The sequence below is a fragment of the Erigeron canadensis genome, chromosome 5, assembly GCF_010389155.1.
Source record: "Erigeron canadensis isolate Cc75 chromosome 5, C_canadensis_v1, whole genome shotgun sequence".
Lineage (NCBI taxonomy): Eukaryota > Viridiplantae > Streptophyta > Magnoliopsida > Asterales > Asteraceae > Erigeron > Erigeron canadensis.
Window position 1 is genome coordinate 38,229,898 of NC_057765.1, and position 72,089 is coordinate 38,301,986.

At 31.4% G+C, this 72,089-nt stretch overlaps 2 protein-coding genes, 1 long non-coding RNA gene and 1 pseudogene across 3 annotated transcripts; 3 read left to right on the top strand and 1 right to left on the bottom strand.

Annotated features, from left to right (window-relative positions):
* Window positions 1-7,952: 7,952 nt before the first annotated feature.
* Window positions 7,953-13,516, top strand: LOC122600657 (annotated as a pseudogene).
* A 7,794-nt stretch (window positions 13,517-21,310) lies between these two features.
* LOC122600029 (lysine-specific demethylase JMJ706-like) lies at window positions 21,311-27,401 on the bottom strand. Its single transcript, XM_043772664.1, has 11 exons — window positions 27,019-27,401; window positions 25,749-26,127; window positions 25,171-25,327; window positions 24,870-25,089; window positions 24,715-24,768; window positions 24,559-24,638; window positions 24,192-24,469; window positions 23,704-24,093; window positions 22,947-23,269; window positions 22,612-22,854; window positions 21,311-22,081 (listed from the first exon to the last, which is right to left on the bottom strand). Exons 1-11 carry the CDS (start codon window positions 27,019-27,021, stop codon window positions 21,779-21,781), a joined length of 2,430 nt encoding a protein of 809 aa, XP_043628599.1. The 5' UTR covers window positions 27,022-27,401; the 3' UTR covers window positions 21,311-21,778.
* Window positions 27,402-31,237: 3,836 nt separating this feature from the next.
* On the top strand, window positions 31,238-33,093 carry LOC122602291. Its single transcript, XR_006324201.1, has 2 exons — window positions 31,238-31,407; window positions 32,787-33,093. It is a non-coding gene; the product is annotated as an uncharacterized LOC122602291 (long non-coding RNA).
* A 37,439-nt stretch (window positions 33,094-70,532) lies between these two features.
* LOC122602354 (ethylene-responsive transcription factor ERF014-like) lies at window positions 70,533-71,191 on the top strand. The gene has a single exon (XM_043775049.1). It carries the CDS (start codon window positions 70,592-70,594, stop codon window positions 71,189-71,191), a length of 600 nt encoding a protein of 199 aa, XP_043630984.1. The 5' UTR covers window positions 70,533-70,591.
* The last annotated feature ends 898 nt before the right edge of the window (window positions 71,192-72,089 follow it).

The following is a 72,089-nucleotide window of genomic DNA, read 5'->3' on the forward strand; positions in this document are numbered from 1 at the left end:
TGAACAATATATGTCTACCATATTGTTTAGATCATAAATGCATAAATCGTTCTTTCAAGGCTAAATACTTTCACGTCTTAAAATTATATCCGGTGAAGAATTGGCCAAAGGGATACCCCTGGATCTGTACTGTTAATATATTCACCATTTTTCAAAGGTTTTCCTATAAAAGAGGTGTGAATGGGTGCTAGCTGCTCTTAATTATGTGGATCAGTTAGACAGAAAGGTCATATTAGGGTCTTAGAAAAACAAACATCAATCCTTTGTTTTGATGGTTGCATGGTCAAGACTCAAGAGTTATGGTAAGACCCATAGTTTATATAAGGTATACCGACATTTCTTTACAGCACAATAAAGCAACCCACTTTCAAACAATAATGTCACAATAATATGAGAACCCATTTTACCTTGACAAGATAACTATGTCTCCACTCCTTTAATTTGTTTAAAGTTAAAAAAAATTGTAGACTATTGAATCACATAATAAAGTTACATTTAAATTACACCGTGCACTAAAGGTTATGATTTTTGTAAGAATATGTAACATATTTAGAGTCTAATGTTTAATCGTGAACAATCCGAAAATTGTCGCATATTTTTATGGAAACGTTGAATAGCCCACGCCAGACTGCCTCAGATTAAACACGTGAGAGTTGAATCAAGTTGGCTGAGCGCTAAGACGAAGTGGTGTCTACCACAATAATCGAACATCTGACCTTATTTTTATGGAAAGGGAAAACTTGATCCACCTTTTCTTGGGCTCTCGTGTTCAAATGTGAACTTTCTCATGTCGCTTACTGAAGTCGATTTAAACTTGTTATTTAGTTTATTAAAAAGCATGCATAATTTATCTTGGTCAAATTTTTGGAGCTTAAATGCCCAAATCTGATCAGACACTTAGATAGCCTACTACGACTAATTAAAAGGCACAAGAAAGACCGCAACTTTACGCTGTTGAAAATCACGACAGGTCAGATTATTTTACCCTGAAGAGCAGCAACATTCTTGCTGTCAAATAGCCTTGCTAAGCCACGGAGTTGATGACCACTTCGATCTAGTTTCTTAGATTAGTGAATAAGTTGCATTTATGTTCTTATCACTTACTAGAAATGACATCAAGTACAACATATTTTACCAGACGGGTTAGATCATTTCTGTATTTCTCCTTCTTCCATGTCTAAACACTTTAAATGTATCCGATTAAGATTAGGCCAAAGGGACACCCCTGTATATTCTCCATTTTTCCAAGTTTTTTGTACAAAAGAGATGTCAATTTAGCAGGTAAATTCAATCCAAAAGAAGAACTGCTCTGTGAATGGGTGCTCTTGATAAACTATATATATGTGGATTAGTTAGACAAAAAAGATCATCAAAGATCAGGGTCTTAAGAAAAAAATGGAGTAAATAGAAACATAGACCAAATCCCTTTTTATTGATGGTTGCATGGTCAAAAAGTTATGGTAAGACCCAAAGTTCATTTGAGGTATACCAACATTTCTTTACAGCGCAATAAAGCAACTTACTTTTAAACAATAATGTCACAATTATATATGAGCCTACACATTTTTACCTTGACTAAACAACTATGTCTCAACTCCTTTAATTTGGTTAAAGTAATAGAGTTGTATGAACATATTACATCACATCAATGAGACTTGATAACCCGGCTATGAACCAATAGGTTGCGAGTACTAATGAACGCACACAACAACAACAAGAAGAAGATCGACCCAATCTCTACATATTGAAAATATCTATCTATTAAGTTTATATATAAATCTGAATCATATTTGCATAGTTTTAAACATCCATATATAACTTGAACCAACAAAAATAAAATTTAAAACATCATTAGTATAAGACTGAGTCTCACTCTCTAGCAACCAATGGCACATCAACCTTTCTTTTACTGTCACTAGAATGGAACATAGGAAAAAGGGGGAAAAAGCAAGTAAAGAATTAATCAGAGAATGGTACAAAAGTATATTGAGATAAAGAATGATGATTAAACAAAAAGTAAATTATGGTAATGGGCTATTGTCAAAGTTGCTTTCACTCACTTGTTCACAAAGATTTGTAGGGCACTAGAATAGACCAATTCTCTTAGCCAAAGTCATTGCAAAAGATTCAATATGTTCCCCAACTTTTTGTTACTAAAATATACTTTTATACTCTATTTGATCAATCATTAAAATAGTAAGATTTTAGGGCACTTAACTTGTCATATTCTTGTATTGATTGATATGTTTCATAGAATCATATGTTCATTTGGGGATGTAACGTTTCCAATTTGAACCAGCTTTGGTACATAACTAGTAGTAATATTCTATGCTACAAATGTGGACTGACCTAATAATTTTCACATGAATCCACAACTAATAAAAGTTATACTACATGGGACATGAACTTGTCTTCCATCGATCTTGAAATCGTACTCATGACCACATCAAGCTTACATACGGAAACCATACTAGATCTGTAAATTATACTATCTAAATACGATCAAAATCACTACACCTTCAAGACTCATCATAGTAAATAACATTTGTAACTTCAAAAGCGGAAGACAACAAGTTGAACCGACAATTAACTTTGAATCAAGTTGCTAAAAAGATACCATATGCAAAGCCAAGATTATTTGCTTGATTTGTTTAATCATTAACAATTTTACATATATAGTTGTTGAAAAAGAACTTAAATTTCTCATATTCTTGATATTGGTGCGATGGATCAAGTTTCATAGAATCATGGATGAAATTTAGAAGGAACAGGTCCGCATGTGGTATCCTTTCGTCCTCTTATTATCATTACTATTATTTCATGATGTGAATCGAACAATTATGTTTGTATGTATGTTGTATTGTTGTATACTAGTAGTAGTCCAATGGGCCCAACCCAACTGGGATGACCATTTGTATATCTATGTAAGTGACTCTATGTATGTATTTTGAGTTTGTTTTAATCATATCGTATAATGAATATTTGAGAGGAATTAAATATAGTGTTGTCTCATTTTTACATATATGAATACCATTCATATATTAATTTTTCTAATACATAAAAAGTACGTATGAGGTTCAATAATTTTCTGATTATAAAAAAAAAATTTTAAAATAACATTTTAGAAGTTTTTCACCCAAATTAAATAGAAAGACAACACTTTACTTTCATATATCATATACTACAGCTTTATTATTCATACATGCTTTCATTATATTAACCAGAATTATACAAGAAAAGTTACGTACATCTTAGGTAGAAGTAGGGATGACAACGGGTCGGGTTTTGGCCGGGTTTAAGCAATCCTGGACCCGTTTAAAAATACCCGTCCCAGATCTGACGGGGTTCTCTTTTACTTACTAACTGTCGAGTAACGGGTATCTTCACGGGTAATGAGATTCATCAGAAATCAATGATTACATCTAAACTCCCTCTAACTAGTCACTAACCTACGTATAGACTCACTAGACTTCAACTATCATTTTGATTTATTAAGGATACCAAACAAATGAACAATCTAGTCACTCTTCTCTAATCTACCTGATATCTCAATGAAGCAGATTAAGTTGAAAAAGCACTACAGTGTGTACGCAAAACATATGTAAAAAGGAATCTAATTATCATTATGAGAACTATTCCTATGCATTGATGGGTTAATACTATCCATGACCAACTGAAAATAGAAATTTTATTATTATGAAATCTAATATATATGGGTCGGGTATATGGGTTCGGGGCGAATTTCAGATATACGAGACGGATATGCGGGTTTATATCTAAAACCGTCCCTAAAAAAAATAAATTCATCCCCATACCTGGCCTAGACCCGCAGACCGAACCCGAACCTAGCCCAATAGTATCGGGTTTCAGGTTTCTCCATCATATACGGGTTTTTTTTTGCCATCCCTATCCCTAGGTAGAAGTGGAAAATACATTTTGAAGTGATACGTTCACAATTTTATTCATGAAGGCTTGACCTACTTGTCTAGGTTTCGTTAGATAATGCGTACTTTTGGCCATTAAAAGTATTCGACATTAGAATCATTCATAAAAAATGTATATATAATGCCACCAATCAAACTTTAATGACGACATATAATTAATACAAGGAACAAGACACCTAACAAACATGATATATACTTTATGTTACGTTATAAAATCTAGCATTAGATTCATATATGTAGCATATCGTAAAGCTTCGGATTTCAACAATGCCATTTAATTTGGCTGGTCATCAGATACTCTATTTCATGATACGATAATATTTTTTGAGTGATACTCCATTAAGTAATGGTTTAAATAATCTCCCTTTTCAAAAAAATTGTTAAAAAAATATACCTTTTAAGTCTTGGCTTTTAATTTCGTCCGTGTTGGCGTGTTGCCTCGGCCTTATTTTTATTAAAGTTATTTTTGTGAAAGTGTTACTGCGTATTTTATTATAATTATAAAACTACATATATTAGATAAGTTAAAGATTTTAGGAAATTTCTTAAAATTTTGGTATCACTGTCGAAAAATAACATACAACCCATATGTTGATTTTAATAATTTTCAGAACTTGTATGTTTTTATCAGGGGTGGCTCAACAATACTAGTTATGGGACTAATAAGCAATCGTTTTAGGCCCTCATGATTGTAAAGCCTCAATATTTTATATATTAGACTTAATGTTTGCATTTTGGACTAAGTAGTATTATATATTTTGCATTGAAGTAACACTCTTATTGGTTTTTGTATCAACAATTGCATCTTTTTTATTAGTAATAGTTCAATAACAAAAGTCGAGTTACTTTTTCTTTGCTTTTTTTTTTTACTTTAACTTATATAGTAATGAACTAAGCCGCCACTAGTTTTTCCAATAGAACATTTTTGTTTAATCTCGTATTGTCTCTAGCTTTATATAAAGAACATCCAGTGATGATGGATATTAAGATTTAAGATTACGAATAGCAAATCAAGTTCTTTATATAAAGAACATCCAATGATGATGGCTATTATGATTATTATGAACAATCAATCAGTGCATTAACCATCATTAACCATCTAAGAATGTTCCTCCATAATAGTCTAATTGCTTACAAAATCAATCTCAAAGCTAAATTGTATGTCTTATTTAAATCCGCCCCTCCATAGTAAGTTTTTAAGTTCCGCCATTGTTTAAAACTTAAGACTCCATATCATTCTTGTCTTTCGACAATATATTTTTCCACATTCTCATTATTCTCCCAGATATGTGTAGTATCCAAGGTAAATTAAGGAGGTCATTCTTTAATTTAAGATTAAAACTTCTCAGTTCTCTTGTTACAATATATATACTCACTAATTAATGTAGTTTTGTTACTAATCATTAGCAGTGTACATCTAGAAAAGATAAGTTAAATAAAAACAACACTAGGGAATGAAAATCTTAGTCAAATAACTTTGGAACATATGTTATTTTGATTGATGCTCCTTTATATGTTCATTTTATAAAACATATATCTATTTTTAGGGGCCCTTTTTGCGTGGTAGTTAAGTCTCACCACCTTTTGAAAAGAAGACTAAAAGCAAAATATATATGTTCACGTTCTTTATTCCTTATTTATTCATAAAGTGTGGAATGGCTTAATAAATAATTTTAATATGATTTAAAGTGATGATATAAGGTAATTAGTAGCTAGATAAAAAAAAAGTAGAAAACTAAAATAGTAATAGATCCCTCTTACACAATAATTCATGCTTCACTAAAATTAAACTTTAATTAAAGTTTAGATTAGTTACTCCGTATTATATTTGAATAGATTTTATACAAACTAACTATAAATTGTGGAATTACTACTCAATTCATGATTAAATATGATTCTGTTCTAAGCATTTCGATCTCAATACCCGAATACAATCTATAATATCATTTATTATGCGGTAATATATAGAGCTAAAATTTCAAGTTGAAGGGCTTGTTTATTGAATGAAAATGGTTGATGAGCAAAAGTCTTCATTAATGTAACTTTTAGAAGAAGAAAAAACTTACATACGTAATATAAAATTGTGTTTAGTGGAAGAAAATTATCAAGCACCATGCGCGCAGTCTCTCTATAAACTCTGCGATCTTTAAATGTTTAAATCAAAAGAATAAACGAAACTATTTTCAAATCAGCAATAAAAAGCTATTGGGAGCCCATTGACAATCTTAAAAGACACACAAATTCATTCCTGCAAACCAACGTGGGTTAAAATGTCACTACATATATATTCGCCTTTTTTAAAGATAATTGTCTTACTTTAATTTTCCTTTATATAACAATAAAAGTTCTTTTCTTGTGTGAATTCAAAATAAGGAGTGAAATACGTACGTACTATTAGAACACTGACAAGAAGAAACTGTCCTTGTTGGTAAAACCACTTCACCAAATGCATATGGAAGATTACCACATATATAACTTTAGTAATTAAAGTATATAACTTTAATGTTCATGTTTTTTACGTTGACAGAAATTGCCTTTGATCAAATTTAATAAGAGAGATATAGTTGGTTAATTGCTCTTGTAATGTAAATACTTAACATTCTAATGTTGGGGATGAAATTTTTAGAAATTGGAAAAGTTATAAACGTGTTATGATAGATTATTAATTATGAACTCTTTTGATGCAATTTAAGTTTGAAATTGGGGATGAACTCTTTTGATGCAATTTAAGTTTATAAATTGGGGATGAACTCTTTTGATGCAACAAATCATCGATAGATACATTTATATTTTAAATAATTTCAAACTTTGAAATCTTGGCTTCATGGCATAAGTTTTTCGTATTAAAAAAATTAGGTTTTTTTTGTTTGTAAAATGTTATGAATTTTTATCGTTAAAAAAAAAAGAAAAAAGTCAATATAAGTTTAGGACCATTTGACCAAAGAAGTCAAATTGCCACACGAATATCAAAAATGTCAGAGTTGCATTTGGTCAGATGAAGCCGACTCCAATGCTTACTGCTTCCATTGCTGTCGGCAACACCGTGATTTCCCGAGATTAATAGAAACAAAACACAAGAGAAACCCAATGAAACTTCTTAAAATACCTCACTTGATTATAGAATAATAATGAAGTAAATTATTAAGAGCAGATTACGGAAGATATATAGATTAATCTATCTAGCGTTGTAAAAAATATACAAAAATACATAACAACGATGATTAATTTTGTCATAAACAAATTAGTAAACATATAAAATGTGAGATATAGAAATTTATATACTTATGATAGATAAAATGTATCTAGCTATAAAGGAATTAATAGCTAAAGTCATGTGTAATATAGTTAGAGTTGTAGCTTTTATAAATTGAATTTTTTTTTCTTTCTCTTTTATCAGTTTAAATTTGACTATTCTTATTTTTTATACAGTCTTTTTGGTTTAATTTTTCTTTTTATCAGACTAATTTTGACTATTAATCAACCATTTTCTTACAAAATGTTGCCACATGTACAATTATCAATCACATTATGTATATGGATAATGTATATGCATGGAATTTAGTCAAGAAAAAGTACACTTCAGTTCCTCTTGTTGCCATTAATTATGGCATATACTCCAGTTATTATTAGTTAAAGGGATAACACTAATTATTGATTGGCAGTGAATTATATTTTTTTTCTCACTAATTCCCATAGATTTCGGGTATTACATTTACACATGATGCAATACTTTAATTAACAAATCCTCTAAAGTAGTAAAAAACTAAAAATCAAGGAATCAAGTCTTAAACTTATTCACTTTTTTTTATTTTTTTCCTTCCTTTTTTTTCATCTTTTCTTTTCTTCTTTTCCTATCCCCACGTCCACATAAAAAAAAAATAAAGGTCCCCCACCCCACCCTACTCTCCCAAGGGTCTTTCAAGTGTCATTTTCATTCATATACTTCATATCATATATACATCCATATATCCTTCCCTTCATACTCTCTCTAGCTTTAATTCAATTCAATTCATCTTTCCCCCATTAAACACAACCCATCTCAACACATCTATCTATCTATCTTGATTTATTTATCATCATGACTTCTAAAGAGTGAAATCAAGAACAAAAAAAAAGTTATATATATATATATACAAACAAAGTTATAATTATTAGTGGAAAAAAAAAAGAATGGAGTTATTCCCAGCACAACAACCAGACCTATCTCTTAGAATTAGCCTACCAACAAACACCCAACCCGCCACCGCTTCTTCGGATCATGATTCGGATTTGGGTCATTTTTGGAAGAAAGCTGCCTCAACTAGATCCGAAGAAGAAGCTTCTTATGCACCATGGCTAACCCGTCCTTATAATGATTCGGAGCTGACCCGCACCGGCCAGAAGGAACACTACTACTACCATCATCATCATCATCAAGCCATAAGAGGAGTTCCTGTTTATTACCAAAATACCCACCCTTCTAGTAATTTCCATATAATATCTACTCATCCTTCTTTAGATCATGATTATTATTCTTGCCCTAATTATATTGCTGCTCCTTCTAGTACTAGTTGTGCTTCTTCTTTAACTTATACTAGCAACAATAATAGTAATAGCTGTAGTAGTGGTATTCACAACAACAATAATATTGCGCGGGCAAGATTTATGGCGGCGAGATTAGCTACTACAAAGCGCGGCGTTAGAGCTCCCAGGATGCGATGGACGACAACTCTTCATGCTCGCTTTGTTCATGCCGTTGAGCTCCTCGGAGGCCATGAAAGTATGTCCTATATAGCTACCTACCTAGATTGACTTCTCTCTCTCTCTCACTCTTCATTTTATTTTATTATATGTATATATATTATATATAGTGTCCCTTGATTGATTGATTGTCACTCTTTTTAATTTTGAAGTTTTTTATTTTTGTGCCTTTCTTTGAATATATAATTAATAATTAATTAACTGGTTTCTGATTAAATTGATGAACTCTATATATCGACCAGGAGCAACGCCAAAGTCAGTTCTTGAGCTAATGGATGTCAAGGACCTTACATTGGCACATGTCAAATCTCACTTACAGGTAACTTGATGATTTCATAACCCTAATTAAGCTAGCTAGCTTCCTCAAAAGCATTTCTAAATTAATTCATCATGAGCTTTAATTTTAATTCGAATCTATATATACTGTACCTCATTTTACTTGTACTATATATTTTGTTGATTGCTCGCTCGATCATATATACATTCACTTAATTTTTAACGGAATCAATTAAGGGCTTTATTTGCCAAATTTATTTTTCCAATTTACATGACTAGCTAGGACTAATTAATTGGTCTTTCAAATCCCCGCCCACTAAATCATGGGTACTACTCCATGAGAAAATTTTCTATGGATCGATTTTCTAATCCGTGGGTATATATTTTGATTATCTTGTACACAACCAAAATTGAATTTAATTCGGTTCATCTTAAATATATAATGGTTGATTTTTATGCAAAATTGATGCAAATAATTATACGAGTAGTAATGTACACAGAAATTCTCATAAATGCATGTGTCACGAAGAAAATAAACTTCTCTCTCTTATCTTCATAATTCCCCCTCTTAATTTGTTAATTAGTTGGGTATATTTCAGATAGATAGCATAAATATATCTATTATTACTTCTTTTTTATATCCTTATGGTTTTTTTTAAGAACCAAAATGCCTTGTGTTTGGTATCAATCCAAAGGATCTTTGATATACTTTATAGTTTTTCAAGATTCATTGTCTACTTAAATATTTGAAGTATTTAATTTAATAAATAAACATATATGTATATATATATAGTACATAAAGGAACAAACCTTCAATCAGAAGTTTGTAAACTTATGCAGGCAAAGACCTCTTTTGATTTATTATGCTTACTTTTGACTTTTTAGATAGTGAACTCAACTTTTTTAATTATCACAAAAAAAACAAGTATATATATATATATATATCAAAATACTAGTACTATATATAATAATAAGTTCAAAAACATATACTAGAGTATTATATACATATTTCCATGCAGAGGCCTATCTGTAATTTTTGTCACTTATACATATTCTTGTTCTTCTTCTCTTCCTGCTACTACATCAGATGCTTCTGAGTTGCCACAGGTTTCAAAGTCAGCTTTATTTGCTTTTTAGTACACATTTTTTGTATTAATATAAATAAAATTGCATATATATATATATAGACTCATATATATATATGCACAACAAGACAAATTAAGGCTAATGAAATGAAAACAGCTTACCTCCCCAATATCCCGCGTAAAGATTGGGTCATGTTGTTGTTGTTGAAATGAAAACAAAGATATGGAGGTCACAAGCCAAGATATATATAAAGCTAGTTTTTACGCACAATCCGGTGTGTAATTGTGTGTGTGTTTAATTAATTTCTTAATTAGGTTTGAATTGAATAAAGAAAAAAAATGTATATGTATAATAATAATAATAATTGTCTACTTTTCAGAAGGATACTTGAGATATGGGAAAGTACAAAAAAGGCCATCATTTGTCAATGATAGTGTGTGTCTAGGATCATATCACATGTGGTTTGTTTGTTTTTTTTTTTAAACTACATATATATATGTATATAAATTTTAACCGTGGTTAAGTTATATATTGGTTGAATGTACAGTAGTCTTTCACTCAAACAGACATGCAGCCTACAAGAGATTCGTTTTTTAATTGTATGCTTTCTTTATGCATGGTCACATATATATATACATGTACATATAGTCTGCTGTAGCATTTATTCACATCTGTACGTTCTTAACCTTTTGGTGATACATCAAACGCATTCACTCATGTGTCACGTACTACTTACTTAACAATTAATATATATGGTAAAAAAACAATTTAACTACTTGCATCTTTCTTTTCTTTGTTTTATAATCTAAGTACAAATTAAGTAAGTAGAATATATATTGAGTATGTGTGAATTAAGCATATTTACAATTAGAAAATTATATGATGGACTAACTATATGACATATGAATTTGAATATGTAATTACCTTCAATTACATCTTTAACGTAGTAATATTTTGTTTCTTCTTGCAGATGTATCGAACTGTAAAGACGACTGATCACAAAGCACTAGTTTCTTCAGGTTAATAATATGATAGCCACCCACCCTTAAATGTTTGTTTTTCGATTATATACCTGCTAATTGATGAATTGTTTGATATACTTAATTAATTTATCAACTTAATGAATTTGGTTTTTGGTATATATTAATAATTAGGACAATCGGAAGTTTTTGAGAATGGGTCATCAGCGGATAATTCTGACGATATTATGTTTCACGCAACGGGGTTATCATCTGAAAATGGAAGACAGTCTAGTGTTCATCAAGATAAAGATTTTCAGCATTGTTTTCTGGAGCAATTCGTCAAGGTAAAAAATTACTTATTGGTATAGTATAGTATATATAGTAGCTAACTTTGAACCTATTTAATTTGATCATATCATACATCATGTACAATTGTATGTTACAAATTTATTTGGGAAGAATGCATGGTCAAGTCGTGAAATAAAAGTTTTGGCCACTCTTATGTGCCTCGCTTTTTGAGGCTTCCAATAAACCGACCTCACTTTCAAGTGGCTTGAAAAGGGGCTTTAAAGTGAAACAATAAAAGTCCATTTACTCTTGTCATTACATGTCAAAAAAACAAGAAAGTAAAAAAAAAAATCCTACCCATCTCTTTCCTTTTGATTTTGTGGTTTTCAATCAACTAAGACCGTTCAAGATGGGACCCATTGTGTATATATTACTTCTAAACTTGGTTTCAAAAGCTAGCTATATACTCTTTGAAACTTCCTTGTACCTTTTGTCTATGCATTTGTGTTTCTTGTAATTGTTCTTGCTTTCCCAATCCCTCATATTGTATGGGTAATGATGTGTGGATTTCTCATATCACATGGGTTGATATGATTTTGGCTTTTTTATCTCATACAAAATGGTAAAGTAAGAAGCCGTATATATAGCTGTAAACTAGCCATTGAAACATGCAAGGCTATATAGCTTTCTTTATATGGATTTGCTTTTTCAATTCTCTTCTTTTCTAGCTTATGGGTATGTATGGGCATTGCACTGATTAGAATTATTCTCTCTTTGTGAATCTTTTGGCCATGGATTTTGTAGCAGGGAAGTTTTTTTGGATGACAAACATGGAGATCTGAAAGCAAACATACCGTATAATTATGAGGTAGATATATAACGCTATTTTTGTGTCAACTAAAATATTGAAATAGTTTCTCTTTTTCTCGGTACAACACTTCATATACTGTGTGATATGTTATGAGATTATTGTTGTACTCATCATCATCATCATAACTTCCAACTAAAAGAGAATATAAGAATAAGAATCTACGGAGTATAAAAGATATACATTGAAACTTCTAGTTGTGCAAGCTACCTAATAAAATGATATATATGTAAATTTGACACAAGAGACTATCTAAATTATACATATTTAAAGGGAAGCAATTCTTGCATTAATTTATTAATCTTTGCATAGGAGATGAAATACATTTATCATATAAAGTGGAAAAATATTACTTACAAAAAGACATAGATATTTGAAATAGTTAGATTATATATATACCTAAGTGGCAATTGTCTTCTAGCAAGTTATAAAGGCACCAACACAAATCAAGGTAAGACAATAAAGAAACACCCACCAAATCTAGGTTACATACCTAAGCCAGATATTTGAAATTATAAAATAGCATCTGCTAGCTAAAGTAGTATGCAATAACTTAATTGTATGCTAGCTAGCTTGATACATTGAGATTAATTAATATTACCATGTTTATTATCAAATTAACCATGCCACATTGGAAACTGGTTATGGCACTCCTTGCAAGTGAGATACTCAATTACATTCAATAATATAGAACAACCAAACCAATATATAGTCACCAGTCAAAGAATATTAGTGTATGTTTCACAAATTTATTAACCATGGTTTTAGATATATATGAAGTAATGTTTATAATTAACTGTTTTTCTTATTATTGAAGGAAATGAATTCAAATGGTATCAGGAATGAAAGATCTTCAGAAGTGACCTCATCAAGCCCTTCAGTAACCAGTCTCATGAAGAAGCCCAATCTAGAGTTCACTTTGGGAAGAGCTCATTAAAGTGTGTGTATAATACATATATATATTTTGTGGTACTCATTTTGATATGATTGAGTTATTTAATGAATGGGAGGTGGTGATAAAGAAATTGGAAAAATCAGGACAGAAAAGTGAAGAGAATGGGCAAAAGGGAGCAAAAGAATGATAACAAGACAAGAATTGGTACATAAAGCATCAAAACGTGGGTAGATTTTTGAAAAGCACATCTTTTGGTATCAAAAATTTGCCAGACCCCCAAATATATTCATTTTAACATCAAAGGCCTTGATTAATAATACGGGTAGATGATGTTCATGTTAATCAAGCTAGATACCTGGTAGACGAGTCGATCTTTTGTGTCTTGTATGTAACCTAATTAATTAGGATATTTTGTGACTCAAACTCTTTATGTGATCACCCATAAGATGTTTACCCATGCTGTGATCTTTTATGAGAACACTAGGCCATCCAGGTGATGGTTATATATAATAGATCGTTTTTATATCTACAAAACCCATATCTTGTATTTAACGAGATTAATGATTTTTATATATGAAAGAAAAATGGTCCAAAGAATTTGGATTATTTAAGAGAATATAGATTATTTTGTTAAAAAAAAAGGGAAAAAGGAGATGATTTATGAAATCAACTATTGAGATAATCCTGTTGACTTATTTTGTGTGAATAAGGTAAAAGTTATATTGAGAACTTTTTTTATTAATTGAATGTAAAGGTATTGTTCTACTTTGTAATTAACAATTAAATTAAAATTAATTAGATTATTAAGAAAATAAATCCTATCTTTTCTCCATCAATTTATGCTAGTTGTTACAAAAAATTTTATCACACTCTTTTCTCTGTGTGTCCATGATCATTATTATCATCTCATTCATCTATTATTTATCATTCTATTGTTTGAGTTTTATTAGAAACAAATTTAATACATTCTTCAATCTTGATTACTATTTTTTAAAAATAATATTCCAATTTTTATATCTTGGACTTATTAACTTTTTATGTTAATAGCTTGATATAGCATTACTTCCACAGTGTGATGTTTGACCCGTCACAATGATCGGTAATATAAGTTGAATACGGAGTAATAGCCTAATTTAGTTCTAGAAATATCTTCTCATATATTTCTAGTAGATGTTGTAAATGAGTTATATATGCTTTTGATACAAATTGTTCATCTATTCATATATTTACCTAGCAATGTACGTAAATAGTGTTATGAGCATTGATGTGACCAACTGATATAGATCGCCCACATCATTATTGGCCTTTTTCGTATGAATTTTGAGTCAATTTTGTATGCATTTGGCTCGTTTATTATGTTTGTTAGTGCTTTCAGGTTCTTAGCAGGTTGCGTGTTCATTTGGTGCATTTTCTAACGATTTTAGGCCAAGACGTTGATCCGAGTGTTCGAGAGCTGTTAATAATGTAGGATCGAAGGTTTCAGCAATTATCCGTTGCGCCTCAGTGGGAAGGATTGTGCCCCACTGCGCCGCAGTCACATGGTGGTATGGCAAGATGTTCAGAGATAATCCATTGCGCCGCAGTGGGAAGGATTGTGCCCCACTGCGCCGCAGTCACCAGAAGAACAAAACCAAAAGCAGTGATTTTTCATTGCGATGCATTGAAGGCTGCACAAGCCTACTGCGCCCCATTCAAGGGACGGGCAAAGAAAGAAGCTCACTGCGCCGCAGTGAGGGTGTGCATGGCTCACTGCGCTGCGCCGCAGTGAGGGCACGGGGACTGAGTCTTTCCAGCTTTTTTTGCATCAGATTTTTGGAGGGTATAAATAGACAATAATAAATTATTTTTTAGACATCAAGCTTTCTTTCTATGAGCTATTCTACACGAATTCTATCAAGGATCATCTCAGATTTCATCATTGGATTCATTGAAGATTCAAGAACACCCATCTAGGTCGTATCTAATTTTCTATCTTGCAAATTTTATTCAAAAATCACCGGTACAATATGTTCTATTTCTATTTCGTTATTTATTTTCAATTTAGCATGAGCGGCTAGACTTCTAATCATCCACTTTGATGAAACTTGACGAATGATTTGATTGCAATATTTTAATTCAAGAGTTGATTCAATTATCGTTTTGTCGTGATCTTTATCAATTAATTCCTTTTGATGTATTCTTTTGATGTTAATGGTTTATGTGTTCATCGTTAATGGTATTAGGTGAATATGTTTATCGTTTCAATTCGAGTGTCTATGGTCGGTTGTCACCGATTCATCGTATGACGGTGAATGTCAAATCTTTATTAGGAATTAATCGGTAAAAGTGTTTAAACGGTTGGTGGTACTACGTTTTCATTCACATAGGCATAATTGGTAATTGGATAATCAAGAAAACTAATTGTTGGGGAAATTTTCTAGGCATTCGTGGTACCGGCTTGGGTAGTTAAACTAGCAATTTAGGTATTTGGGTGATTTGCGAGCGGTTGGTGGTACCACGCGAGCATTTAATCCTTTCACGATTATCTTGTCAACTCTAAAGAATTTTTCTTAAACGTGTGCAATCATAGCTAAAGTCAAGTGGATTCGAAGTGGATGATCCTTATTTATATTATCTGAAATTCCTTTACTTTTAATCGTCTTGTCTTCTAAATTTCTTTAATTTCAAATTGTCAAAGTTGATTAGCAATTCGGCTACGGTTCCACCCTTTTTTTAAAACTACTTTAGCAAACAATTACTTCAAAACCAATCCCTGCGAAAGACCTCGGATTTACCTTTTAGCCATACTACATACAAACGAGTTCACTGTCCGAGAGTGTGTGGTAGTCAGTTTTAAGATATTTCGTGTTTTTAATTTTAAACTCGATTTCACACATCAAGCATATGTACGTAGAAATTACAAAAATGAATATTTCATGAGATTAGTTGGTGATTACATGTGGACAATCATATGAACACATGTATTCAACTATTTTATAACAATTTTATAGATAATTGCTTCATAAGCTTAGTTGGTGATCACATATGCACGGATAATTATATGAGCACATATATACAAATATTTTATAAATAATACTTTATGGGATTTTTTAGTCCAAATATATTAGCAATTCAGTGTGTTTAAACATATTGTTTCTCCTAATGTCGATGCATTGATCTATAAATGTATGAATAGTACTATGAGCATATGTAGGTACCAACTATATAAATGAATGTTTCATGAGATTAGTTGGTGATCACATGTAGACAATCATATAAAAACATGTATGCAACTATTTTATAGCAATTTTATAGATATATATTTCATAAGTTTAGTTGGTGATCACATGTGCATGGACAATCATATGAGCATATGTATGAAAATATTATGTGAATAATGTTTTATGGGATATTTTGGTGCATATATTATCAACTACGTGTGTCTAAACATATTGTTCACCTAATGTCTATGTACTGTACCAAATATATAAATGAATGTTTTATGAGAATAGTTGGTGATCATATGTAAACAAATATGTATGTAAGTAATTTATAAAAAATATTTTATGAGATTTTTTGATGCATATATATTAACAATTACATGTGTGAACATATTGTCTCTTTTAATGTCACTGCATTAATTAAACTATATTATTTCTCAAATCTAAACAACTAAACAAATTCCGAAAAGTGGGTAATAAAATAAAATGAACACTAAAATTTAAAAGTGAAATGCTAAATACAGCCCTATTTAACATGCATAAAACAACTTGTATCTTTCATATTAAAAGCACACACTCTAATTTTCATAGTAAATATACAAATAATTTATACACCTTAAACACAGCCTAAAGGTTGTATTTAGCAAACCCCAATTTAAAAATCCTTGTACCCTTGAAGATCCGTTATAATGGATACAAAGTCAAAATCAATTCTTGTTTTGCCCTTTTAGCAACAAAGCACACATTTTCTTTCATTAAATTGTTAATTTAATTACAAAGATGTCATTAGAATTATTAACCTTTGATTATTTTCATCTAATGATTACAATTGATTGAAAAGGTTCTTAAAAGTTTCTTTTTTTTTTTAAGGTTCTCGAAATAACCTTTTCCGTGTGAATAGTGTATATATAAACTTTTTTTTTTCTGTTTAACTTTGAATCAACTGTCATTAAGTTTTTGGGCCTGTAGCAGATCCAACACTGGCCTATCATAAGCCTATTACTATTTTACTGCTTTCATTTGCTCAGAATATATGCGATGATCGATGAAGTTAACGATAATTTAAGGACAAATGAACATTTACATAAGGTATAATTGCATCATAGTTATTACATTACCATAATTTTTGAAGTGTTAAACGTAACAACCCAATTAGCTGTGATAAATTGTACATTTACCTTCAATTATTTAGAATTTTTTGTTTTTCATAAACTTTAGAAAAACATCAAATTAAACAATTAAAAGTATTATTTTATGAATACGATGGTTGGATGGAAATGGTGGTTGCATACAGGTTTCGCCCTTTAAGGTATTAATAAAGGGGAGATCAATAGTGGAGGTGATCATCTGTGATGGTGATCTATAGTACGACTATGTTCTTAGCCATACATCTTAGTAACTAAGTTGCATGTTATGAATTACTGAAAACATCTTAGTTACTAATGACATGCTCGCATGCATCTTAGTTATTAAGGTGTGTTAATTTGTGTATTAGCGCCTATGACTACACTTCATCTTTTATGACACATATACAGGTTTACACGTCACTCCATATATAAAACTAAAACAGTATTGGATAAATTTTGAAATGACGCGCATCTTGGAGCGCCATGTGAGGAAACGAGAAACTGGGTTTCCATAACAAATGATGCAATACAATTCAATTTTGTTTTCTTTTTAGTTTTTAAGACATATGTAATTTGTTACGTGTAGGCTTATAGCATTGGGACTTTAAAGGAATGGCAACCTGGGCTTATTTTAGTTTCAGAATATGATTCTCCAAAGTATGGGCCTGGGCTGGGATCTAATTTATTTATTACATTACATTTACATGGTATGTTTTATTAGTACGTAAAAGTATAATTGGTCACTGATTAAATCAGTTACGAGTATTATTTAAATGTATCAATTATTATGTTCAATGTAAACTACCTGTAAGGCTGTAACAGATTCATTTATTTATATGTGGTACACTATTTAACCCAAAAACTTATTCTTCAAGTTTATATGTTCATTATATCAAGATCTAACTCGATATATACACCTCATAGCAAAACTCTTCTCTCTATGGTTACTGCCACGGTGCCACCATCAACACCATTTTATCATCTTGATTGTTACATTTTATTGTTGTTGATCCAAGATGAAATGTTTCTCACAATATGTACGATTTTAAATACATCAATTTGTTTGTTAAATGAATTACAATACCAATTACCAATTCACAAATCACAAACACCTTGCCCAAGAGATAAGTCAAATAGTAAGTGGCTGTTTATATTTTAATTTTCCTCTTCCCTAAGTCTTTTTAAACAACATTTTATATTTTCGATTCAAGATACTCCTAACTTGACTACTAACCTTGTTTATATACACCTCATAAGAGTCGGTAAAACCATCCATTTTGGACTCGGGTAATCTGAATGTAGAAGCTATGTAGTCAAGTTGCTTTAAATTGTAAGTGTTACATCTCAATTTTTTATGCAACATATGTAGTTTGTTACAAAACTTTACTATACAATTGCAAAGGCATCACAGTACCTCTTATAAATAGAAACTTATGTTATTTGACCACCCGAAATACCATATCAGTTAAGAGGATTGAGATTCAAGTGTTATTGGAAACAAATTGGAGATGACATATCTAAACTTTAATTAAGAGAAACGAGAGTAAGTACCCGCGCGTTGCGGCGGTCTGATGGTGGGATGATAGGTCATAAAGTGTGATAGCCAAAGGCCTTAACCGTACGGATTCCGCCATCGGATTTAAAAATTCGTCAAAAGTATATCGAATGACATCTCTAATGAAAGAGCATGAAATTTTAAGAACACCCATATAATTTTTATAATTTATCGATGTACGGTTTGTGAGATAAAAGACTTTGAATGAATTGGATGAGTAAATGATTTATGGAGGAGAGAGAAAAAAAAGATGATTGGTTGAGATTTGAGGAGAGACAAATGGTATTTGGTAATATAGAATTGATAGAAGGGTCATTTTGATAAAGTAAATGTTAGAAACTTAAAATTTTAGACAGTGAGAATCTGCTTTATAATATAGTATAGATAAAACAATAAGGTGTAGTTACAGGTTTCATTCATAGAAAAGAGGTTTTAGGTTCTAAATGAAAAACATAAAATTTCAGATATATCGCTTATATGTTCTACCTTCTCAATGAAATTAATAAACGGAGTCGTTTACATAATATCATACAACTAAGCCAGCTCCAAGGTGAAATGGTGGATAAGGTTAACTCTTGTTAGGTACAATCTTGATTCTTGAGTGACTATGTAAAGGTTTCAAAACAATCACCGGATAGCTGTTTGGGCTACGTGCCTGCGCATGTCCAACTGTCCAAGTAAAAATTAAAAAAAAACTTGTCTAAAATCAATAGGAAAAACATGATTTATTTATTCATTTATACAACTAAAGCATAGGCTCCTTGATGTATTAATAAGTAATAACAGTACATAACCATGTGAAAGTCAGGTGTTATTTACTCGTAATAGATTTGCTAATCAAAGCTCTTAGAACTAGAGTTAAAGTTTTTTATTTATACATATATGATATATGGATGGATCGAATTGAGTTATACAAGTGGAGGTATCTGTGCAAAAGATAGTTGGTGAAATTAAGGCAAAAAGTTTTTTATGAATTAAGTGTCGGGCAAAAGTACAGAGGTTACTTTGGAATTCTTGGGCTGCTTTTGATTTAGGGGATATTGGAGGGTAGACTTTGGGTTGGTTTTGTAGTTAAGTGTCCCAAAATGCTGGTGTATATTGTATTGTATGATAGGTGTTGAATGTTAGCACTTGGGACCTTCAATTAAAAATTTGAAACCAAAAAATATACAGTAATATATATATAATTTGTTGTTGATACATTATAACATTATATGAAAAATAGCAACATATTTGTAAATATAAACAATATTAATATATTAAATTGATCAAGGTGATGGAAAAGTAAAAAATAACTATTATAAAATCGATGGTAGATATAAAATTAAAAAAAAAAAAATCTAAGATAAAGTCGATCATTTTTTATATTAATTAAAAAATTAAGGTTAATAAAATAATATGAAAAAATAAAGAAATGACATATTGCTTAATATAAAAATAGTTTTTGAAAAAAAAAGAGAAAAATCTATTATGACATATTTCTAAAAAATAGTTTAGGAAAAAATGTCGACATGACACATAAGAAAAAAGCTTCAAAAAACGATTTTGTTTTATTTATATAAGAGGTTTCTTTTTTTTTAACATAAATATAAATATATATGCATAGGACAAAGCTCAAAATGAGCTAGCCTAAAAGATTATATAAGAAATTATTGATTGATCTTTCAAAAAAGAAAAAAAAAAAAAAAGTACGAAATTGGCACCAAACGTATTCAACCTTCGTATCAGCAAAACATACTAAATTAATAAAGAATAAACTATCAGCAATCATTATACTTCACTTAATCATTGGTCACCTAAAGGTAGATAGCTTAACCATTTTTATAGTTTAAAGCAAAAAAAAAATGTACTTGGCGCAATGATTGCAATTTTATGGATGATATATATCTGTAAAGAGCCAAAAGAAAAGCAAACAAGATCTTTCCTTTAAGCCAAAGAATCACCGGATCCTTTCCCTTTTTGAACCCAAAGTATCACATTCTTACATCCCTTCAACCCAAAGTATCACAATTAAAAGAAAAACACAACGTTAAACCAAAAAACCCGTGTTAAAATATTGGTTACAACATGTCAATCTTCAAGTTTGATTCACAAGCATTAGGTTCTTATGACCATCACAAGCATCAAAATACGTATCAATCAAATGCAATACTATGCCCAGAACTCTGATTTAATACCTACTTTTACCCAAGCAATATTGGTTCTTTTTCGACACGTGCAACTGTTTCACATGAAATACAACCAAGAAAGTACGAGACACAACACTTGGGATAGATTCAGAGGACCACTAACAAAATGGATTATGGAAAGCAAACAAGACAATAAGAAAAATGAGCACTCTGAACAAGACCGTATTAAATAGATAAAAATTAGAAGAAAAAAAAATCTGGATTTTATTTAGATGTAGTCAACAGCAACAGGAGTAAACTATTGCTACAAAAAGAATGAAAGAACCTCCTCCAGGAAGGAAGCACCAGCAGATTTTGTGACATTTATATCTCACAAAATTTAAACTACTGTCAACAAGATGTACAATTAGAAAAAGAAAAAAAAAAACTGCTAAAATGAGAACTACCTGTAAACTTTGCACAAAATTAAATAAGAGAAAAGAAGGATCTCATGCCCAAAGCCCTTAAAAAAAAGCCGGTCCGAGAACCATTAAGATTCACCACTGTGCCAGATCATACCCAATTTGGGATCTGCACAAAGAATGCACTTATTTTCTCATCTAAAATTGTGGGTCAATTTCTGCCGCTTCCACTCATTTTTGTATTGTTAGAACTTAAAAACCCATTTGGATTCAAGTTAGGAAAAGTTATACTCTAAGAAATCTGTACTCAAAGGGGAATGTTTTTCAAACTTATGATTGAAGGGCCTTTGATTTTTAATCGTTTTGGGCCGCTCTCTAGAGGCAGTGGCTGCCTTACGGTATTCCCCGGTTCATGGTAGAAACTATCATCTCTATGATTGCTCACAGCTTCTTCGTTCCCCGTTTTCTTGTATTTGATTAAGATGGGAGTGGTAGTTCCTCTTACAAATATTTCCTTTGATACACTTTCTTTACGGTGAATGGAAAACTCTGGCGCCAAATCATGCCGGAAGCTTTCTTCAGGCTGTACTTTCTTCAATCGTTTAAGCCCCTACGGAAGCAAACGCTGGTCATTAAGTGAACAGCCAATACAAATTATATAAATATCTCTAATTGACTATCTACACCATGCCGATGTCTTCCAATACCAATAACGCAATAAAGAAAAGTAAAGGTTATAGGATTTATGAGTTAAGTAATGGGTCAAAACAGTCAAGTATACAGTCCATGTAAAAACAGTCCAATTCGGGTTAAGCCGAGTCACAACGACTTGTTTATCCAGTTTTTCATTTATGAACAACTTATGAGCTAAATTAGACTGCAAAACCATGTTATTACGATAACAATCTAACTTTATTCAACGAAAGGATTTAGGAGGTTTCCACACTTTGGATAACATTCACCGGTCCTCTCTTTAGTAAATTTCTTTTTCCACCTAACTCATGTGACACTAGAGAGATAAACATAACTCAAATATTTGGGGTTAGATGAAATTGCTATCTCTAATAATAGCCTTCTCAGAATTAGAGTTGCAATAATCAATATATTTAACAATGCCATGATCAATAGAATATCGGTTACCTGATTTTCAATACTTGAACGAACATACTCATCAGAATTTCTATTCTCTGACTTTGAAGAGGAACGACGTTTGACCCTGAATGTTTCTGAGTCGGAATCATCAGTTTCTTGGTATGTATGACTGACATCCACATGGACATTGCCTCGGAGAGTTTCATCAATCACTGGTGAAACTTCCTGCATTTTGGCAGCTAAATCTTTGGTAGCAGTCTTGGCATCTCTTACGGTAGAATTACTATCAACCTACAATAAGAAAATTACTATGAGTTAGATCTCGATATCATCTGATGCATATGTTCCCAAAAGCATTACGTATAAAAAAGAGTGACTCTTACGTGGTTAATCAAAGATGTAGTTTCTGATGGAGATATTGTAGAAGCATCCAAGATTTCGGGACCTGAGCCTGACTCCCGCTCAAACTTGTTCACATCAATTCCACACTCAATTTTGCAATATGGAATATAAGCTTCATTTTCAGTTAGTGGATACAACTTAGATAGCAAAATCATGTCATTGGAAATTTCAGATTGCTTTTGAACCTCAGTTACAACATCTTTCTCCTGCTCAAACATACTGGCTACAGCCTCCATGTCTAGGATATCCTCCCTTACAGAGATAGAGTAGTTGTCTCCACAAGTTAGGTTAAGTAGCTTGAACTCTGGAATGGAAAATTGTCAGAAACCAGAATTAGAGAAGGATTCAGATAAAAGTTACAATGGAGAAACTAGAAGCAGCATTACGAGCCATTTACTTGTGAATGAGTCGATTAGCAATATTTCTAATCTCGACCGTGTGAAATAAATAATTAGCTGAAAATGGAACGGGCATACAGGTTGAATGTAGCCGAAATTTTATTTGAAGATTTAACTTATGGTTGTGATAATAATAGACGATATAAATAGTAATTGACGCATTAACTATTTACTATGGGGAAACTTTGAAATTTTACAACCAAGTGTTTTCATGTCTGCGCCACCTGACCCCAACCTGCACTAAAAGTTAACCCCTGTTGACCCGAAACAAACCTGCCCCACTCACCCATTTTGATAAATGTAGAAAAAGCAGAAGGTCGAAAGCTATGGCTCAACATACCATGGCGCAGGCACACAGGATGCAGATAGCAATTGCAGTTGATATATGCTACATAACAGTCACGTTTACATATACTGCAGAGAATGGTTCCATGGGAGTGAGTGGAAGCACCCATGTATTCACTTGATTTAAGTAGACACCAACGAATACGGTGTTGGAAACGGATCAAGTTTATAAATGCCGCCTTAATGTTTTGATGAGAAATCATATCTTCGGAATATTGATCTTCATATTCCATAGTTGAACGAAGGATCATAGATTCTTTGCACAAAAGTTCCTCATGAGGAAGGAGAGGTGCCCGGTTTAGAAGAGCATAACGATGACTAGCTATTGATCCCAACAGGAACCAGTCACCAATTGCAAAATTTACAGCCTCGCTGCAATTGAAACCTAAGATACCAAGCTCATTATATCAGCTCAGATAACACATGTTGTAAACCAGAAAACCTACAAGACATTGTAAATTATAATTCGGAAAATCATTATACCATGACTAAATCCTGCATGATATGCTCTGGGAAAGGTCACCACGAATTCTCCAGGCTTTTGAACAGCCTTATAAACTGGAACTCCGTTTTGTGACAAAATATTTGGAGGAAACAAGGTTGTCTTCTCCAAAAGAACATCAAAAGCACCATCCTCCCCATCAGTTAATAGAATGTCATGAGTGTACACTTCTTGGCGAACCACCTTCTCAAAATCCAGAGCAGCATGCCCAGGAACACCATACCAAGTTTTTGCAGCACCACAATGGTGATAATTCATGCTGTAAACATGCAAGATAGCATTAGAAACAACGTGGGAACAATACTTGTAGAAGCTCTAGGTATGATGATATGTAACAAAAACACATACCTGTATAAGTAATGATCTTCAACATGCCAAGCGAACATACTAAATAGCATCCCAATGTAAAGCATGGGCTCAGTAACTCCCTGCAAACAACACAAGACTAAGAAAACGGATAATAGAGAATATTCAGAATCAGAGAAGGAAGAACTATCTTAATACCGGAATCGTTCTTTCAAGCAGACGCAGAGTGGATCGGGATAGTCTTGAAACTTTCTGAAAAAAGCAAAAGAAGAAAAGCAAGAAGAATCGTATTAAAACACAACTAATTAGAGAGACAGCACTGGGAACAACATAAAGACAAACAAAATCAAAACCTTTAAATTCCATTTGCTACTTGCAAGTTGATCTGTCGGAGAAGATGAAAACGCACTGCCATCAACATCACATGCGTATTCAACACTTTCTGTCTTTCCACAAGCTATTTCTTGCCAAAATTCCTTTTCTACATAGGTAGAAGGAAGACATCCAGCACTATAATATCTACGAGCAAAGACCTTGTTCGCCATTTTCTCATAATCACGGAATGTATAATTTCTGATGAACAGAAAAACATTACTCAGCTTAAATTCAGTCACATACTTAAAATATAGAATCAATATCGTATGGGGAACCCACCTTCCACTCATGAAGAAGGTGACCTTATCATCGGTATTCCACTCAGCAAGACGAAGAGGTTGCACTCTTGTAGTAAACTTAAAACCAGCTTTCTCTCTCATCAAAACTATACCAGCAGGAACAGAAGCACTTAAAGGTGAAACAATCTTGCATATACCTGAAAAGAAAATATTCAAGGGAATTGATATGAAACTGAAGAACCATGTCGCACTTAATACAGGTACTAAAAGTTTAAAAAAAGTTATATATACACTTTTGCCGGGACAAAAGTGGATCACAACATATCCCAGCAACCCATATGACAGCTTTTGTAATAGTTATTGTTTATAGGTAAACTCTTAACTCTCCTGATAAATCTGGTTTCGTAGAAAATTCTCCAACTGAGTTTCAATCATTAGCTTAAACTTTCAAAAGTTAGAACATTAGATTTTTCAATAGGGTAGGCACTTGAGAATGATAACCCTCTGCGTTGCAATTGAGCTAATGCTCATATAGACACATGAACACAGCAGTAATTGTTCAATGTAGATCCTATACAACCAATCCTCTAATCTTATTAACCTTTTAAGAAGCATTACCAAATCTTGAAGCTTCTGGAGCTATCTTTTGCAAATAAACCAGAGGATCTTCAAACTCTTCTTTAGTAGGATAGTATACAGGGCACTCTGGAATTTGTTCTGTCCATTCAAGATCATTTGTACCAAACTTCTCCACCTTCGGCTGTAACGTATTATCTCTCCCATACACAGCAGAAGAAGACTGAGCATACAAGTTCAAACTTCCGAGTAATCTATCATGACAAGATGCAGAACCTCTTACCATATCTCCCCCACTTTTAGCCATTAGGTTAGACATAACTGGAGGATCATCCACAGTGCTAGCTTTCATTCGCTGAAGCCTCTTATGCTTCAGAAAGTTTAATGTATCCTCTCTGGATAAACAAACCCGTCCTTCCACCTGCCAAAACCACAGCATAAGTCACATATTCTGGTTCATAAATGCCAAGAGACCTGATGGTTTCTCAATAATGACTACTAATCAAAGAGAAACACAAAGCCACACTTTCTCCAAGCCTATAAGAACATGCAAACTAAAGATTCAGTTGTTCCATATATACTTTTATCTAATATTCACCATGATTACAAAGCAATTTTTGGTGTCCATGAGCCAAACTTGTTTACAAACCGCAACTGGTCACTTAATCAGAAAAACGACAATGGTTTTGTTCGAAACGAAATAATTATAAGCATACTCATATCAAATCGCTTAAACATGAAACAGTTTTGATCTTCAAATTCCACTTACATTGTACTACAAATTTTATTTGTATGCATTCCATATTATTTTATATCTATGTGTACAACAAAATTATTAGCTCAAAGACAACATGCAGATATAATCCAAGTAGAAAAAGTCAACCACCTATGAACAGTTAAACCAACAAATTCCTAACAACAATACAATGCACAAAAAGTAAGTAAACAATGTCATCCTCAAATATCAAAAGGCCAATAAATTATAGATTATTATAAGAGAAATAAATAATTCATAAAACTCCAAAAAATCCTTGATTTTTTTTTTTTTTTCACAACTACAATTTAAGCTACAGTTATATTTTATAATTCTGAATTCTCAATATCAAATAAAACAAAATTCAAATCACTATTTCCAAAATTATCATTCTAATCATTATAGAAGGTGAATAACAAGACAAATATATTTATTAATAAAAAGATATTGCAAAAACATAACACAATGCTAGAGATCTCCAGATATACATTACAAATTATCCGCAAATAAATAATAGAATTATATTAGAAAATATTAAAATTAATGACGTATTCATACCATCTCATTCCGAACTAACTCACCGGAACTCTCCGTCTTCTCTCACTTCACCAAAACCACAAAAAAAAAAAAATTAAATAGATAAAATTCGACCGGATTCACGAACTCGTCGGTTAGTTGCGCCACATTCCGTCGTAACAGCGTTAAAATCAGAGATCGGGGAATTTTTACCGGTAAGGATCACCGGAAATTACAGAAAACCGCTCACAAAGAGTTCCGGCGTGTATAATTTGAGCGGTGACGTCACAAATTTACCTCCGGTGAATGTTACCGGAGTGAATTAACAGTAAAAAAGCGGTTTACCGGGAAAAATGGAACGGTTTTCCGGCGGTTATAGAGAGAGAAAAAAAATAAAGAGAGAGAAAGAGAGATGAACAGTAGATGAAATCCAGAAAGAGTATGGGGCTTTAGAAAAACAGAAAAAGAAGAGAGAGAGGATAATTTTTTATGTTTTTATATGGGCCCTTGTATATATATAGTTTTTTGTGTTTTTATTTTTGGGCCATAATTGTATGTACTTTATTTGTTTTTATCTAATATTAAAAATTACAATAAATGGTTTATATTTGTTTATTTATTTAATTTATGAAATAAATGAAAGTGGTGGTTGGTTGGTTGGTTAGGCTTTTGTTCAACCAAACGCACCCTTTGTTGCCGTCTGGAAACGCGTCGTTTTTATGCTAACCGTTTTTATTACTTGCTCCATCTTGCAATTTTTGTTAGTGAAACAATATAATGCTAACTTCTTTTTTTTTTTTGCCATTTTAACATATTCTTTTCAAGACAACGAAAGATAATAGTTTCGATTGAGTATAGCAAGTCTTAAAATTTGTAAGCTTTTATTACTTGCTCCATCTTGCAATTTTTGTTAAAGTGAGAAACAATAAAATTTGTGGCTTTGTTTTCTTTTAGGTATTTAAGTTCGTATATATCATATAAAGACAACAACGTTAGAAATGGCATGACTCAAAACACATAACATGATCAAGCAATGAGAAATCTTCCTCATCCAAACTCATGAAAATATATAATCATGTATTTAGGGGAGGTCTAGAGGGTGTACAAACCCGATTTCTGACCGGGATATAACTTTTAGGGGGGCCATAAATTCTCAAATAAAATTATATATATTATATATATAATGTATAATATGTTTAAAAGATGTGTTATAATATAAATATATATTTGATTCCATTTTAATTAATGTCAAAAATGTAAATATACAATATTTTCGGTACTATATATGTATATAAAACAAAGTTTGTAACCTTATCAATAATTTATTTAGATATTTTTAATAAAAATGAAACAGGATAAAGCCATAAACGCATATAATTTATGATCACATTATGCATATATAATTTTTTTATTATAATGCTAGTTATAATTTGTAAAAAAAAAACGTTTATATATATTTGAATTCGGTATAATTTAAGGGCATTTATTTCTTGGTGTGGCCGGAGTGTTTGAATTCTCAGGGCCGCCACTAATGTGCCTATAGTAAGGTTAAAAGTCGTAATATGATGGATTATTGTAGGAAATGTATTAAAGCCAAAGTGTTGTTAGTAAACAAAACAGGAAATCGTTTTCTATTGATAAAGACGTAAACATTCTGGTTCGCTGGCCGGAGGTTCTTATGGAAGCAGTCTCTCAACCTTTGGGTAGAGGTAATACTATCTACAGCTCACCTCCCCCATACCCCGTCTAGGAATTGAGTTTTTGTTGTTGTAAACATTCTGGTTCGTTCTCCATACTTTTGTGTTTTGTCATAATGTTAATTTGAACTTTTACCCACTTATACATGATAAGTAATATTAATTTAACTATGCTTGAAACAGTATGCTAAGGTAAAAGTCTTATATATACTCTTCTAGTTTTATAGTTATTAAACGAATGTATAGAATTTTAGTATAAGTTGTTAGTTACGCATTAAGTAACAAGATGAATTAATTTTAGTAAAAGGAAATATTGAGCTGCTACTAGGTAAATATTACCCGAAGTATTATCTAAATAATTTTCTACTTCAATATCAAGATATATCATTCTTAAAATATTAAGGTAAATAATTGTTGTACAAATTATATACTATTTAAAATACTTTTGCGTGAATAGTGAAGCATGCTGGCAGGCAGCTGGCTCAGCAGTCTGTCTGTCTGCCTGTTTAATTTTTTTTCTTCGTATTTTAATTAAAGTGTTGTATAGATATCAACGTGTTATATTTGGCTTTATATATTATATTATATATTGATTTAAAATATTTTCTCATGAATAGTGAACCATGCTGGTAGGCAGCTGTCTCAGTAGCCTGCCTGCCTGTTTAGTGTTTTTTTCTCGTTTTTTAGTTAACGTGTTGTATAAATATCAACTTGTCTTATTTTGTTTTATATATTATATTTTGATTTATATTATTATTTTTAAGATGATAACATTTTAGTGTCTCACACTTTAACTACTAAATCTATTGGAACTTTTTATTTTTACCATTAATTTTTTTGTTTGATAATTCATGGTACCTCGCTTTAGTCTTTTTTATTTGCACCATGAAAGTTTTAAGCTTCTAATCTTTATCTTTTAACATAGTTTAGAAGTTTTTGTTTCGCCATCAAAATTTTGTGTTTTAAAATTTACGTATTGTTTAAAGATGTGTTTTTTTCTAATGGTTAATGTTGACATATTAAAATGAATGATCCGCATTCAACTATGTGTCCGATCGTTATCCCCGATCAACGTCCAGGTATAACACTAGTTATCATTTTATTTATAATTCTTAATATATTCGTAAATTATTTGAAGGATATGCCAACATCTATGCTATCTAATAAAATAAATAATTGCAAGATTGATCCTTGTGGTTCACACACTTTAACAATGAGGTCGCTTTTTGAGTATCGTTAAAATAGGTGTCCCATTTGAGAACTTTTGCAAGAATGGTCCTTTTTAACAGAACCTTTATCGAATGCTGTCAAGTATTCACGTGGCCATCATGTGCATGGGCAATGTTGTCTTTTCATACAATACATAAGGGACCCTATTGTTAGTAAACTTGAAAAAGGGACTCCATTACTAAAATTTAAAAAAAAAAAACACGGGGACAATCTTGCAATTAACACATTGAAAAACTTTTTAAATAAATCAAAGATTGCAATATAAAATTTTTATTTTGAAAACTAATTGGTATATTAACTTTTATTATTATTTAAGGTTAACAATTAAGATATTTTACGTTAAGAATTATATATTTATTAAAAAACAAACTTGTCTAAATAATATAAATGTCATATATGGTATTTTAGTTTTCTATGTAACTATTGAACATTTATGCAGTTGGTTGATTTATAAATATTAATTAATAAACATACGTGAAAGTTTATTTTAATATAAGTGCTAACAGATTTTTGTAATATATTTTATATAGAGAGAGAGTAATATACTTTGTATTTTATAGTACGTGGTAATATATTTTTATAGAAATTTAAATATTATTTATGAAAATCAAAAAAGTATTAATAGCTAATTAAGTCTTTAGTAAAAATTAATTTTTAGTAACAAAAACTAAAAAGTATAATTTAGTGATGGATTACTTAAAAAACTAAATTAATATAGTAATATTTTTTTACAATTATTAGTAGTATTATTATTTTTTGGTCCATGTTTCTACATCTTTAGCGAAAAATAATTAAGTTTATTAGTTGGTTAATAAATGGTTTAATCAGTAGTCTTTTATTATGTATATTAGATTATTGTCCCGCGTAATATGCGGGTAAATATATTTTTATACTTATATATATCTCAAATACTATTTTCTTAATTAATAGTTAGCAAATTAAAATATTCAATTTCATTTTATTAACATTTGTTTTTTGACCTTGATAATTTCACAGACACTTATTGTGTTGCTCATTAAGTCTTACTAATAAAATAAATTATTCAATGCCAAAAGTTATTGCTTACGTGTAACATCCTAAATTTATTAAGCCAATGAAAATTAACCTATATTATAGTTTTGACATTAAAATAGTTTCCTAGTATTTTATTTTGAATATGGGATTGTTTTAGTTGGAACTTTAGCGGATAGCGGGTAAAATACCCACAAAAACTCATTTGGGTCGTGGCACTTAGAAAAGTTGCCAGACACTTCTTTTTTTGTTGAATCACAATTCCACCACCAACCCTTTTCATTATTCATCTTTTCTTCATTTCATCTTTACCTTAATTCTAATTCTCCAAGTAATTCAAGAAATTCTTCAAAGCTTGATCACAATAATAATCTTCCTTCACCTAAGAAATTGAAAAGTGGGGTTTATGCCTAGTGGTGGTGGCTGAAATTTTGAGGAAGAAGGAGGAGAAATTAGGGCTTGAATTCATGATTTTTGTTCTTGAAACATTAAGGTAATTTTCTTATTAATCATAGTTTTAATTATTGTAGAAATTAGGGTTCTTATTATTAAATTGAATTGGGGAAATTGGGGGTTTTCTTTATATTGAGTAAATTGATATAATATGAATTAGGGTTCTTGTAAGTTAATCAAATTAGGATTTTAATTGAGTTGCATGATAGATTTTGATGAATGGAAGTAAGAAGAAATCTGGACAGATTCTGCCCCTGATGTTGTAACGAGTTAAACACCTTCATGACAGCATTTTCACTTGTTGAGTCCTAAAAAGAAAATGTAGGTTATTGTGTTAGCAAAATTTTCCCACTGGAATGAGTTCAAAATTCGAAGTAGAACTCTAGTTATGAATTTTTGAATCCAATGGCGCAATGCTGATCTTTCAGCAAAAATGATTCTGATGTCTGTTGTTAAAACGGGTAAAACACATTCTTGCAAGTTAATTCATGTTTTGGTCACTGAATATTAAATGTACTAAAATGTGTTAAGAAGAAGTGGCCACTGAAATGAGGTCAAAATATGGTGTAGAACTCAAGTTATGGCCATTTGAAGGCAGTAGGGTCAAAGCTGTTTAACAGCAGCAGTTTTGATTTTTAAAACGACCAGAAGTCACCTTTGAAGGACAATTCACATATTGGTCACTAAATATAAAAGGTAGGTATATGTGTCACCTAAATTTGGTCACTGGAATCAAGTAAAAAGAGTAAGTAGAACTTGAGTTATGCTTGTTTGAAGTCTGCTAGGTCAAATATGTTAATGACAATTTCGATACGAAAGTAACTCTTGGCCAATTGAAAATGATGTAAGAGATACATGTTATGTGAACCAACCCAAGATTAATATAAGATTGTAAATGATGGGTTGGGTGTTGAAATGTTAGTGATTATGGCTAGATGGCCTAGTATGTGATTGATGATCCTATATGCGTTGTGATTTGTTGCTAGGTTGAAGCATACATGTTTTGTGTTCATGCGGTCTTCTTGATTTATAATTTTGGTTTTCGCGGAGGAGGTGAGTTTTCTTGCATACTTTTATATATGCCTTGGGTCAGTTACCATTCATGTTGAGTGAGTCCATGGTGGTATTTGATTTGGCGTTAAGTCCCATGTTTATGGTTGAGTTTGATTACAGACCTAATCGGTGGCCATAGGCTCATGCGGAGCATTTCTTATTGATATATTTGATTGTGATGGTAATCATTTGCTTATATGGATCCATGTAATGCCTAGCCCAAGGGTGAGTATTATGGATATGACACGACGGTGTCATAGTCCATATGCAACAGTCCCTTGTGCATTGCCCTCCTTCGTATGTATAAACGTATGCAAGATTATTCACTAAGCTTTGCTTACTTTTTAGTTGTTTACCCTTTTATAGGTTGTCCCGGATGCGGAAGAAAGTAAGTATTGTAAAGATTGAAGTTAAAGATGCTTAATGGATATGGGTTGCTTCGGTTAAATGTGGATAATGGTATTGGTAATAGGACCCATAGTGACCCCTTTGAACTATCGGCTCTTTGTACACTTGTTATGTCTTTTGGAGAATTATTATGATGTCTAGTGTTGGACTCGAGTTTTTGGGTATTTCAAATGGGTCGTTTTGTAGTTGTAATGTATTGATTTTGTTTAAACGTGTTTCGGAGAAACTCATAATCCGTAACAGGTTTGGATGATGATTTTACGAATGGGTCATGCCGAAATTTCTAATTTTGTACGTCGTCATTTGTAAGATGTCAACTCGGGTAATTGACCCATTGGTGGTAAAGTGAATGTTTGGTCAACGGATACTTTTACCTTGCGTATTTTTGGGTCGATAACTTATTTGAACTTAGAAATGTTGTGTTATGAAGTTTGGTTTTGATTTTGGTAGTCTGTAAGTTTGATTAAGCATCTAACGATTTTTGGTGTCGCTGAACTGGTGCCCACTGCGGCGCAGTGGGGGTAATTTTACCCACTGCGGCGCAGTGGGGATTCTCGGTCCAGGGAGCATGTCACTTCCATTGCGGCGCAGTGGGGATTGCATCCACCCACTGCGGCGCAGTGGGCTTATAAAAAAAAAAAATCCTTATTTTTCTATTAATCGAGTTGTGTCGTTTCATTACGTGTCATCACAAGTATCTCGATGTCATTCGGATTTTCATGTCATATCATAAAGAATACTCGTATCACAAATGACACATTATTTAGATGGTGCCAAGACATACAACCTTCTAAACCGAGTTATGATATTCCCACCATCAAGCCAATGATCATTCTATTTGCCCATATATTATTACCATTTGTTTTACAGAGGAACACAAACTCAGAACCATGAATCACATTGATGATATTAAACCTAACGTAATTCAGATTTTGAACCACATGTCATATCCATTTGTACATATCAATGCTAAATTAAGAGTATCTAGACCACAAAAGCCTAAACCACCCACTTTTTTACCTGATAATTATCTTCCAGTAGATCCATTACATTTCATTTTCCGAGTTTGACCCCCCCCCCCTCCCTTACCCTTTCTACAAAAAAAAAATGAAGTTGTGATCTTTATCAATCGAAATAGAGAAAAATAATATATCCTAAATACTTTGAATTGCCGAGTTAGAATCCATCGTAGACAACGCATTAGTATTGTGTTTATATTTTATTCTATAATAACTTTACAAAATTTATGAAATATGATGGAGTCCCCACTCAAATTTTGGTACAATGTAAACTTTTTTAAGGGTATTTTTGTAATTTTGTTCCTACAAAATATTAATAAATGAAGAATACATACAAACATTGACTTTGTTGTTATAGACCTCTTCTTTGGTAGTATATCATTTGGTTGGAAACATTATTTTTGAGATAAACCTTTTTATTGATAGAGTAAAAAATTTAATTTGTTTTATTTTTAATAGAATAAAAAAAGGGGGGGGGGGTGGAAAAATGGTTTTTTCTTTGTTTGGGTAGATATAGACAAAATTGATGATATACTTGTATGTAAATATGTTATATATTTTTTTTTCAAATTCCTATATAATAGTAATCACAATACTCATGCATATTTGGAAGCTAAATTATATATCATTAATTTCGATAATTTATTTTATGTTGTTTAATAGAGCGCAACTTTTCCGTCACCACATGCTCCAAAATTGCAGATCAATGTTAATGGTTGACGTTCCCAAAGTTGTCACTCACCTAAGCTAAACTCGGCCTTCTCAACACTGTCGTTGATAATATATAAACCCAACATTATTATTAGGGTAAATTACAAAAATCATACCCGAGGTTTGTTCGAAACTACACTGTTCATACCTAAAATTTAAAAATTATGCGAGACATACCTATCGTTCTCAAAAACTTACACTGACCATACCTATCGCTGACGGTCGTCTATTTGACTGTTAAGGCAAGTCGCGTGCCTTGCATGTGAGGTATCAAAATCGTAATTTTGCGTATACTTCAGATATCATCTGTATAATTTACTCTAATAAAAAATTATTAAGATTATTATATTTATATTTCAATTATTAAAGTGGGTAGATATTCTATATTAAATTTCATATATATAGGGTAACACTCCGGCAAGAACACTCTTAAAATAAGAACGTTGAGAACACTTAAATACATTATTTTGATGCATTAAAAGTCCATAAAAGTAACATAGTGCATAACTATTTATCATTATTTAAGTGTTTAACAACACATTGATCCGTCAAAATTGAAAAAATCATGTTATTTATTGAATGCATCATTTTGAACAATATACATCCAAGATGGATACACAAAACAAAAAACATGTTTTTCTCTGTAACTCCAAACCCAAAATGCTACATATTGCTAATTTGGGAAATATTTTAAAACCGTAACGAGTTTTCAACTTTGTTTTACCCCTCTAATCTGAGGGGATGACAAAAACCATATGAAAAAGTTATATTGGTTTTAAAAAAAAAATTTGTTTTGTATCTTTTTATATATAGGTTTCTTTCAAAAAGAATAAATCATAAAAAATTAAATAATAATAATAATAATATAAAAGTAAAACTTTAGTGGTTTTTATGATTATCATCCTTGTTATATTCACTATACACATATAACAAAATAATAATGATATATTTAATAATAAATGCATTCTTGTATCAATTATTTTTCTCGATACATTTTTCATTAAAAAAAACTTTTTTTTCATAATTAAATTATTTTCTTTTTTTTCTTTTTTTCATATATACCCAACTCAATAATTGAAGTATAAATAAAACTCTAAAATTCTTGATAATTTTTTATTAGGGTAAATTACACAAATGATACCTGAAGTATACTAGATATTACGATTTTGATACCTCACATGCACGACACGTGACTTGACTTAACGGCCAAATAGACGACCGTTAGTGATAGGTATGGTCAGTGTAAGTTTTTAACAACGTTGGGTGTGTCTCGCGTAATTTTTAAATTGTAGGTATGACCAGTGCAGTTTCGAACAAACCTCAGGTATGATTTTTGTAATTTACCCTTATCATTATATATATATATATATATATATGTGTGTGTGGTTGATATAGGGTGTTACGACATTATTAATATTCAATTTTATTTTATTATGGTTTAAAATATAGCTTACTATTTTTATTAATAGAAAATTAATCTATATATTTTATATGAAACATATCTTAAATATTTCAAATTAAAATATGCTTTTTTTTCATATGATATTAACTATTATTCTATTGGATAAGATATAAGACAAATAGTAATATTTTTTTATTAGGATATATTAGCTATTAATTTATTGAATATATTATATTAGAATTATTGGATAAAAAGTGTATATTTGTGATGGAAAATCAAAAAGTGTAAATTAAATATTAAAGGGGATTTTTTGTATAGTTATAAAAAGTATAAGTATTAATATTGTTATTTAATAAAGATGAAATAATTAAATTTGATCTAATGGTCCTAAATCAAAGATAGAATCCATCCAAGGGTTCTTATTTGTTTAAGAATGAATTTAGCACCTTGTTATATATATATATATATATATATAACAAGAGGTAATTGGTAGATATATTGGTAGATATATATATATATATTGGTAGATATATAAAAAAGATAAATATAAATAATGATATGTATTAGCAAGAGTTAATTGCAAGATTGGTGCTTGTGGTTTACACATTTTAGCAATGAGGGTCCCTTTTTTAGTTCATTAACAATAAATGACCCTTCTATGCTGTGTAAAAAAAAGATATTGTCCCTACACGTTATTGCCACATGTCTAGTTAACGACACCAGCTAACGGTCTTGTTAAAAAAGGATCAGTCTTGCAAAAAATTCTCAAAAAAGGGACCCCCATTGCAACAATACTTAAAAAGGAACCCCATTGCTAAAATCTACAAACCACAACGGACCAATCTTGCAATTAACTCTAAAACAAACCACTCAGTTTTTCCTTAAACTTTCTACATTTGAAAAACCAAAAATACCCTTCTCATTTATTCACTAATTTAAACATCTCCACCTAATATACTGTAACACCCCGACAAGGCGGAATCACGAGGATTACATACTAAGCACAACACGACATGGAAATTAAGTAGAGACAATTCTAAATGCATTAAAAGGATTTGGAAATCCATACAATTCAATCAATTACAATCCCGAGACATACAAAAATGCATAAGGAGCACAACCATCAAACGTTTACAAAAGATGGCATATGATCCTAAGCATAACCCATAAGCGGGGACTATGAATCACGGATTCACGATAAAGTCCAAGTCCAATCCTAGCATGCAACAATCAATCATCATCTAATACGTCTTTGATTCACCAATTCACCTGAAAAGTATACTAAAACGGGTCAACATAAAGTTGGTGAGTTCGTAGGTTTAAGTAATGAAAATCAAGTATGTCGGGATATCAACCGTTAACGATTTACGAGGGTTAGAATACCTAATCATGTTCCAAGGAAAAACCTAAAAGGGATCACGTTAGCACAATATCAATACGATCAACGTTTAACAACAACGATTCATATATCGATTAATAACATTCAATAACGTATTAATACACATTCTTAATTTCATATATCGTCACATATATCGGGACATAATCTCTTATTAATACACATAATCTCTTATTAATACACATTCTTAATTTCATTATTCGGGACTCGTTCTATCATAAGAATCAAAATGATGTTTGTTGGATTAATAAGAGATTAAAAAGACGTTAAGAATAGACTTGACAAGGATTAAACGAGTTAAAGACATAAAGGAAAGAAGCAAGCAACAACATGGGTAAGAATGGTTTGACTAAAAAGTCAAAACTAACCAAGAACATCCAAACCCTAATTCGACACTTAAATTCTGATTTTTGTGAGGTTCCGGACTCAATTTGACATATAATCAACATGATTGAACATAATAAACATAACCCCTTTCATAATTTCGTTCCATAGCATCACTTTAGACTCAAGAATCGTTCTTGACCCATTTTGGCCTCACAAAACCCTAATTCGACATAGACCTTTTAAAGAGTGTTAAAACATGTCTTGAGCATAATTTGACATAAGGAATGTGTATGAAACTTACCCATACTTTAAAATCGTTCCATAACCTCAATTAAGTCTCAAATCCGATTTTGACCTAAATTATCCAAGTTGTCAATCCTAAAATCGACCCATTAAGCTTTTGAACCAAAAATTGACTAAGGGTTGTTAAGGTTAGACTTAAAACATGATTATAAACAAAAAATGGTAGATTTGAGATCAGTTTTACTTACCAAAATTACCTTCAAAAAGTCAAAGCCGAATTTGAGCTAGATGGGAAAATTCTTGCACTTTGACTTTCGAAATTTTTGATATGATATAGTAATGATGATAATGATGTTGATTCTTACACTAATCTAGCTTCAATAACATTAAGTGATGATGATTTTCTAGAGAGAGAGAGGGAGATGCAAGAGTGTGTGTTTTTGGGTGTTCTTGCATAAAGTAGAGAGATAAAGAATGATAAGAAATGGGTGGGTGTGAGGAAGTTAAGTCTAAGATAAGGGGTGTGGGTGCCAGTTTTAGATTCCAGCACTTTTAGACTACTACCATGGGAATTAGTCTATTTTTCGATTCCAGCACTTTTAGACTATTACTCTAGGAATTAGTCTATTTTTCGATTCCAACACTTTTAGACTATTACTCTGGGAATTAGTCTTATTCTGTCTTTTTCTCATTTTCGCCACATTTAGACTATTAAAAACATGAGTTATACACATGAAAGATGAATCCGAAAAGAAAAGGCAAATGTTACATGCATAATTAACGAAAGTCAACGGGTCCATCACTACGAGTGTTACAATTAATCACATAGTCAACAAAAGTCAAACATTGTCAAATAGGTCAAAATTCGCGAATGTTACATATACTTATTATATCCTTAATAAAAAAATTTACAGATTCCTAACATTTAAAATAATTACAATATCACATTTAACAGCAATTACTTTTACATTCATAACCATTGTCGCCCACATCATCGTCCCCACCGCCGCCTCCACCACCGTCTCCACCACCACCTCCGGCATCAATATCTCCATTATCGTTATATTGTACGAGCATAAGTCTAGTTTATTATAGTAAAAAGTAGATATATTTTACAAGGAAATGTCGTACATAATATACATAGGTGTTGTAACAAAATTAATTTTAGAATTGGATGTCAACGGGGTAGTTTTGACTTTTGCTGAGGAAAAAAAAAGGATATTTGAAGGATAGGTAAAATGAAATGAACAAGTTAAAGGAAACTAGGAAAGTATTGACATCACATTAAAGGAAAGTATTGACATCACAATTATGGCACGTGGCAGGTGATGGGAGCATCTGTTAGTTGCCAGTTGGGTGTGTATATTAACTGGCGGGTGGGTTTTGGTTTTTTAGCGGCAAGGATGGTAACATTGATGATCACGCCATTATTTTCTTTTATACTAAGGCTGGACGGAGTGGTTAGGCACCCGACCGGTACCGGCCGGTACCAGATAGCACACCGCTCCAACCCCCCGGTACCGGTGGGGAGGGGAGCATCTCGGGCACCATGGTGCCGGTTTCACTGCCGACATAGAAAAAAAAAAAGAAAAAAAAGAGGAGGGGCCCACTACCAACGGTTAAAAAAAAAACTTTTTTTTTCTTTTTTCTTTCTCTTTTTCTTTCTCTTTCTTTCTTCCTTTCTCATTTTCCCTTTTTCTTCTTCTTTCTTGGCCGACCTCCTGTTCTTCTTCTTGTTTAATTTTTTTTTCACTTAAATCACCCATATAAACACATAAAAATGAATAGGGGGAAGGAACCAGAACAACCCAGTTACTCAAATCTACCCAAAAGACGCAAAAACACAACAAACAATCGTGATATTATGCCTCCTCCTTCGCAAAAAAACACGGCTGAAAATGATTATAGGCCACAACGAGTTGATGATTTCTTGAGTAATATGGATCCAGGGTTTTTCGAATCCGCCCCGGCAAATTTCCAACAAATGAACACCGGGTTTTCGGGTTTCGTAGGTGGTTCTCAAGCCGGGTTTTCGGGTTTCGCGGGTGGTTCTTCAAGCCACTTCGCGAGTCAACCGGAAGAAGAAGAAAAAGAAGAGGAAGAAGAAGAGGTCGAGGAGGAAGAGGAGGAAGCAATACCCGAGACCCAAGTCCCCGTTAAAGGTAAAAGAGAGTGTAGAAATTGGGGGAAGGATGATGAGGCGTGTTTGGCAAAAGCTTGGTTAAACGTTTCCGAGGATCCATACGTCGAAAACGCACAAATAGCGGGTTCGTTTTAGGGGAAGTGGAACTGGAACCCAGGTGTATCCCCCAAGGTCAAAGTTCTATATTAAAAGGAAAATGATTTATCTTTCCAAAATATTAGCCTAAAAATCTCCTTAATAATTTTCTTTCTAATTTCACTCCCTAATTTTTCACATGTTACAATCCTAGTAATTAGGAAGATTTTTAGGATAACAACTTAGAAGGATTGATCATTACGTACCCATGTTAAAAATTAATTAAATGTGTGAATTACTTAAAAATTAAGAAGTTTAGCATATCTCTACTACTTTATAAAACTGGAAATGATTAATCCTCTTAAAGTAATAGCCCAAAAATCCTCCTAATAATGAGATGATGACATATAAAAAAAATCAAAGAGCAAGATTAGGAAAGATAATTAGTGGATACCACATGTCACCTTCTTATAGTTTTAGGAGGATTTTTAGGCTAATATTTAGGATGATGTATCATTTTCCTTATAAAAATTATCACACACTATCTCCTATCATTTTTCAACACACTCTCTCTCATTAAAATGTCCCTATGCCAAATGACCATTTTACCATTAATGAATTAATTATTTTTTTTTCTTTTATTTATTAATACAAACATTTTCACTTAAAATATTTATACTACCTTTAACTAAACAATTTACAACACCACACCGCCACCACCGCCGCACAACCACACCGATACAATTTTTATAATTTATCAAATAACATATCTAATGAAAGAGCATAAAATTTTAAGAACACCCATACAATTTTTATAATTTATCGATATACGGTTTTTGAGATAAAAAATTTTGAACGAATTAGAGGTATAAAATGATTTATGGATGAGAGAGAAAGAAATGAGTGGTAAGATTTGATGAGAGAGAGAAGAAAATGAATGATTGAGATTTAAGGGTATTATAGGTATACGAGAGCAAGTACCCGCGCGTTGCGGCGGTGAGATGGTGGGGTGATACCTAGGTCATAGAGTATGATATGTTATAGGAGTTGATATGTCATAGAGTATAATAGTCAAATGCCTTAGCCGTACGGGTTCCGCCCTCCGATTTAAAAATTTGTCGAAAGTATATCGAATGACATTTCTAATGAAAGAGCATGAAATTTTAAGAACACCCATACAATTTTTATAATTTATCGATGTACCGTTTTTGAGATAAAAGATTTTGAATGAATTGGAGGAATAAATGATTTATGGAGGAGAGAGAAAACAGATGATTGGTTGATATTTGAGGAGAGAGAAAGGGTATTATGGTTATTTTAGAAAAATATAGAATAGATGAGAGGGGTATTTTGGAGATGTACTTAAAATCAATATTGAAATTTTCAACTCAATGTTGAAAATCTAGAAGGAATCTGCTTTATAATATAGTATAGATAGGTAGAATTGTTAAATCATGAATGTAAATGCAAATCCTTAATATAGTATAGATAGGTAGAATCTGCTTTATAAATTAGTGAATAAAAAAGAATGGTATATTAGGTATATCAAATCCTTAATTGAGATTTTAAAAAAGGGCAAAATAATTTACAAGATAGTATTAGATAGTATAGATAATTTGACTAATTTATTAAATTATGAATGTAAATGCAAAAAGCGTAAGATTTTATCGTAATTTGGTTTCCCGATAACCATATATAAAAAGAAAATGATTAATTATCCTAATTCATATATATCCTCCTAAAAATCATTCTAATGTTATGATTATGATACATGGTCAATCAAATGATAAAATTACGAAATATAATTAATGGATTATACTTGAGATTGAATTAAGGCATTATACGGATTATTGGAAAGATGAGTTAAAAAGATTGATTATCTCATATTAAAAACAAAATAAATTTAATGTTACAATAGTAATTTGAGCACATTAGTGGGATTGATACTAATTAACTAGCACATGGAGAGTTGACTTCTACAAATGATGTATTTAATTATTTCTATGAAAATTTTAATACTATATTCATCGAAAAATGTTTTTCTTTTTCTTTTTTCCCCAAAAATGTTTAAGTTAACAATTATCTTTGATCTCAGATATATTTTGGTAAAAGTTATTGTTTACTACATAAAAGATAGCGTAGATAATCTATCTATTCCTAAACTATCCTTCTTAACTCACGATTATCCATCTCTTAATTGTTGTTAATGACCAGCTTATAATCTTCTTAATTTTTTGTTATTTTTATTGTTTGATAGATTGATGGAATATATGACATGATATAGCCGATACATTTAGATACGGGGACAAAGGCAAGAATATTTTAAACATCTTCTAAATTGATATCGTTACGACATCTCGTATGCTAGAAATTAGAGATTCTGCAACATGCGGGCACTAGGCTATTTTCCTAATACAAATAGGACACAATGAAAATAAGACTTGAATCTTGAATATTTTATTTCCAAAAGGAAAAAGATTAATCAACCTAACTCATATGTCTAAAAATCAACCTAAAACCTTAAGAATTTAACATGTGGATTCCACTGATTTTCTTTCCTAATTTTGTCCCTTGATTTTTTCACATGTCATCATCTTACTATTAAGGATATCTTTAGGCATACCAATTAGGTTGATTTATCATTATCTAAATTTTAATGACATCCCAAATTTGTATTAAAACTTGTCCCTTGATTTTTCCATATATCATCATCTTATTATTATACATATCTATAAGCACATCAGTTAGATTGATTTATCATTATCCAAAAAAATTTTGTACAAATTTGGATCATCACAATTCACAAGTTTTAGAACACTATACAATTTCAGTTTCAAAATTAATGTATATATATTAAACAATGACCAAGTTGGCATCCCAATAATTCATTGTGAATATAATTGTACCATGTGTTTTAACCTGTTTGATTGCAATTATTAGTTATTAAAGGAATGAGATAGTTTTTTAGAGTAATGATCCATATAACTAAAAGAATATATTTAACTAGGTGTTTTACCCGCACGATGTGCGGTTATTAAATTTATTTTTTGAAAATAATTTTGACACAAATTCTATAAACCCCAAAATAGTTTATTAATATTTATATTTGATGAGAATTTATTAAAATATCTTTGCCATATATAGAATTTTTGGAATTTATTAAATTTGTTTAAATAAGATAATTATTATAAAAATTTATAAATATGACACATGGGATAAAAGCTTATGTGTCAATTTTTAAAAATAGCTTTAAATTGAAAGAGGTTTTAAAATATTAGGATAACTACTCTTTTAATAGATATATAGATAATATGTACATTTTTATTTTTTTTAAAAATGACATTCTAATTTACTCATACTTCTACTCCTAAATTACACGCATGCCTGGGATGAAACCCATGACTCTCGAAAAATCGCTATTAATCCACCCTACAAATATGAGAAGTAGAACTCAAAGACACAAATCCTCACCATCAATTTTGTTATGTGCCTTTTTTTTTCATGAAAGATGTGAATTATGGGAGGTTTAGCATAGATTAGCTTAATTGGGTCCGCGCAAGATAGTTCACTCGCCGAATAGATTTCCAAATTAAACCATTTGATAAGAAAAACTCTATCACTTAGAGATCTGGATGGGAAAACTTAATCAGGCCCAACATATGTGAAAATTAAATAATCGTGGTTACCCTCAGGTATGCCTAAAGTAAGACTCAAACTTGAGACCTCTTGTGGGGAAACAGACCTCATTAACACTAGACAATTTGGTGATAGACACACCTTTTAAGTTTACTATTTAGACACATTAAGCATTTTACGGTTTGTTAATTTCAAGTATAATTGCAATGTAGATGTTCTCCTTCGGTTTTGGTATAATTATTTAGCATGCTTGAGTTCTCGGAACAGGAGGTCCCTGTTTTCAAAAGAAACCAACTGGTTTGCTGAGTGTTATACGCGCAGGAAGGGATTGATCTTCTTACTCCAGACTTGCCATATTAAAAACAATTAAATTATATATAAAAGCAATTGTTCTTTTTAGCGAGATTATGACATAAAACGAACTCAAATTGTTTAATCTTTCGAGTTTTGCTTCTATAAAGAAGATGAGACGCTCAAAATGAATACGACAAAAGCCATTCCATTATTCTAATACACATAAGAGAAGTAAATAACACCTCATTTTATAAAACTTTTTCTTATTTGTTTGATAGAATAAAAATAAATTACTTCTCCCAATATGACAATTTCATAGTCAACTAGAAACTAAAAAGAACGATATCACCTCGGATAAACTTGTCAAAAAAATAGATCAAAATATTGACTGACGAAACCATAAGGCTTCTATATACATAATAATGGTCTTACTTATATGTCATTCTTGATTTTGCTGGGGAGTGCCTATTTACACACCGTTTACTGTTCATCCACACACCGCTCATACGCCCGTTTCATGTATAACTCCCTATTTTAGTGTCCAAAACGCACCGTATAAAGTAAAACGGGGAAAAAAACGGTGTGTAAATAACTCTGCACTGTTGCACTGACATGTCAGAGCCTGACACCTCAATTTCAACATATATTAAAAAAGTAATACGGACCGTCACATTTTAAAACGGTGGATATTTTATATTTTTTAACAAAAGTTTTCACTATTTATCACTTATGGTCCCTCTTTCTTAATATTTTCCAATATCAATCACTTACCATCCCCACATTAACCCCATCAATAGGTGTCCCATAATTAACCATATACTATAAAACGGATAGTATTTTACCTGGCTAATATAATACGGTCCGTATTAGATAAATGACATAAAAAGTAAATCAATAGGTGTCACCTTATTATCCATATATTATAAAACGAGGAGTATTTATGGTTACTAGTCCATATTATATAAAACGACATAAAAAGTAACATTTTTTATTAAAAAATAAAAAAATAAATTTGATATGCTACGGGTCAATATGCTTCTCAAATGGGCCTATTGGGCCTTATGGGCCAATTTATGTTTATCATTTGTATAAATGGATCAAATAGGTTGTATATACACATCTTTTACTCGAATGGGCCTATTGGGCCTTTACACTCGTTTGATATCTCCTAGGCCTATTGGGTCTACATACTTGTTTCATATCTCATGTGAGTTGTGTGTATGTATATATGGATATATGTATGTAATTTCCAAAAGATCCACATCGTTTGATAACTCATGGGCCAAATGGGTTGTATGTGCTTGTTTTTCACTCGAATCGGCCTATTGGGCCAAATTATGTTCATCATTTGTATAAACGGGTCAAATGGATTATATGTGTCTGTCTTTACTACTTAAGGGCCTATTGGGCCTACATACTCGTTTCATATCTCATGTGAGTCGTGTGTATGTATATATGGATATAAGTATGTAAATTCAAAAGATCCACATCGTTTGATATCTCATGGGCCAAATGGGTTGTATGTGCTCGACTTTCACTCGAATGGGCTTAATGGGCCAAATTATGTTTATCATTTGTATAGATGGGTCAAATAGGTTGTATATGCAAATCTTTTACTCGAATGGGCCTATTAGGCCTAGTGGGCCTTCACACTCGTTTGATATCTCATAGGCCTATTGGGCCAACATACTTGTTTCATATCTCATGTGAGTCGTGTGTAAGTATATATGGATATATGTATGTAATTTCCAAAAGATCCATATCGTTTGATATCTCATGGGCCAAATGGGTTAAATGTGCTTGTTTTTCACTCGAATGGGTCTAGTGGGCCAAGTTATGTTCATCATTTGTATAAACGGGTCAAATGGATTGTATGTGTCCATCTTTCAATCGAATGGGCCTATTGGGCTTACATACTCGTTTCATATCTCATATGAGTCGTGTGTTCATCAACTGTTTAAACGGGTCAAATGGATTATATGTGCTTGTCTTTCAATCGAATGGGCCTATTGGGCCTACATACGCGTTTCAAATGGGTTGTATGTGCTCGTCTTAAATAAAACGAGGTTTTTTATGTATAAGTTAGTGGGCCTTCACACATTTGATAGCATTTTTAATATCAATCATTATAATAATTGACAATAAACTTAGTGAGTCGTGGTTATGTATATATGGATATATGTATGTAAATTCAAAGGATCCACATCGTTTGATATTTGATGGGCCAAATGGGTTGTATGTGCTCGTCATACATAAAACGGGATGGTTTATGTATATAAGTTAGTAGGCCTTCACACAAATTACTTATATATAACTCAACTTTTTTCTCACACCTAAAATGTACAAAACAATTGTTTTATGTAATGTTGAGCATTTTTTAATTTCCACCATTATCATGATGGACTATTAGCGGATGATGAGCGAATCATAAATTTTTTTTTAAAAAAACTTATATAAACTTATATAGTAAACGTATCAGTTAATACAAAGAGATTTTTATGTTAACATATCAAGTATTTTATAATTATTAATTTTTTTAAAAAAAACTTATAATAAGCTTTGTATCATCTACACGCTCATATCAAATATTTCGTACATTATTAAGAAAATTATAGGGAAAAACTAAATTTTACCGTTATAAAAATTTATAATAAGCTTTTCAACTAATTAAAATACCTCGGTTTACAGCATATGGATAATACAAGACACCTATTGATGGAGAATTAAACGGAGTTAAAAGAGGTGACGGTTGTGTTACACTTTTAGTATAGTAAAGATGGATAATATAAAATCTTAACAAAGAGGGGTAATAAGTGATAATTCCCTGAAAATATAGGGGAACTTTATATATTTGACTCATTTATATAAAACTCACCGTTTTAAATCATATCCACCATATTTTTGATTATGACATGTCATTCTCTGACATGTCAGTGCAATAGTGCAAAGTTATTTACACACCGTTTTTTACCCCATTTTACTTCATACGAACCGTTTTCATCACCAAAACGGGGAGTACTACATAAAACGGGCCGTATGACCGGTGTGTAGATCAACAGTTGCCGGTATGTAAGTAGTAGGACCCTTTTGTTGCGCTTGATTGTAGTTGTCACTTGTCATTATACCTGAAAACCATGTAAACTTACAAATTGATTAAGACCAAAATGTAGATGGAAAAATCTCAATGTATTTGACAATTTGGGTAATTTGAAAGTCTTGTAAACATGAACGGCTTATAAATTGGTACTGTATATGCGTACATCCATCTCAAAGACCTGCAATGAGGACACATGTTATTTACCTTTTCAAGTATTATCCAAATCAACAGATTAAACTCTTAACTAGGGGATTACAATTTACAAACATGCAAACGGGTGCCATTATCCTTGTTTAAGTTATTTGGGAAAAATGAGTATTTGGATCAAATGAATGTATTTGACCGTGATACGATATCTTTCTTTATGTTTTCTAATTTTTTTCAACGTGGATCTCTTATTTAAATGTTTGTTGAAGAGATGTAACTTTTCAGTTGTAAAAACTTTTTAACTTGTTTTTAGTAAAGTAACTTTTTATATATGAAAAGTGCATCTTTTCATACTTTTTAAATGCACATTTTTATCGTCAAACATCTACACAATTTGTTTCATACAAATCGTGACGAATTGTTTCATACAAATCATGTGGACGTTTATTTAAAAAGTATGAAAAGATGCACTTTTCATATAAAGTGCTAATGGTGTCCCCAAAGATAAAGTGCTAATGGTGTTCCCAAATAGACGTGACCGTCGAAAGAGATTTTAGAGTAGTTTGTTTTAATTCTTATCGCACTTTTGCACTATATGTGCCTTTTTTTCCTTTACCATTCTTACCTCCATTACACTCTTTATATAGTTTTGCAGTTTTTTATGGAAAAAAAACTCTTACATATCTTTCTCGTTTCATAATAATAATATCTCGTTTTGGGCTTTTTTCTTCATATTTAAAAATTTTCACCACGCTGTTAGTGAATCTTTTATATCACCTTATTTATTGAGGTACTATAGAAACAACGTATATACGTGCAAATATATCAATTGCAAATAAAACGTGTTACACATAATTTTTACTAGTTTATGATGTAAACTAACGTGTTGTTTCAACAAACCTAAAAAGAGTTTTTGTTTTTATCTATGGTTAAATCCCTTTCGATAACTAAGCAAGTAAGCATGTTAGTTAATAATGTGACATGTTGGTGGAAGCACAAAGGCACCAACCACATCTTTCTTCAACGTACTTATACACTAGCGTTTGATCGGAATACTATATATCATGATATAGAGTCAGATGACTTCGTTGATCAACTATTATGCTGATATGGTCACACTAACACTTTGATGCATTGTAATAACACAAATATAAAAGAAAATTTTAGAATTTTTCTAAAGATGATACAACAAGCGATATAAAGATGCGTTAGTTTGAATCTGAATAGCTACAACTAACACAAATTCTTCCATTAGACCGTGTATAATTAAATAACTCATTCTACTTGAATTACCTGAATAGAAAAAGTCTTATGTGTTTTAATTTACTTGTTTGAAATTTAAGCAATTACATGTTTTTTTACAAAGTTTTTTTTTAATAGTCTTTCTAACCATTTGATTAAGATATTTGATTTAATCAAAAGATGAAATCAAGTGAAAGAAGTTATATTGGATTACATTTTTCTATCATGTTTTGTATTATAGGAATAAAGGAAGTGTTATTTAAGAACCCAAAAAGAAAAAAAAGAAAAAAACCTTAAGAATCATTCTCGACCATACATACATTCTTTCTCTCTTTCTCTTTCTTGAATTAAATAATAAAATTCACCCAAATCTTTATCTCACAAACCGTAAATCGTTAGACGAAACAAAAAGCATGGGTAGTCTTAAAATTTCATTCTTTTTCATTAAAAATCCAATTCGATATAATTTTGAGGACTTTTTAATTTTCACATGTAAATTAGTAAATGAACATATGTACACAACAATGAAGGTTAAGGGCGGAGCCCGTCAATCCATGGGGGAGCCATGGTGGCCAAGGGCGGAGCCCGTCAGTCCATGGCGGAGCCATAACGACTAAGGGCGGAGCCCGTTAGGTAGATCACCCATCATCGGTCCCCCCTATGACCTATCACCCTCTATGACTTATCACACTATGACCTATCACACTCAATGACCTACACCCCCACCAGCTTTGGTTTATGAATATCCTTAAGGGCGAAGCCCGCTCCGAATCATAAATTTTGTTCAACCTACACATGTGTAAGTTATGTGTAAGTACCAAAAAGAAAATGAAAATTCAAAGGTTGTCAAAAGTATATCAAATTGGATCTCTAATGAAAGAGGACGAAATTTTACGATTACCCATGCTTTTTGTTTCATCCAACGATTTACGGTTTGCGAGATAAAACATTTTAAATGATTTGGGTGAATTTTATTATTTAATTGAAGAGAGAAAAAATGTATTGTACAAAATGGTTCTTGAGTTCTTTTTCTTTTATGGGTTCTCAAAATAACTCACCCCTAGAGAAATAATATTATCTTTTCTATATTTTATATTAAGCTTTATATATTCGTATCACCATTTTTAATCAATATATCACAATAAACATATTTTATAACTAACTGTAAAAGACAATAATGTGTATTTATGCATGGTATATCTATAAAAAAAATGGTATGAATATCATTATATCACTAATCTTTATATTATGCCATATGCTGGCGTGTTGATAAAAGATTTATAGCCGTCACATTTTTTTTTTAACAGTGAACAAAAATAATTATCATTAGAATATGGATCCAACAAACCATTGGACACCATAACAAACCATTGGACACCATAATCACGTTACATGCCCCAATACTTTAGAGGACCCAACGATATTATTTTATTTCCAAAACTCTCTTTAATGAATCATATACCAACAATGAAGTATAAAACATGAAAATGATTAATCAACCTAATTAGTGTGTTTAAAGATATGCCTAAGACTTTAAGAATTTGACATATGAATTTCACTAATTCTCTCTCCTAATCTTGCTCCCTGATTTTTCCACATATCACCATGTTACAATTAGACACATCTTTAGATACACCAATTAGGTTGATTTATCATATCCATAAAACATTTATCATACGATACATCATTTTTTATAAAACTAAAAATTGAAAAGATAGATAATTTGCAAAGATAACTCGAAGTTAATGATAAATCATATTAGTCACACGTATAAAGTCGTGCAAAATATATGTCACTATGTGCACACAAAACAAAATATAACTTGTAATGTTTATTTTAGTTTTTTGTTTTTCTTTTCAAAGTATGTTTGTAAAATAGTTATTGCTTTTTCAAGAAATGGTACTCTTAGTACACTCTTTAGTCACCAGGTATTATAGATAGTGATGTTTCTAAAAAGGTGTTGTGTCGAGGAACATGACTTCACCCTTTTGGACTGAAATGGTCAAAATTATTGTAATCATGTTTGTCCCGCAATATTTAGGTTGATTGGTCACAATAATCTTTTATATGTTGTTTAATAGAAATAGAAAAGCTGTTTTCATTTGATTGAACAGATTAAAAAAATATGAATACATGTCTTTATTCTAGAAAAGAGAAAGGTAAAGCGAAAGCAAGATATATATTTTCTTTTAGCCCTTTCAATCCTTTTATGATGCCTATTTTTTTTTAACGGTAAACAGTATATATTTTTATGAAACGCTTTTATTAAAACTTGTAGTTTTTCCTTTGTTGTGGTAAACGTCGATTCCGGATACTCTCATAGTCTCATAGCTACCAACACTAAGCCTGTGTTTATGAGTTTATTTATGAAAGAAAAAGGAAGAAGAGAAGAGAGATGAATAGAAGAGAAGGAGTAGATTTTTTTTCCTTTTAAATCATCCCAAAATTAGGAAGAAAATATCCTTAACAAAATCTATTGAATTCTCCTTTCATATCTTTTTATTTCTTTTCTCTTCTTCTTTTAAATAAACTCAAGAACACAAAAAAATTTAATATCCTTCATGATCCTTTCATTTCCTTTTAAAAAAAAACTCAAAAACATACCCTAAAGGACTGATGGTGGACCGATTATGGTTGTTATTAATCATCTTTTGCCACAAATAATAAGACACTAAAAATGAGCTTTTATAAGAGTATATTTTTTTTACGTTGCATGATTAAGTATGGTGTTTATAATGTATTATTATATATATAATATTAGAAAGCATTTTTTTTGGAACAACAATTGTGTTAAAATAGTTAAGGATTTTCGGCGGATGACCGAAAGACACCAAAAATATTACATGAGGTATTTAGGATATATCTGGCATATTGGCCAAGTTAAACTATAATTTCTGCTACGACATTTGACTAAAAAAAAGGAACAAAAAGCAATATCATGAAAAAGATTTATGCTTGACAAATTATTGCTTTTGAACACCGCCGCATTCCGATGTCTCCATATAATCCACCACACTAAAACATGTTGTCTTAACAATGTTTCTGCACTTCTTCGTAGCTCCACCATCCCGCCCAAAATGTCGATATAATGCACATCCGGAATCACAAGCTAGAGCCATCTAAAACATATTATAAAGCAATTAACAAAGAGAAAAAATAATGTACCTATTTACCCATCTATATCATTCAATCCTCTAAAAACTTACCTTATAAATTATCTAAACTACTTATAATATTTTAATTTCGCAGCTACTATCATTTTCAACACTATCATTACTAGTTACCACTGACCTTCTATATCTTACCTTCGACATCTTCGTACCTAACCTGCTAGTGTCTTATTATTAAATAATGTATATATGTGTGTTTGGTATGATCTTAGGGTGGGGGAAAGTTTCCCCACTCCTCCCCTCCCCTCCCCCGATTTTGCTTTTACTCCTCATCTTCCCTCCCTTAATGCTAGGAATGTCTCACCATCCTTCCCCTCCCCTCCCCACCCTTTCTATATAATTTATTTTTTTCTATTATCTTAAATAAAAACTATTTTTTCGTTTAACAAAAATAAAACTAAATATGATGATAATAATAGTATATAACTTAAAGGTGTGCTACTATTATTGCATATAAAATTTTTAACTAAAAAAAAGATTGTTGTCATCCACTCCTTACCTTATCTTCTTCTCACTTCGTTGTTTTTACTCCTTGTCTTTCATCTTAAATTTCTAACCCCTTCTCACAACTAACATATCACGTATTCTGCTTCATTCATGATTTCATTCATCTATCTACTTCTATATAACATATATGTATACTGTATCTCTTTCCTTTCAACAACCATCACCATAGACAATGGCAGCAGCAACAGAAAGAAAATAAAGAAAAGAAACAGAAACACACAGGGGAAGAAAAAGATAGAAGGAACTTGACTTTGGACTGGTCAAACTGGTTGGTGAATCCTATTATGTGAGGACATCACTTCTAGTCTAAGTTATTTATTTATTATTATTATTTTGCGAGTTATGATCGTAGCGCAGTTGGTTTGTATCTTTTGTATTCCTATATATCATGACTATGTTTGGTTTGATCTCTAGTACCTTGCTAGTAGATCCCTTTATTAATATAACTATTCTGCCGTTCTAAAAAAAATAAAAAAAATAAAAAGGTAGAAGGAAAAAACAGAGGCAAGAAAAAAAGGTTTTTTTTTTTAATCAATTATTGGTAACGGTCAAAAAGGTGGAGATAGACCCGGGGACGACGCTCTCCAGTCCACTCACCACCCAACCGGTACCGGTACCACAGAGCGGTGTTTCCTCCGGTACCGAAGCGGTACCTAATTGGTGTCGCTCCACTCCGTCCACCCTTAAAGTAAAGCGAAATGTTACATTGACTAGACATAGATAGGAGTTGCATGATTTACTTTTGTATTGTAAGACACTAGCATCTTGCTATATTTATAATGAAGTTTGTTGGCCGTTTTAAAATAAAAAATAAAAAGTTGCATGATTTACTTTCCAATTATAGTTTCATAACAAAAATGTAAAGCCAAAAAAGCACTTTGCTTTATTCTTCTTCTTTCTACTTCACGTCCTTGTCATAGAAAAGGGAAGTCATATAATCAGAAATATATTCACGAAAGTGTTTTTTTTTTTTTTCTAAAGTACAAAACTACAAATCATTTTAATTAAATTAATTAACAAAGAACACTATCTTATTTTGTTTTTTGAACTTTATATTGAAAAACACATGTAGTAAAACTATATGCTTTGAATGAAGCTCTTTTGAAATTGACAATTTGAGTATTTGGTTAATTTAACGAGATAGAGAGCTTGATTGATCATTGATGATGGTTGAGTTCTTTAAATAACATTTAAAGTAGAAACTTTATCCAACATTATAAAGGGACATAAGGGGTTGTCAACGGATGGAATATGGATGCGTGGTGGATGTGGCACCATCACTCAACACCGCCGTCAACGGTCCACCACGTGTCGTGGTATGAAAATGAGTGGTCACACCACGCACTCGACCACTCACTTTGTGCGTCTTGAATGTTGTGCCAACGACTCTTTTGACCAGGTAACATGCATTTTCCTTTTTTTTTAATATTTTATTTACTTATATATATATACAACTATAAAACACACACACTACAACTCACAACACATTCATTTCTCTTTCAAAAAAACACATTACAACTCAAACATATACACACTAAAAAAATGAAAAAACGTATTGGTTCCACCACAATCATCGACGAACCGTTCGAATGGTCTGACCATAGTAGTTTAATATTTTTTTTTAATTTGTTTTATGGTTTTTAAGAATTATTATGTAATGTTTATGTATTTTAATATTTTTAGTTCAATGAAATTTAATGTTTAAATAAAATAAAAATTGTAAAATGAGTGGTGAAGTGAGTGGTCGGATACCAATGAAATTTGGATGAGTGGTGAGTGAGCGGTGAGTGAGTGGTGGAGTTGAGGTGGCATGCTGTGATTGGTTAGAAGTGAGTGGTGAAAAAATGGATGGAAGGTGGGTTGCCAACCCTCTAATAAAAGCAATACGTGGCACCTCTTCTTATAATCTATAATAATACCTTATTAAAGAACAACTTATCTTTTAAAATTTCTATTAAGGAATTGAACTATAACGCCCCAAACTCTTTTAATGATCATTTAATAAAATATTGCACAAGTTGGAAAAATTTTGTTACTTAGAAAAATAATGCAAATTTTCGTCGAAAATCGAAATGTTATAAATCAAGAAATGACAAATTGAATATTCTTATAATGGTATAATAAGACTAATTTACAAGTTTCATGACTCGGGAAGTTCAAACGAAGGCTCGATAAAAATGATGTCGAGGGACAGCAGATGGAGGATGGTATGGCGGATGATCCGTGTTCTCCTGCGGATGCTCTGAAGGATGATAAGCAGCATCCGCAGTTTCCTGCAGTTCTACCACAATTGACAACCTTTCTTGACAACATTTTTATGACCAAAAAGACATATCTCATACTTAAACACACAAAGAAGTTATAATTACACAATCCAACATTTCAACAATGACCATTTCTCAAAAACACAATTCTTCACCATGACGGGTTGTCTTACCCAAGTTGACACTTTTCATGTCAAACACCATTCATACTTTACAATTCCAAAAGACACACTTATGACCATTTTTGCAGAAATGTACCAAACAAAGTTTACCAAAAGAGACATTGCATCAAGAGCCATGGGGATGAGGGATTTCTAAGTCTCTACCAAAAGATCGTCATTCTTCCACGAATGACCTAATTACCTTAAATCTTGCAAAAACTTCGCTTCAAACACTTCAAGCTCTAGATCACACTAGTTCCTTCTTCCGGAACTACCTATAAGAGAGTAAACATCTAAAAATATAAGCAAAGGCTTAGTGAATATACTTGCATACATTTACGGATACGAAGGAGGGCAAAGTACAAGGACTTTTACATGTAACCTATGGCATCGTCATGTCACATTTACATATTCACCTTGTACACTAACAACACATATATGGATCCATATAAGCTACACAATCATAACAATCATGTCAATCGGGATTCTTAGGCCCCGAAGGTTCTTAGGCCTCATAAACAATGCCTCACATGGGCTTAACACCGAACCAATTACCATGCTTGGAACATTCACATCTCATGGTAATTGGCCTAACGTATACATAAAGGTATGCAAATATACTCACCTCCTCCGCAACTTGGAAAATAAAGCTAAAACGATTATGCACAACAAGCTTCAACCTATGATCATCACATAAAATGCATAAGCTTACATTCACAACTTGACTAATTCAACCTAGCCATACTCAATCACTAGCCTTTCTAAACCCAAAACCCAACCCATTTGTCATTGAACTTCATTTTCTTTAACAAACACACTAGGTAGTTCAATCTACCATTTTCATCAACAATTCCATGACTAGTCAAAACTCATCTTTTCTCAAGAACTCAAATTTATCACATGCACTCATTATTTCATAATCAAACATATCATATAACTCAATGACAACTAGGTTAACTAAGGAATTGGAGAAAATTTAACCATAAATCATTTTTCTAGTAAAACCCCCAAATTGGTTCACTCATGAACCCTAATTTTCAAGAGAATTGACAAAGCTAGATTGGGGAAATTCATTACCTCAACAATGGAAGACAATTACTTGAGATTTTAAATCCACAAATCCTTCCCTTTTTCTTCTCAATTTTCGGCCACCACCCTTCACCACCCAAACCCTAGCTTTTAAATTTACTTGATAGAAATTGATGATGATAATGATTATTATGGATAACCTTTCCTTTGAATTGAAGAATTAACCCTTGATTTTGAAAGGAATGGAAGAAGGTTGCATGAAGAAATTTTTGGAAGAACAAAATGAAGTGTAAAGGTGGAAAAAGGAGATGTGACTGGCATTTTCTATGGGTACCACGACCCATCTCTCAACAATGTGGGTATTTTACCCGCTATCCGCTAAAGTTCCAACTAAATTAACCCCATATCTAAAAATAAAATACTAGAAAATTAATTTAATGCTAAAACTATAAAAAGGGGTTAATTTCTTTTACCTTAAAATCTTGGGGTGTTACATGAACTAACTAAAATATTCATCTTCTTTATTCATTAATTTAAACATCATTGCCTAATATATTTATAGTACCCATAATTATACCTCATTCTTTAATATCAATTACTTTTATATACACCGCAATTGTCACCCTCACCAACCTTCACCGCCATCACCTGTCGCCACCGCTCCCACCCCGCGTCACTACCACCATCGCCGTAGCATTGCGCGGACATATGACTCGTTTCCAACAAAGGTCTTTTAAGTCAAGTGAAGATGTTAATATCTTTTTATATAAATAAAACAAGATTGTCTAAAATATATATTTTTAGAAAAATTCCTATGTGTCAAGCTTGAATCGTTTCCTACCAATATTTATAAAAGTACATGATGTCATATATATTTTCTTTTTTTCTTTCTTATTTACATATTCTCAGATTTTTTTTCTTAATAAATAAATTGCTTCTATGTTTTTATTTGTGACTTTTTGCATTTTAATTTTAAATATCATTGGTTATATGTCTTTAATTATAGATTTGCATATTATAAACAAATATCATGTTAAGACATATCTTGTCAAAAACTTCTTAGTTTAATTTACATACTTGTATTTTTAAGTTTTACTCTTTGTTGTAGTCTCTACATTTGTTTGTGCTAATGTTTTTTCTTTTCCGAAAACTTCCCCCGAATCGACAAAAAATTCCGAGCACGTCTGGTCAAAGTATATTCTTGTCTTTACCACGAGCTATTTTCTAACTAAATTTTTTAAACTTTTGCACATATTTGCGGGTTTATAAACAATAACTAAACATTCGTTTTTTAAGTCTAAACCATTTTAGTGAAACTCTGGGTTAATAACTTTATACAGTTTTGCATATTAAATTATATATTTATCAACAACACAGATAATGTATTACTTATTTTTTTTGTAAAAGTTTTATAAAATAACCCGGATTGAATCTGAGTTGATTAGCTAGTATAATACAATATACGAGTTTAGTTTGTGGAGTCATTTTAGTTTCATATGTCAAGTGTGGTTTAAATCTTGCCAAGCAAAAATTGGGAGGTTTAGTGTGAGTTTATCTTTTGGATGCCTATTCAGTTAAGACGTAAAAGGCCCGATTAAGATTACCGATTATTTTTTTAGTGGGTCGTCATTTTTGGGTGGTGGGCTTCAAGAAAAAAGATGCTAAAATAAAAATATTTGTTTTTTTCTTATTCAAACACTTTTAAGATTATAAAAAAACAAGTCACAACCACTAGGTTAAACCCTAGTGGTCAGGGGTGTTTCACTAAACCTGCTATGCGGGGTCCCGGGGGAGTTTACTCCAAGGTCTCGAGTTCGAGCCTTGGTAGGTTCTCCTAGACGGTGTTTTCCAATAAAGGAGGTGGTATGGTGAGAAAAGCTATTTAAGATCCGTTTAATGCGGGACCCTTTCATTGTGCGATTAGTACACATCATACGCGTTTGAGGTAAAATTCACTTGTCAAGAAAATAAAAAAACAAGTCACAAACCGACTTTAGTTTTTACATATTAAACATCAATTGGTTCTCAAATCACTAGAGAGGCAGAGATGAATTGATTGATGATCAAAGTCTAGGTACAGTGACCAAGTAAATTATAGCTAATAAATCACATATTATGCGGCTTTAGAAACATATTTTACTTTGTATGTTGATAATTTGGATATGATTGATAAAGAACCCAATATATGATTTAAGGAACCAATAAAACGTATTAGGGGTGCCTGGTTAAGGGTATTGGAGGGTAAGGAATGATAAAAGGAATGAAAAAAGGTGCTTGGTTGTGTTAAACAAAAATAATCAATGTTTAATACTGAGTAATGGGGCATTACCTAACAAATTAGGGACTAAAGTAATCAATCCTCAAAAATATTACTCTTCCTCTCTTCTCCTTTCTATATCAAGGACCATCAGAATTCAACATCGCCATCCTAACATCACCTCCAACAGGAACCACCGAACCACCACCGCTCCACCAACCCAACACCACAACTACCGCAGGTGACTATCTCCGGCAATCAAATCAACCGCCACCATAACTACCGCAGGCAATCATCCCCGACAATCACATCAACCGCCATCACAACTACCCCAGGTGACCATCGCCGACAATCACATTAACCCCCACCACAAATGCCCAACGCGGCCATCTCCGACAATCACATCAACCGCCACCATACTTCACCGTAAAAAATAGAACAGATGGGTTACGGATTAGCTTCTTTTTCTTTCTATTTTTAAAAGCAAGCAACCAATGAAATGGTTTGATGATGACGATGATGGCTTGACAGGAGGTTGTCATGGCGGCTGGAGGTATTTCCGGTGGGTGGTGTGGATATAGATATTTCCCGTGGGTGGGTAGTGGATATTTATGATTGTGGGTTTAAGAGAGAAATAAATAGATAATATTGTTAATATATATCATATGATTGTGGTGGTATTTATAATATGGCTATGGCTACAGATTAGATAATACTGTGGCCAGAGAAAAAGTCGATGGGGATGTTCATATTATATGGAAGAGAGAGATTGTGGGTTGAATATATATGATTTCCTTATAAGTATGTAATCAAGCACCTACAATATAATGATTGTATTGTCTAGTATATCATAGTATTCCTTTACCCATTCCCTTTTCCATTCTTCTATACCAACCAAGCACCCCTTAGTTTTCATGTTTTATCTAGGTATAACCCTATAATTATTAGTAAATCAAGTCAAATATTTTTACTACATATCTCTAAGCATTTAATTTGATATTATATTACTCCCTTCGTTCCATTAAATATATCTTATTTTGAATATTCAAAGTCTTTCCTTATAAACTTTGACCTTAAATATTTGAGAAAAGTTATATGAATTGATTAAGTTTTAAATTTATTTTTATTGATATAACTTTCATCAAATATTTAGTAACACGAATTAAAATATTTAAAGTCAAAGTTTATAAAGAAAGACTTTGAATATTCAAAATAAGACAATAACGGATTAAAAAAAGCAATAAATCATTGCATAATTGATCATATTCAGAAGTTGGAACACAAAACAATTGTACAGGCCGATTAACTTCATGGGCTGGGCTCTGACCTTTAGGTTCAGGTTCAGTAACTATCGCTACTTCCATGTCTAAGCACATATAACATAAATTTTTTATTTTTATTCTATGAAATGCAAGCCCACGTAATATTTGTACCACATTTTAAGAAATATAAGACCCTACTACCGGAATAAAGAATTTTTTTTTTAAAAGAGAATAAAGAAAACTTGATAAGGCACACGAGTTATTTATATGTCACAACCGATGATTAGTTAATTACATCACATGTAAAGGACGTCTAATAATATGGATAAAAACATATTTCCCAAAAATATATACTTATTATAAACTAATTAGTTACACTTTAACTCCAACTTTATATCACTGACCTAATACATTTTTAAGAGGAGGTGCTTTGTTAATTGTTATGTAGAAGGTTCAGGATTATTTTATTCTATACTCGTTTTGTTTTAGTACTGTAGTATTGAAAATTACTCTAGTGGTTAGTAGCCTAGTAGGCATAATCACAAATCAAGGTGAGGGAGGTATGGTAACAACAAACAAGCATCTTGACTCGTTTCATGGTCAGTATGATAATCGAGAAGATAAGATAACCTTTTCTTATACGAGAGAAATTGCTCGCGCGTTGCGACGGTGAAATGGTGGGGGTGATAGGTCATAGGAGGTGATAAGTCATAGAGTGTGATATCCAAATACTTTAGCCGTACGGGCTCCGCCCTCGAATTTAAAAATTCGTCGAAAAATATATCGAATGACATCTCTAATGAAAGAGTATACTCCCATACAATTTTTATAATTTATCGATATACGGTTTTTGAAATAAAAGATTTTGAATTAATTAGAGTAATATAATGATTTATAAAGGGGGGAAAAAAATGAGTGGTTGAGAGTTGAGAAGAGAAAAGAAAATGAGTAGTTGAAATTTAAGGGTATTATAAGTATATATTAAGTAGAGATGTTTAAATTAGTTAATAAAGAAGTGGGGTATATTAGGCATTTCAAATTATTAATTGAGAATTTGAAAAAAAGTGATACTCCTTTATAATGTACGAGGAAAAGTGCATGCGCATTGCGGTAGTGAGATGGTATGGGTGATAGATCATAGGATGTGATAAGTCATAGAGTGTGATAGCCAAATGCTTTATCCGTACGGGCTCCGCTTTCACATTTAAAAATTTATCGAAAGTATACCGAATGACATCTCTAATGAAAAAACATGAAATTTTAAGAACACCCATACAATTTTTATAATTTATCGATATATGGTTTTTGAGATAAAAAATTTTAAATGAATAAAATGATTTATGGAATAGAGAAAAAAAAAAATGAGTGGTTGAGATTTGAGGAGAGAAAAGAAAGTGAGTGGCTGAGATTTAAGGGTATTATAGGTATATTAGCTAAGGATGTTTAAATTAATGATTAAAGAAAAGAGGTATTTTAGGTACTTCAAATCATGAATTGAGATTTTCAAAAAGGGCAAAATGCTTTATAAGATAATATAGATTATAGATATAACTACAATGGTTTTTTATTATATATGTTTAACTAAGTTAAATTTTATTTATCTATAATATAATTAAAAGAGGGGGTTGAGGGTACACTTGACACACTTAATCCCCCTCTTTTAGCCTAATACTCTCTCCTTATTAATCTTCTATTTTATTAATATTTATTTAATAAAAAATTGCCGACCTTTAATAAAAAAATATTTATTATTATCTATATATATTGAAAAACCCCTCACATATTTTCAACCAAGAAATAACCTACGGCAAAAAAAAAAAGAGTTACGATTGACTAACAAAAAGATTTTTTTATTTAGTCATTTTGTTCATATTTAATCATTATTATTTTTATTATTTAACATTGGATTTTTATGTTATTGTTATTATGATTTCTTTTAATTTAGTTTGTTGTCAATTATAGGTTCATTATGACTTCTTCTTAAACAACAAAAAATAAGATCACATTAGTTCATCTTGAAGATCTTAAGCCAACACATGTTAACCATCATCTACGACTCTGTGTTGTGAATGTATGGACTGTTTCGGAGTGGAACAACCCAAAGAAAATTAAAACGTTCAAGATGGTCTTTGTTGATAAATTGATATGTATTTTTCAAATTATATACTCAACACTTTTTGTTTCTCTTTTTATTTAACTAAAGTTGAAAAATATGGGTAAACTGAAATTAATATTTATATGGAGTTAATTTTCATATGTTTCCTTTTTAGCTTTCGTATTGGTTAAGTTGTGATATTGGTCATAAACTTTTTGTTTCTCTTTTTATTTAAACTAAAATTGAGGGGAAAAATGGTAACTGGAATAATTATTATATGGAGTCAATTTTCATATGTTTTTGTTTAGCTTTCGTATTCATTAAGTTTTGTTATTGCTCATACACATTTTGTTTCACAATTATTATAAGATTTATATATCTTGAGATTACCCGTCCATTGGACGGGTCTGAGCACTAGTTTATCTATATAATTATTAAAACAGTAGGAATCCGAACGATTTTAGAGCCTTTAAAAACTCAAACTTATTTTATAATATTGCCACATAGGATTAAAACCTATTTAGCATCTCCATACTTTTTTCAAATTAAATAGTTAATAATATATTGAAACTATATGAATATAAGAAGAGAATTACATATAAACAAGTCAATTTATTTAGTTAAAAGATTACTTTGAATCTTATATATCTTGACATTATATATGTTACACTTTGATTATATGTACCAAATTTAAATAGTTTAATTTATAGACAACATTGTCTAAGTATAAAAACTATAGGTACAAACGATATATAAAATAAGTCTCACAAATTCAAGTAATTGTAAATCTACATTCATTCTACATCTTTCAATTAGACTAAACAAAAATTAAAATCACCATTGTGTCACGTATCAAGCCCTGAAAAATTGAACAACCAACAATCATGGTAGGCATTTGTATAATTTTTTTCATTATTTATTTTTCTTAAGGTTTTTAACTTTTTTTGCGTTGGATCATTAGATGTATTTATTTCTTTTTTGCATTATTAACTCTCTTGGCATTTGTTGGACTCAAGTTCATTTGGTTTTGCTTTCGATTATGTAAAGTGTGCATTTAGAGATTGAGTGCAAATATATACTAGTTTATAGTTTGCTAATACTTTCATGTTTACATACATATATAAGAGTTAAGGTTTTATATATTTTGATGAATGTACTATGCAGTTTAATTTGATCGTCAATCTATATTCCTTTCATTTTGTAACATTTGCTGTTTATATGATGCAATATGCGATTGGAAATCGGTTAATAAATGTGTGTTACTTCAATACTTCCACTTAATGCAATTAAATTTTTGTTGTTTTAATGTTTGGTGTCATTGTTTATCCACCAAAAAAACCGAGGATATTACTACTGGAAAAAGCATATTACCAAGTCCTTCACCAGCTATAATGATACTTTAAAGTATAGGAAGGTCCTCCTATCTCCTTCAGTTCATATTTTTGTCAAACTGTTGGCTGTATGTATATGTTTGCATGTTACTAAACTATTTATATAGTTCACATTACGTATGAAATATGCTCACTACCGTTTCTTCATGTATAAAGGTTATTATATAATTTTTTAGACGGCTCGTGCACGCGCGTGTTAAAAACCTATTATATATATATATATATATATATATTAGAATATCACTTTCTGAATAGCGTTATACTATTATGAATACTGAACCTTTACCCGGAGCCCATAATGATACTTAATTAACTGGAACACATGTTAGCCCAAGCTCCAAAGCCCAAAAGTTAGCAACAAAGTTATAAAATCATCGCCACATAACTCATAAGTTTGTTCCATGACTTCCATCAGTTTAAAATCTATGTTTCACCCAAAACTACAATTAAACAAAATCCAAAAGACTTGATAAATTACTCTAATTTGTCATTTTGGCCTTTTGGGGTATCGAGCTAGCCGACTCACACTCGCACCTCACAAGTCTTGATGTACAAATTACTTTAAAGCCGATTTGGCGATAACAACTGGTGTGACATCCCATTTGTGTTCAAACTTCAAATATAATAGCAAATTAATCTCCCAAAAAACATGATACTGGATGTTAAATATATCAAAATAAGTGTCACGCAAGATTCAAAGATTAAGGCAACTGAAAACTCGAGATCTTTAAGGATGTGATAACTGACCCAATATAGTGATGTATGTGTAGGCCTAGCGAGATCATGTTCAATCTACTCGAAAACAAGATACAGGCTTCTTAATAGACGAACGATTATCTGGTATGACTTTATTTTGGATCATCCAGCTTTTGAGAGGGAGTTAGTTTCACATTAATTTGTTTGTCACTTAAAAGAATTGATATCAACCCATTTTCGTACAAGTGAATTTGTGCTGAATGTATTGATTTAAGCTTTATGTACTTAATCGTATGCAATATGTTAAACACGGAATAAGCAATTTATTTGTTACAACTTAGTGAGGTATAAAATATAAATGATGACAAATGAGCCAGACATGACCCAAAGCTAAAGTCCTTTATTTATGTTGTAAAAATCATCGGTTACACATGTGATAATATAGAACCAAAAAAAAAAAGAGAAAATAAAGGGAATAAGGGATGTTAGCGAACTCAACTCAACTTGTGGACATAACCCATAAACGCTTGTTACTGGATGATGATATGAAACTTACCAAAAATCCAAATTCTTGATCATACAGCTAATGAAGGGAAAGAAATTAATACCAGTGATTATATATATAGTATACTAGCACGGTACCCGCGCAATACGACGGTGGTTGTGCCAGCAACAGTGTGGTGGTGGGTCGACTGTTAGTGGTGAAGGTGGCGTCGAGTGGTGCAAATAATTGATGTAAAAGGTTAATGGAGATATTTTAGGTAATTTAATCATTAATGATACTTTTGATAATTCATCCGTAACTTTTAAAGAGATGGTTATTTATTTATTAATTAATATAAAAATATAGATTAGGTGTATAGGGGAATTAGAATTAAGAAATAAGAGTATTTTAGGTATAAAAAGTGATGAATTTCTTAAAATAGGAAAAATCAATATGCTTTATAAGGGGTTATAGATATAGATATATACAAAGAAAAATTATACTAAACAAATTAGTTGAATATCTTAAAATTTATATCAATAACAAGTTCTTGGGATATTTCGGTTAGGCTACTTTGTAGGATTTTTGTACTTAGCTTGCTTGTATGAGTATCTCCTAGCAATCCGCTAGTTCTAAGTTTCTAATTTTTTTAATTTAAACCATTCAATTCTAAACTTTAAAATAAATAACAAGTTAATTTATATTTGATTCATACAATAACAGACCAATTAAACCAATATAAATTAAAAAAATAAAAAAAATCATATGAAAAGATTTGAGTTCCAACACTTTTTTTTTTTTTCTCATGAACGACAAAGCCTCAAATTTAAATGTATCCAACAATAAAATAGCACATATCCATCATAACACAACATATCAATCTTATATAAAATGGCCAAATTGAAGTCAATATAGTTTCGGTCTAGCGAGCCCAAATACTTTACAATGTAAATGTATGTTTTATTGAGGATCAGTTAACTGATGTTACTAAATCAACATACAAAAATAATACTAGAAAAATATTGAGTTAGATACATTGTGATGCAAGAGAGTCATGAACAACCCGACCTCTATTGAATTTAATTTAAGTTATTTTTTATTTTAATAAGTAATTTTTTTATGATTATTTGTTATCTTTTATTTTTATAAGTTATTTTTATTTTATTAGATAATTATAGCTTGATTTGTTTCCTAGTTTAATCATGTTAGGATTAGTATAAATAGGGGTCTTTGGTTATTGTAAAGTGGAGTTGAATATTATTGAGTTATAAGAAAATTGACGTTTTGTCAATGTTTTTCGGTCTTTGATTAATTAATTGTTCTTTTTGCCATTTGAATGCACGCGTAACTGCATCAGTTGGTATCATAGCTCAGGTTAATTCAAATGGCTATGCGTGATGGGAACCACTTTTTTACTCGCCGAATCGCCGAAAGAGGCAACGATGAAATCGTGTTCTATTCATAAGATCGCAAGATCCAGGAAACTGATCCAAAGAATGTCATCTGGGATAAAATCATTGGGAAAGAGGAGCATCTTGAAGACGGCGATGGTTACAAGTTTCAAGAAACCGACTCACCGACTTTCATCCGGGATGAGGACGATGGGAAGGAGGAGTATCTTGGAGGTTGTGACGATATCTATCTATCACCTCCTTGTTTTGATAGTTATGGAGATGAAGAGGTTAGTAACAAAGATTATTGGTGGGTTATGCAAGCCTTAAACATAGGTTTGGTTCAAGATAGGATAACTGTTGAAAAAAAATCACTGGAGGCTGTTCCAAATATGCAAAGGTATTCACGGGTATTGAAAGGGATGAAGATATATTAATTTACGGTATTGAAAATATCCTTGCTAATAAGGATGTTGGATGGGAATCGATTCCAAGTGTATATTATAAGTATTCATGTCAACGTGAGACATATATATGTGGGTTGTCAATTCCAAATTACAGTGGCCATGGGAGTTCGATTGGGCCTAATATCTCTGATGGGAACTATAGAAGAAAATTAACAAGACTGGTCGTGGCAATGAATAACAATGATGTTCCTTTTGATCCAGGAGGATGTGGCTTAACTGGTGTTGTCAAACTTGTTACAAAACTCGAGGACGAGTTTTTTTGAAAAGGGAGAGAATGATGCAGGAGAGTCATGAACAACCCGACTTCTATTGAATTTAATTTAAGTTATCTTTAACTTTAATAAGTAATCTTTTTATGATTATTTGTTATCTTTTATTTTATAAGTTATCTTTATTTTATTAGATAATTATAGCTTGATTTGTTTCCTAGTTTAATCATGTTAGGATTAGTATAAATAGGGGTCTTTGGTTATTGTAAAGTGGAGTTGAATATTATTGAGTTATAAGAAAATTGACGTTTTGTCAATGTTTTTCGGTCTTTGATTAATTAATTGTTTTTTTTGCCATTTGAATGCACGCGTAACTGCATCACATTGTATTATCGTAAAGTTTTTCGTCTTCATGTTACTCCGCCATGCACTTTTTTTTCTTTTTCTTTCCCGAACGGCAAAGTAGTCTTAATATTGAATCTTGGATCACCCTTTGGGCCATAGCATGGGGAAGTTAGAAAAAGAAAGAAAGAAAGTGACATGGGGAAGTTAGAGGTGAAAGTAAATTGAACGAGACATTTTAGGGGCATAAAATAGAAATAAAGATAGCTACAGTATATAGCTAGGAAAGTGACATTCTAGTCCAATGGGGATGAGACACAATGAAAATGATAGGCAAACAAAGACTGACGACCAGGTCCATATAGCAGAAATATAGCCAGAAGAGCAATAGCTGGCTGCTGTGCTTAATTAGTTACATGGGCATGGAGCCACTGTTCTATACCGCGTGTCTTTAATTAACTTTACCCTTCTTGTATTTTTTTCGTAAACATATAGATATAGAATATGATATAAATATAGATAATAAGATATTGAGAGATAGTATAAGTGTATAACCATATAAGCAACACGCTTCTAACACATCATCCATAACGATTTAAAATTAAGCAACTGGATGAAATGAAATCGACACAACTAAATATCCGAGTCAAACCTAGCCAGCAAAACCACTAGACAAATGAAACCGATCCCTCCAAGCAAATGAACCAAAACTGGTTTAGTACTCTAATTATAATAAGTGGGTCAAACAAACCTAACATGAACCAAATAGAACAAAACTCAAATAAGCTAAAGCCTACTGCTTTCAAATACGAACTCACATCTTTGTCAATGAGCACCTCAGCTCACTCTCACACAAGCAAATATCATTTGCTGAATCAAGAAGACATGCAATAATGTTCGAATTAACATATGTTGATTGTCTTAATGGAATACTCCGGAGAGTTCACTCCTTAATGACATAGGACTATAGGAGTTGATCCTTTTCTTGATTGTCGATCTTGTATATATAGTGGTTTATGTTGCACTCAATATACCACCACAAAACATACTTAAAAAAGATACTCGTATTGCTTTACATGTTCATCCCGTCATAGTAAAGAAAGTTTCAAGTAAAAGATCAAATATCTTAGCCGTGTACATTTCATGACATCATCATCATCATCTCTCAACTCAAATAAAGGTCATGGTTAAATTGAATGAATCATAGTTACAGCCATCATTGAAACTCAGACTAAGCCTTCGTCATTTTGATAAAATAAATTTAATTTGACGATGATATGGATTTTGTAACTATCATCTTTTTAATAAATGATAATTATACCACTGCTTTTGATTAATTTACCATAATGTACTACTTTTATAATATACAATACAAGTCAGTACTTATATGTGGTAATGAATCATTGGTTGTGATATAAATATCATTTTTTTTTTAAATGTTGAATAATATATATTATTTATATCTAATACTATCTTATAAAGCATTTTGTCTTTTTTTTTAAAAGAAAAGATGATTTGAACTACCCAAAATATCTTTATTTTTTTATTCACTAATTTAAACATCTCTACCTAATATACCTATAATAACCTTAAATCTCAACCACTCATTTTTTTTTCTCTCATCAAATCTCAAACACTCATTTAATTTTATTTCATCTATAAATCATTTTATTCTTTTAATTCATTCAAAATCTTTTATATCAAAAACCATATATCGATAAATTATAAAAATTGTATGAGTGTTCTTAAAATTTCATGTTCTTTCATTAGAGATGTTATTCAATATACTTTTGACGAATTTTAAAATCCGATGTCAGAGCCATTACGACTAAGACATTTGGCTATTATATTCTATGACTTGACCTATCACCCCCAACATCTCATCGCCGCAACACGCGGGCACTATCTCTCGTTATCTTATAAAGGAGGAGCACCTTTTTTTTAAGAAAAGATGATTTGAACCGACGAAAATACCCTTCTTCTTTATTCACTAACTTAAACATCTCTACCTAATATACCTATAATACCCTTAAATCTCAACCACTCATTTTTTTATCTCTTCAAATCTCAACCACTAATTTTTTCTCTCTTATCTATAAATCATTTTATTCCATTAATTAATTCATTCAAAATATTTTATCTCAAAACCGGTATATCGATAAATTAAAAAAATTGTATGGGTGTTCTTAAAATTTACATGCTCTTTCATTAGAGATGTCATTCGATATATTTTCGACGAATTTTTAAATCCGATGGCGGAGCCCGTACGGCTAAGACATTTGGCCATCACACTGTATGACTTATTACCTCCTATGACCTATCGCCCAACTATCTCACCGTCGTAATGCACGAGTACTATCTCTCGTATTTGATAAAATACACCGATAGTTGTTTAAGTTTGCTTAATTTTATTTATTTTTTTCATTTTAACTATGCTTTATAACTTTTCAAAATAACTCTAATGGCAATCTAAAAAATGTATTATTTTATAAAAATATTATTATGAAATAGATAAATATTATCACAAAATCTGTATCGATGGCACGCCTGGCACGTATATATATCGTCGTCACATCATTCAACGTTGTCACGTTACTGTATCACATCAACAAGTTTATTTGTTTAGAATGTCAAACGAGTTAACAACTTAACATTGCATAATAGTGTAACATATAGGCCAAGTTTTAATGTTCATAAGTACAATCACATAAATACATTATTCAAATAGAATATTGGTATCTAAATATGTAGTTTCTTATATAAAACGATATTAACAAATAGTCGAGGTTCATAAGGTCAAAATGTATAAAAAAAAATCTAAAACCATATATAATTTTATGCAAATATATCCGGTAATTAAGTCATTTCAACAAACCCTTATTTTTGTCCTACTAACTTTTTAGAATTATTCGAATAATCGAACGAGCTCTAAGCGCTATTGGAAGAAACAAATAAACTTTTATATATTTTTTTCGTTAAAAGGAAAAACAAAACATAAAAAGTCTATTGCTCCAATTTATGTTTATTTATTTGAGACACTTCTAAGCAAGGTTTATATGTATCTTTAATTGGTGAAAGCCATGTGCCTGATCATTGGATGATTACATATACGTATATGCCTTCTTGGTTCCCATGTACTAGAAAAACACTCTTAATTAATTAACAATACTTTTCTATTGAAGTCACTCTCTTATTATCTGGCTTAATTAGGAAACTTCTTAGTTATGTCTAAAACCTTCTATGACTTCATTTTCTACGCAGGACTCCTGAAAATCCTCTTCTATGTGTTTTGAAATAACATCTACTTTTATTTATTTACATACATACCCTTCGAGTTTAGATCAATGTTCGTTTTAGCTTTATTTTCTATGAGTGATACTTCTCCACCGATTGCTCATGTTAGATACTATACAAAGGATGTATTAAAAAGAACTAGTATGCACGTGCATGTTAAGAAATACTACGACAATTTAATAAATTGTTGATAAACTATAATTATGATATGTTATTTTTAATAGTCTCTTTGTAAAAAATAAATATTCTATGTATAACATTTATCGTCATTTTAATAATCCCTTTAAGTATGTTTATTGCGCATAGTATGGAGGTCTTTTATTTTATGGCTCACCTTGAACCCATAATAGGTTATACGGAACATGTCAATATCAAACACAATAAGGCCTTTTAAAAAACCTATTAAAATCAAACATGAAAAATTCTAACTTCATGTCGTATCGTATTAACATGTTTCATGCATGTTAAATTTGTCATATATATATATAGGGTAACACTCCGGTGAGAACACTTTTAAAATAAGAACGGTGAGAACACTTAAAAACATCATTTTGATGCATTAAAAGTCCATAAAACTAACATAGTGCATAACTAATTACCATTATTTAAGTGTTTAACAACACATTGATCCTTTAAAATCGAAAATATATATATATATATATATATTGAAAGGTACATGACTTTATTTCAAGAGTAAGAATATATGTAAGTATCTATGCTGTGCTCTAGTTTATGGATTCAAATGACAAACAATTGATAGTTGAGGTGTGTGCATGGAAAATATATACATTTCAAGTTAAAATGTATCCATTCAACGAGTAGAGTATTATTAATTTGAATAGAAAAGCACCTCCTGTCATCCATTTCATTTTGTCCTTAGCACACTCAAAACACTATAAATCCATAATTTGCTCTCCTTCATCATCACTTATCTCAACAATAATTAACTCTTATTTGCTATATTACAAAGAACGTACCGTACGTACAAAAAAGCTTCAATTCGATTGACCAAATGAAGAAGAAAGACACAAGTTCACAATTAGTTGACACGTTGAGCAAAAAGAAGTACAAAGGAGTGAGAATAAGAAGCTGGGGTTCATGGGTCTCCGAAATTCGAGCACCCAATCAAAAAACAAGAATATGGTTAGGCTCACATTCGACACCCGAGGCTGCAGCTAGAGCTTACGACGCAGCCCTTCTATGCCTCAAAGGACCAACGGCTAACCTCAACTTCCCTCTTCATCATTATAACCACCTTCATTATTCTACAAACACAATGTCTCCAAAATCAATACAAAAAGTAGCGGCTGCTGCAGCCGCTACTGACCCCAACATTACTACCACTGACACTCATTCATCATCATTGATGTCTTCCCCATCTTCACCAATACTGCATTTGCCAACAAGTAGTCCAATTGACGATGAAATCTTATTTGCAAATGATGATCCTCTTAACACGGTCATGAATGAACCATGGTCTTGGTATAATTTGGATGCACCTATATATAGTGATGTAATTCTCGACGATTTAATGTTTAATTCGTCGTATTCTTTGATGATCCAAGACGTTGAAGAAGATATTGGCGATATTCCTCTTTGGAGCTTCTGCTAAATATTTGGTGCTCCAAATATATCAACCATTATTTATATATATATATATATGTCTTATTATTATATATTCTTTGGGTGATCTTCATATATACAATTGTCATGAAGATCAACAGTACTTACGTACATAGTTACGTACTCTCAATTATTTCTGAGAAATTGTACTGTTAAACAATAATAACTGATTCATTCATTCATTCATTTTTCGCTTCCAATTAAATGATTAGTTTATAACCTGCTTTTATTGGATGCATAGCTTTTTCTTTTTTTTAACTGTAATATTTTGTAAACAGTGATTAATTTCATACATGTGTCTTGATCACAATATCTGACTTTTAATACATATGGTAGTCCCTTAAAAGGTTGACTTTTTTCGTCCTAATATTTGGTGTCGACGGTCGTGCTGATCTTTTACCTTTTCAAAAGTAAAATTTATACAACCTGTTTTTCATGTCGAAAAGTCATGGTAAATTATTAGATTAATTTGTGATTTTCAAATGTAAAACCAAACCAGAGACAACGACAAAGTGTAAAAAAAAAAAAACAGCGCAACAGCTAATTAATTTTTAGAAAGACAACTACAACCATCTTATCGTCGCAACGCGCGGTTAGTATCTCTCGTATATGTAAATGTGATATATATTATTTTGTACGTTTGACATTATTGTCCCGAACTATTTATATTTAAAAGGCATTGTATCTATAGGTATGTAAATGGGCCATGGTTTTCATTTGGTGGAAGATAAATTAAACTACCTAACATTCATAAGCATAAATCGATATGATGGTCTTTTCAAGTTTCAACCTCCCAAATATGTACACTGAGCTAGGGTCCAGAAACATCTCGAGTCGACTATGGATGCATGTATGTGATATTTAGAGAAAAAGATCGAAAAGTTAGC

Excerpts from the sequence above, each read along its gene's own strand:
- LOC122600029 (XM_043772664.1), bottom strand. Across the intron at positions 24,639-24,714 it reads TGCTTGAAAGAACGATTCCG|GGAGTTACTGAGCCCATGCT; the intron begins GTATTAAGATAG and ends TGTTGTTTGCAG. Across the intron at positions 24,094-24,191 it reads TCATGCAGGATTTAGTCATG|GTTTCAATTGCAGCGAGGCT; the intron begins GTATAATGATTT and ends TTGGTATCTTAG.
- LOC122602354 (XM_043775049.1), top strand. The coding sequence starts at position 70,592 with ATGAAGAAGAAAGACACAAGTTCACAATTAGTTGACACGTTGAGCAAA.